Source organism: Procambarus clarkii, chromosome 74 (genome assembly GCF_040958095.1).
Source record: "Procambarus clarkii isolate CNS0578487 chromosome 74, FALCON_Pclarkii_2.0, whole genome shotgun sequence".
NCBI classification, from domain to species: Eukaryota; Metazoa; Arthropoda; class Malacostraca; order Decapoda; family Cambaridae; genus Procambarus; species Procambarus clarkii.
The window spans coordinates 10100825-10172913 of NC_091223.1; the positions used below are offsets into that span (position 1 = coordinate 10100825).

At 40.1% G+C, this 72089-nt stretch overlaps 3 protein-coding genes across 3 annotated transcripts in view; 2 read left to right on the forward strand and 1 right to left on the reverse strand.

Moving 5' to 3' along the window:
• Positions 1 to 289: 289 nt before the first annotated feature.
• On the forward strand, positions 290 to 28953 carry LOC123767452 (uncharacterized). The gene is made up of 5 exons (XM_069313135.1): positions 290 to 691; positions 11459 to 12713; positions 14126 to 14374; positions 25770 to 28891; positions 28945 to 28953. Exons 1-5 carry the CDS (start codon positions 290 to 292, stop codon positions 28951 to 28953), a joined length of 5037 nt encoding a protein of 1678 aa, XP_069169236.1.
• Positions 28954 to 28977: 24 nt separating this feature from the next.
• On the reverse strand, positions 28978 to 39693 carry LOC123767453 (uncharacterized). The gene is given in 3 exon segments (XM_069313136.1): positions 28978 to 32118; positions 32260 to 33531; positions 39469 to 39693. Coding segments are annotated over 3 exon segments (4638 nt in total).
• A 28263-nt stretch (positions 39694 to 67956) lies between these two features.
• The window catches only part of LOC138356811 (micronuclear linker histone polyprotein-like), a 17441-nt gene continuing 13308 nt past the window's right edge, over positions 67957 to 72089 (forward strand). The window contains exon 1 of the mRNA XM_069313137.1: positions 67957 to 68268. Coding sequence (XP_069169238.1) covers positions 67957 to 68268 — 312 coding nt within the window. The remainder of the gene's footprint in view (positions 68269 to 72089) is intronic.

Sequence of the window (72089 nt, forward strand, 5' to 3'; positions counted from 1 at the left end):
TCGGGCCTTGCATAGTAGGCTGAGACGTGCGTTCTGGCTACTAGGTACGACATATATGTATATATATATATATATATATATATATATATATATATATATATATATATATATATATATATATATATATATATATATATATATATATATATATATATATATATATATATATATATATATACATATATACATATAAGCATATACGAGGATATGATCACCATGCATTGCCTTCCCGTCCTGTATTATATTATTGAAGACATGTTTGCTATGAACATCTGCTCTCTGGTCTTTCATGGTATCTAATCGTGTGGCTGTGTATAGAGATCGTGAGGCTGTGTATAGAGATCGTGAGGCTGTGTATGGAGATCGTGAGGCTGTGTATAGAGATCGTGAGGCTGTGTATGGAGATCGTGAGGCTGTGTATGGAGATCGTGAGGCTGTGTATGGAGATCGTGAGGCTGTGTATAGAGATCGTGAGGCTGTGGATAGAGATCGTGAGGCTGTGTATGGAGATCGTGAGGCTGTGTATGGAGATCGTGAAGCTGTGTATAGAGATCGTGAGGCTGTGTATAGAGATCGTGAGGCTGTGTATGGAGATCGTGAGGCTGTGTATGGAGATCGTGAAGCTGTGTATGGAGATTGTGAGGCTGTGTATGAAGTTCATGTATCTTCCATACACATTAAAGTAAATGAGGTACGCGGCTGTGCCCAGATCTCTCTCTCTTCTCTCCCCCTCCTTTCTTCCAATCTACCGCCTCTTCTTCCTCTCTCATCTCTTTCCCTATTCCCCACGCTCCTCATCTCAAATATATCTCCCCTATCCCCATCTCTTTCCCTTCCCCACATGTTTCCCTTTCTCTTCCCCTCGCTACCTTTCTCACTCCCAACGTTCACCTTCTCCCTATCCCTTCATCCAAATCTAACGACCTCTCTCTCCCCCCCTTCCTCTCCATATTCTCTCCCAATCTTCCCCCTATCCATCTTTCTCCCCCATTTCCCCAACATCCTCCTCTTCCCATCTATACCCTTCTTCTTCTCTCTAACATTCCCTCACTCCGCCTTTCATCTCTTCTCCTTTCCCCAAACTTTCCACTCTCTTCATCCAATCTCCCTCTTTACTTCCTCTTTCCAACACTCATCAAAATTTTATCTTTAAAATAAACAGCGTAAAGATCGCTTTATCTAATTTGAATAATTAATTACATACAACTACTTTTTTTCTCAATATTTTACCCCAACGTTCTCAAAATATAGACTGGATGGCATCTCTTTCATGGCGTCTTGCAATGCACAATATCAAGTCTCCATTACGGATCACATCATTTCTACACAAAGCCACATCAGCACCAAAGATATCCTGACAATTCATAGTCTTACTGTGATCTGTGTCATAGTCAATTGCTGCAGGTTTTTTTTTAATTACAAATAAGGTATTTACATAATTTACCTTCATATAATCATTAAATATTGTTGGTTGAATATCATTAGGAAGACATTTGGTGTTAATGGTCAATTTACATTTATAAATGCAATGCAATATATAAAAAAATATATGGAATGTCAAGCAACGAAGAGAAAATTGTCTTATGTTGCTATATAGGAACTGGTACGTGAAAATGCGCTGAGGATGTCTACTGCTTGACAGTCATTATATATATTGACGCACTATAATTTTTATTATACATTTCTAAAGTGAGCTGAGAGTCAGCTTGGTATACATACAATCCGGTAAACAGCCGGGTACATGCTTCTGTTGACCAGAGTAACGACAGGAGTTTATTGTTAATGTTATTACCCTTAAGGGATTCATTGTTAGCTTTGCGGTATCAAGTAACCCAAGATATTGTTCCTAAACGTCCCGAGGAAGATTCTCTAATGATTTCGAGATTTCAATGTTTTCAATATCTGATCAGTATACATATACTGTATAATGCGGTGGATTTTCTCTTCAGCATTTATTAAAAGAAAATCATTACTATTTGGAATGTAAATGTTCTTCAATATGTTCATGACCCATATTCAGACGATGAGTCACAATAACGCGGCTGAAGAAATGATGACCAAACCACAACTCAGAAGGAGTTTCGAAGACGACGTTTCGACACGACTTGATAATAGTCCAGGATTGACCGAAACGTCGTCGGTTCTCCATCTTCTGAGTTGTGGTCTGGTCATCATTTTTTCAGCCGCGTTATTGTGACTCATCACCTGCATAAGCTTTTTGGACATCTTAAAGAACATTTACATTTCAAATAGCATTTTTTTTTTAATAAATACTGAAGAAAAAATCCACCGCATTATGCAGTATAGGTATACTGATCAGATATTTTCAATATTCGACAAATTGTATTTAAACTATATATTACTTAAGGTGTAGTTCCGGCGTTATTCAGCGCACTTATTCAGACTCAAAAAACAGATAAATAGTATTTTTCAATTTAGAGAGAATGTATTTTAAATGAAGTTTCAGAAAAAAATAACTATGACAGTGACTATATACTTTTTTACTATGTGAAGTTGAGAATTAATGCTTCTGGTTAATACATAAAACCAACTCGTCCTTACAATAATTATAAAAAGTGAAGAATTATATTATAATTATAAAAAGTAAAAAGATACAAATTGAATCCCATTTACTGGAAAAAAATACATTATTAGAGTATATTTTCTGTGACAAATGCCATTCGATTTCCTTAGACTAGGTGAGACGGTATTGGCTCCTAAAATTGTTTCTGTTTAGTAAGCATAAATAAATTGGACTCCCTTCGCATCGTGACAACGGCCTGAATAACCAATGAGGGTTTAGGCGAGGGGTGCGCCTAGTGCACCGTGTGTCACGGAACCCAACACCTGCCGATTAATGCAACGAGCCTTCATATGCATGTCCTGATCTGGTATAAAAGACTTTTCCGAGCTTCCTACGGTGTTAGTGCATCTCGTCCCTGGCCGGTCAGCGGACGTTCTGGGACTGAGCTCCAAGCCCCTGTTGCTGCTACACGTCGGTGTAGTCCCCTGCAGCAGTGGCAGTAGAGACAGTAGCAGCCCACTCCTGCAGTTCCAGCTGTAAGCCACCAACATGAAGACCTTCATTTTAGCTGCTTTAATCTTCTGTATTTTCCTCCTGGCACAGGTACGGGCAATCTCTTACGTGCAGCCCAAGTAAGCGCTGTACTATGCACCCACTTAAACTTTACACTTAAGAGGATAACAGTGTTTACATGACCACAAAAATGGACATTGATGACAACTATTTATTATACTACCATCATGGGCAATGAACAAATCATATATACAATTTTACTGCAGTTGAATAAATAATTAGAACCAACAATAGGTTATATTTTCGCAAACTTTATACAACTTGGGAATTTATACTCAGTTTTTGCAATAATTATGCAGTTCCGAAAATTTATATCATCTGTCCATTTGCTGGGTATTTTCCTATCTTATTTCTCTCTCTAGTGGAAGTCCAATCACTTAGGCTGGACGGTAGAGCGACGGGGTCGTTTCAAGCAGATTGACGTTCTATTCCCGACCGTCCAATAACCGTCCCATACCAAATCCTTAATTCTGACCCCAACCAAATGCTATATAGTCGTAATTGCTTGGCGCTTTCCCATGATAATACCCTCCCCCTCTCTGTAATGGAAGCTCTTCAAATATTTGCTTAACTAAATAGTGTTCATAAGTTAAAATGAGTCTATTACATATACGTTTCTTAGCATTTAATGAACTCTAAAATATGTTCTGACTCTTTAATTTAACTAAAACTTTTTTGTACGATGACACAATGATCATAATACACACTTTTTTTTGCCATCAGTTTTATTTGTTGGTGTGTGTTACAAATGGTTCTCACTGTATGTGTTTTATAACGTTACCATAGAGCTTCTTATCTTTTATCCTCTCAAGTTATTTCCTTGTGACCAAACACCAACGTGGGTAGTTCAGTAGAGTTGGCAACGCGTATTTGCCATATATATATATTTTTAGAGAAATATTAATTCACTCTCTTGACAATATAATGACTTTGTCTTCAAATAAGAATATATGCATTTCTTAAATGTATATCAACAGCATAAGTAATAATGTCTGTTAGTTTGTCTGTCCAGTGTTGGAGGCCAGACTCTTGGGGCTAGCCTCACTTACCTAACCAAACCTACCTATTAACAGCTATACATATACATATATATATATATATATATATATATATATATATATATATATATATATATATATATATATATATATATATATATATATATATATATATATATATATATATATATGACAATGTCAGACCACGGAGGAAAATGAAACAGGAATTTCCTTAAGTACTTTCGTATATTAAATACATCTTCAGAAGGAATGAGGCTGTGTATAGAGATCGTGAGGTCGTATAGAGATTTTCGTGATATACACACACACATATATATATATATATATATATATATATATATATATATATATATATATATATATATATATATATATATATATATATATATATATATATATATATACATATATATATATATATATATATATATATATATATATATATATATATATATATGTATATATATATATATATATATATATATATATATATATATATATATATATATATATATATATATATTATTAAATATGACCGAAAAAGTAAGATTAATAATTCTAACACGAATTTTCTCAATCTTTCGTACATTTCTTTTCACTGTTGGAGGTAATTAAAAAATCAATTCTCCAAAATTCATTTTTATTTCTAGTCTGACGCGACACTTGAGCGCGTTTCGTAAAACTTTTTACATTTTCAAAGACTTTAGTTAACACATACACAACTGAATAGAACTTACACTTCTCCGATTTTGTTTATATCTACATTTGAGTGAGGTGGATGGGATGAGCTGGTATTTAATAAGGTATTAATTTCATCAACACAAGCCAGAACATGAAACAATGGGTATTGAATAGAAGTGATTGTAGAAAGCCTATTGGTCCATATTTCTTGATGCTTCTATATTGGAGCGGAGTCTTGAGGTGGGTAGAATATAGTTGTGCATTAATTGGCTATTAATTGCTGGTGTTGACTTCTTGATGTGTAATGCCTCGCAAACGTCAAGCCGCCTGCTATCGCTGTATCTATCGATAATTTCTGTGTTGTTTACTAGGATTTCTCTTGCGATGGTTTGGTTGTGGGAAGAGATTATATGTTCCTTAATGGAGCCCTGTTGCTTATGCATCGTTAAACGCCTAGAAAGAGATGTTGTTGTTTTGCCTATATACTGGGTTTTTTGGAGCTTACAGTCCCCAAGAGGGCATTTGAAGGCATAGACGACGTTAGTCTCTTTTAAAGCGTTCTGTTTTGTGTCTGGAGAGTTTCTCATGAGTAGGCTGGCCGTTTTTCTGGTTTTATAGTAAATCGTCAGTTGTATCCTCTGGTTTTTGTCTGTAGGGATAACGTTCCTATTAACAATATCTTTCAGGACCCTTTCCTCCGTTTTATGAGCTGTGGAAAAGAAGTTCCTGTAAAATAGTCTAATAGGGGGTATAGGTGTTGTGTTGGTTATCTCTTCAGAGGTTGCATGGCGTTTCACTTTCCTTCTTATGATGTCTTCGACGAAACCATTGGAGAAGCCGTTGTTGAGTAGGCCCTGCCTTACCCTACAGAGTTCTTCGTCTACTTGCTTCCATTCTGAGCTGTGGCTGAGAGCACGGTCGACATATGCGTTAACAACACTCCTCTTGTACCTATCTGGGCAGTCGCTTTTGGCATTTAGGCACATTCCTATGTTCGTTTCCTTAGTGTAGACTGCAGTGTGGAAACCTCCGCTCTTTTCCATGACTGTTAGATCTAGAAAGGGCAGCTTCCCATCCTTTTCCATCTCGTAAGTGAAACGCAGTACCTTTTGTGTTCTGGCTTGTGTTGATGAAATTAATACCTTATTAAATACCACCTTACCCCATCCACCTCACTCAAATGTAGATATAAACAAAATCGGAGATGTGTAAGTTCTATTCAGTTGTGTATGTGTTAACTAAAGTCTTTGAAAATGTAATAAGTTTTACGAAACGCGCTAAAGTGTCGCGTCAGACTAGAAATAAAAATTAATTTTGGAGAATTGATTTTGAATTACCTCCAACAGTGAAAAGAAATGTACGAAAGATTGAGAAAATTCGTGTTAGAATTATTAATCTTACTTTATCGGTCATATTTAATAATATATGTCTAGAGGAAGGACTGCTACCAAAATATACTAATATATATATATATATATATATATATATATATATATATATATATATATATATATATATATATATATATATATATATATATATATATATATATACGTCGTACCTAGTAGCCAGAATGCTCATCTCAGCCTACTATGCAAGGCCCGATTTGCCTAATAAGCCAAGTTTTCCTGAATTAATATATTTTCTCTAATTTTTCTTTTATGAAATGATAAAGCTCCCCCTTTCATTATGTATGAGGTCAATTTTTTGTATTGGAGTTAAAATTAACGTAGATATATGACCGAACCTAACCAACCCTACCTAACCTAACCTATCTTTATAGGTTAGGTTAGGTAGCCGAAAAAACATTATTTCATGAAAACTTGGCTTATTTGGCAAATATATATGTATATATTATACATATATATATATATATATATATATATATATATATATATATATATATATATATATATATATATATATATATATAATATATATATATATATATATATATATATATATATATATATATATATATATATATGTATATATATATATATATATATATATATATATAAATATATATATATATATATATATATAATATATATATATACATATATATATATATATAATATATATATATATATATATATATATATATGTATATATATATATATATATATATATATATATATATATATATATGTATATATATATATATATATATATATATATATATATATATATATATATATATATATGTATACATATATATATATATGTATATATATGTTCATATATATATATATATATATATATATATATATATATATATATATATATATATATTATATATATATATATACATACATCACATATATATGTATATATATGTATATATATATATGTATACATATATATGTATACATATATATGTATATATATATATATATATATATATATATATATATATATATATATATATATATATATATATATATATATATATATACATCACAGACGAAAAGGCCCTTATCAAGCTAGATTTAAAAAATACCTTCAATTTGGTGCGGAGGGATGCTGTACTCCGTGCGGTTCATAGTCATTTCCCTTCCCTCTACCCTTTTGTACATTCATGCTACAGTATGGATCTTAAGCTACTTTTTGGCGAACATGAAATTGACTCGCGAGAAAGCGTCCAACAGGGTGACCCCCTTGCTCCTCTCTTTTTCTGCTTAGTCATCAAACAAGTCACAGAGGTCCTGTCCAGCGAGCTTAACATCTGGTTCTTGGATGATGGTACCCTAGCTGGTTCCCAAGACTCAATCCTGGAGGACATCAGAAAAATCCAGGAGCAAGGTGCAGTTTTAGGCCTCACCCTGAACCCTTCTAAATGTGAAATAATATGTTCCAACCAGGGCATCGTAGAGAGAATAGAGGGTCTTCTGCCAAATATCCATAAAACGAAACCTGAAGACAGCACACTCCTAGGAGCTCCCCTGGGGTTGAAAGCCATCGATGAGGTCCTTGATAAGAAAATCGCCGACCTTAAGAGGATGGATGGGAGGATTGAGGATATTGATGCTCATGATGCACTCTACCTCATCACCAGATGTCTGTCCCTCCCCAGGTTAACCTACTTTCTGAGGTGTTCACCATCTTACAGTAGCCAAAAACTAAGCGAGTATGACCGGTTACTGAAATCAATGCTAGAAAAAGCCCTTAACCTCTCTCTCGATGACCTACAGTGGAAACAAGCCTCTCTTCCCGTAAGACTTGGGGGCCTCGGAGTTCGAACAGCTACTCAAATCGCTGTTCCAGCCTTCCTGTCCTCCTTATCAGCATCCGACGACCTTGTGAAGGAAATTCTACCTGCCCACTTACATCAGCTGGCAGGTGTACATGATCCCAATTTTACACGCTGTGCCACAGAGTGGGCCTCTCGTGCAGGCCAATCACCTCAACCACCATCCCCAAAAGCACACAAGCAATCCAGCTGGGATGGCCCCATTGTAGACCAAGTTGTTGCAGAGTGCCTGGGTGCTGCAACAACACAGCACGACATTGCTCGCCTCACAGCAGTAGCAGCACCACTTGCAGGGGATTTCCTGTTAGCAACCCCAATGTCGGCAACTGGCACGCGTCTCACACCACACGCCCTCTGAATTGCTGTGGCCCTCCGCCTTGCTGCCCCAATCCACACCAGATATAGGTGTATTTGCGGCGAAGGGGTGGCTGACAGGTACGGCCACCATGGCCTACTCTGTCAAAGCACAGGGGAATGGCACTCGAGGCACAGTGAAGTTAACGACATCATCAAGAGGAGCCTCACCACAGCTGGATGTCCAGCTGAAAGAGAGCCCCATTACCTAACGCCCCGTAACTCTGATGCTCTTATTGGTCGCCCGGATGGTATCACAGTGAACCCCTGGAAGAATGGCAAGCAGTTGGTATGGGACTACACGTGCGTATCAACCCTGGCTAACACCAACATTAATTAACCTCAGTGTTGCACAACCAGGTGGCGCTGCCACCCACAGGGAAGCAGCCAAATCCCGGAAGTATAGAGAACTGGATCACCACTACAATTTTGTCCCCATTGCTTCTGAGACACTCGGCGCCTGGGGTAAAAGTGCTACCAGTTTTTTTAAGGAACTGGGTTCTAGGCTCATTGAAACGACAAGGGACCCAAGAGCTGCAAGCTTTCTTTTCCAGCGCCTCAGTGTGGCGATACAGAGGGGAAATGCGCACTGCATCCAGGGTTCCTGCCCGCCATCTGAGGAGCTGGAGGAACTCGACAACCTATGATAACCATCTTTGTAACCCATATGTAACTCCTTTTTTGTAACAAAGTTCAAATAAAGTAAATATATATGTGTACATACAAAAGAATGGGGGTGGTAGGAGAAGATAATATTAGTGTTCAGTGAGAAACCACAAGGTCTCCTCTGAATTCTTTTTATTTTCTTCTCCGAGGCTATGGGTCCCCACATTGGACCCATAGTGGTACCCTCACAAACTTTTATATATATATATATATATATATATATATATATATATATATATGTATATATATATATATATATATATATATATATATATATATAATATATATATATATATATATATATATATATATACATATATATATATATATATATATATATATATATATATATATATATATATATATATATATATATATATATATATGCAATTGACGATCACTGAACACTGATCATTTTTTTTGCGGAAAAACCACAAAGAAATGGGGAAGAGAGATGAACGTTTCGGCCTGTTAAAGCCGTTGTCAACACCAGACTGACTAAAGAAAGAGAGGATACAGGCCAGCACCTGGAACCTGACCAACCCATTTTTAGGGAAAGAATTACCAGAAACAGGAATAGCTTAGCTTAGAATGGTCAAAGAGGATTAAGCGGTCAGAGAATAAGGATGAAAGATTAAAGAAAAGCCTCATGAACACACAATAAATGAATATAAAATTGTAATGAGACATTGTAAGCCTCCCTTTCAGAGTTTTTTCTTAAACTGTTGTGTAATATTGTAACCTAAAACTGGGTCAAGTTTGTACATACCAGTACTAACATTGTGAAGATTTAGACATTGACTAATTAGGGCAGACTCAATTAAATTCCGTTCCACAAAGCCATTGCAATTGGCAATGCTTTTCGCCCCATCCCAATTAATAGTGTGATCACACAAACTTGTATGTAGATACAAAGCATTAGACGTTCGAGCAGTTCTTATACTATAAGCATGTTGGGACATACGTAATTGTAAGGATTTTCCTGTTTGTCCAAGGTACACAGACTCACAATTAATGCCGGGAATCGAATACACATAACCTGCTGTACCAGGGGAGTTTTTTTTATTAAATTAGACTTAATCGTATTATTAGTGAACACCAAATTGATATTAAGGTTCTTAAAAACTAGGGAAAGTTTCTCAAATCCCATCGCGTAAGGTACCACCAATGAGTTTCTATTTTCTGGTTTCGCTTTAGAGACATTATTATAAAACGTACGTTTAGCTTTCCCAAACGAACAATCCAAAAACATCTTAAAGTGCTGTAAACTCTTCCCAATTTCATATATTTTAGCAATCTCTTCATCAAAAAACTCAGGGCTGCATACCCTCAAAGCTCGAAGAAACATTCCTGAATTTATATATATATATATATATATATATATATATATATATATATATATATATATATATATATATATATATATATATATATGTCGTACCTAGTAGCCAGAATGCACTTTTCAGCCTACTATGCAAGGCCCGATTTGCCTAATAAGTCAAGTTTTCATGAATTAATTGTTTTTCGACTACCTAACCTACCAATCCTAACCTAACCTAACTTTTTAGGCTACCTAACCGAACCTAACCTATAAAGATAGGTTAGGTTAGGTTAGGTAGGGTTGGTTAGGTTCGGTCATATATCTACGTTAAATTTAACTCCAATAACAAAAAATTCACCTCATATGTAATGAAATGGGTAGCTTTATCATTTCATAAGAAAAAAATTAGAGAAAATAGATTAATTCAGGAAAACTTGGCTTATTAGGCAAATCGGGCCTTGCATAGTAGGCCGAGAAGTGCGTTCTGGCTACTAGGTACGACATATATATATATATATATATATATATATATATATATATATATATATATGTCGTACCTAATAGCCAGAACGCACTTCTCAGCCTACTATTCAAGGCTCGATTTGCCTAATAAGCCAAGTTTTCATGAATTAATGTTTTTTCGTCTACCTAACCTACCTAACCTAACCTGACCTAGCTTTTTTTGGCTACCTAACCTAACCTTACCTATAAATATAGGTTAGGTTAGGTTAGGTAGGGTTGGTTAGGTTCGGTCATATATCTACGTTAATTTTAACTCCAATAAAAAAAAATTGACCTCATACATAGAGAAAAGGGGTTGCTTTATCATTTCATAAGAAAAAAATTATAGTAAATATATTAATTCAGGAAAACTTGGCTTATTAGGCAAATCGGGCCTTGAATAGTAGGCTGAGAAGTGAGTTCTGGCTACTAGGTACGACATATATATATATATATATATATATATAAATATATATATATATATATATATATATATATATATATATATATATATATATATATATATGAAATATGTTTTGTTTTGTTCAAAGTATTTCACTCTGCAGGAACAGGTGCATGGGGAAAGAAATGTAGCAAATCGTCAGGAGGTAAAAGATCAAGACCTGCTGACTCAGAGAAGAGGAAACACTGGTATTGACAAACATGGCGGGAAAAGTGTTGGTCACGGCAGAATTGAAGTAGGAACAGGTCGCCGACACCAGAATGGAGGAAAACCTGTTCCTTCCAAGAAAAAAGAAGCTAAAAATTATAAGAAGTCGTTAAAACATCGTACTAAAAAACAGAAAAAGGGTTTTCGTACCCAGAATGGACGAAAGCGCCATGATGGGCAGAAGAGGAAAAGTTCTATCAAAAGGAAAGGAGAAAAACGTCGAGGGAGCAAGAAAGGCATAAAGAATAGTGTAGATCAACCCATCAAAAGTAAGAAAAAAACTAGTCGCACCAAGAGCGGAAAGAAAGATAGCGGAGGCAAGAATAAGGATAAACTCCAACGTGGCAAACAACGGCGGCAGAAGAAGAAGAAAGATGGTCGCGTCAAGACTGGTAAAGAGGTTTTCACTGTCAAGAAGGCTGCTAAGGGACGCGACAAGTCCGGTAAAGAAGTTCCCACTGCCAAAAAGATCGTTAAGGGACGTAAAGTCACTACAGAGAAAAAACAAAAGAAGAAATCAAGAAAAAAATTAAATGAGTCAAAACACAAAAACCGTAAGACAGGCGGCCGTAAACAGAAAAAAAATAAAAAAACAATGAAAACAAACTCAAAGAAAACAAGACACCAAAAAAATCAGAAAGGGAGGCCAGCGTCAAATAAACAAAAGAATATGATGAATAGGAAGAGAGCAAAAAAAGTTAAAGGCATAAAAGTAAAGGGGGATAAATACAAAAAGAAGCAAAAAAAAAATAACAAGATCCAAATGAAAAGTAACAAAAAAACTAAGAAAAACCTTAAAAAAATAAATAAGGACAAACGCAAGAAACACAAAAATACCAAGAAGAATAAAACCAAAGTTAAAAACAGCAAGAACTCTAATAAAAACAATAAAAAGCCCAAGAAAAGTAAAGCCAAGGCGGGTAAGAAAGGTGACGAGCCGGCAGTAAAGGAGGAAGGGAAGCAGTCTGACGGGAGCAAAGGGTATTCAGACTCGGGTAAGAATCATGGTGGCGATATTGACTCTAAAATAAAGTGCAAACCTCACAAAAAGTGTACTCAAGCCGGTGGGAAGTGCCAGAAGAAAAAGACCTGCAACACCAAAGTTGCCGGTGTCAAGTGCAAGGGGAAGTCGTGCGAGTGTTGCCTCTCATGTAAGTGTCTATTTGTTTTCAATGTTTGTTTGTTCATTTTGTTGGAATAGAAGGAGCAGGAAGTTATTAGTCTGACAGTTGCATATGACTATCAAACGTTTGCCTCTACATTTTGTGCCTGGTGTATCAATCCATCTATCCATCATCTTTCTACTATATGTGGGATAGTAATAGTATCTCGCCACGATGATATTACTATTTAAATTAGTAACTTTGGATTAGAGATGTTAACTTTTTCTGCATGTCTTAACTATTACTCTAGTACTTGAAGGTCCAGGTTGTTCAAGAGTTATTTGTTGTAAGTTTACTTTACTTGCACAGTTACATATGATGACTGATGTCAGTTCTATGGATAGATACAAAACCTGCTCAAAAATATATTTTACGTCTGTGACTAGAATATCTTTGAAAAATACATCGGTCACAAAGTAGATATATTAGAGGCAATTTAGGTTAAGTGACAAAATACGAAACATAAATATTGAAACCAAATTTTTTTAGTAGATAATTATAATGTCCCATTTGCTGGACTCTCAATTATAGTAATTAGTTGTGAATGCATTTGATGTATGAAGTTGTTTGTCATCACTACGACAATTTCTCCTTCCGGAAGTCACGTACTGAGCGAGACTCGACTCTAGTATTGTCTGATTCAGGTCTCTTAAACTCTCCTCTGAGCTCAGCGCTCTTACTCCTGACAACAATGTTGTAGTAAATTACTCTAGACTTTCTCCAGCAGTTTATTGTGCTCGTAGAGACGAGCTGACCCCGAGCTGAATATTGTAGAGCCGGTCATTCATTTGCTTCCATTCTACTTGTCACTGTTAATGCTTTCTGTTTGATCTTTATAATCGTTCTTCTTGCTACTAATTCCCTCTTATGTTTGTCTTTTTTACAACAACAGACTTTTTATGTTGTTCTTACTGTATGCTTTTCTGGACCGCCTGCTGTTTACTGGGGATCTGTTTAGGCCCATTACTATTTATCCTCGAATCCTCTGCTGATACTGTGTAGTATTGTGCATTGGCCACCTCTATCACAGGGTATTTACTCGAAACACATCTGCAAATGTAGTTACGATTCTATTAGCTTTCTCAGACAATGATCTTTTATATTAAAGTGCTGAATATCTATGAGCGGGTTCATATGGAGTAGAGAGACTATGAATTGATAGTCTGCCATAATGTCCAATTCTATTGTTATAATTGCCATCACTTTATGTACTGCAATTGTATGTGGTTATTCACGTGATGCTCCGAATCTTAGAAAATTGTTTAGCTCTAGAGAAAAAAATAACTATATATTTAAAGACAGTGATTAAATTCATATGAAATCCCATACTGAGATGGAAAAATAATTATATTATTTTAGTATTAAAGTGCATAAATTTGTAATAATTATCTTCAAAACAGCTTGTTCAGTTAAACCCAAAAAGAAGTGTAAGAAATACAAGGGGGTGTGCAAGAAGAAGTGCGGGTCGACTGAGCGCCAGATAGCCAAGGGCTGCTCCAAGAAGAAGTGCGTCTGCTGTGCCAAGCCTTGCAAGCCATTGAGCGCTTGCAATGTTCTCGGTGGTTACTGTGTTGACAATAAGAAACTCTGCACGGGATTGATAAACAAAAAGGGCTGCAAGGGAACCAAGTGTCTCTGTTGTTACCCAGGTAAGACATTCATTACACTCTCTTAAGCACATACGTGTACATTTAGGAACGAATTTACATTAAATATTTACTCCTCATAGCTGTTGTTAGGAATCTAGACCTAAGTAACTGGTATTAACCTCATGAGTATCCTTAGAAGGCGAAGCTCAACTGTCAGAATTTCGGTCGCTTCTGAAAGTACTCTCAAAGTACTGTTTTTACAGCACTTATTTGATTTTGGTAGTATCAGTAATGCTGGCATATATATATTCCAATAGTAGCTATTTTATAGACAACTCAGGTAACCAAATTTCAGATCTAAAGCTACAAGTTTTGCTATTTTATCAAAGTTCTTGATTATATATGTGAGTGTGTGTTTGTGTGTATTTACTCTTTGTGCCTGCTGAATCGAGCTATTTGCTCTTGGACCCCGCCTTTCTAACCAATTTAGTTTTCCTCTGTTATCGCTACTACATATATTTCTCTCTAACACACGCACGCACACATACACTTTCCCAGGAAGTAACCCACAGCGGTTGTCTAACTCTCAGGTACCGATTTACTGCTTGGTGAAAAGGCGCATCTGGGTGAAAAAAAACTCTGCCCATATGTTTCTGCCTCGGCTGGGAATCGAGCCCGGGCCCTTAGGACTACGACCCCTGAGCGCAGTCCACTTAGCAACAAGGTCCTGAGATGTGTGTGTGTGTGAGTGTGTGTGTATTTATCTTGTTGTACTCACATAGATTTGCTTGCGGGTGTTGAGTTCTGCCACTTTGGTCCCGCCTCTCAACTGTCAGTCAACTGGTGTTCAGGTTCCTGAGTCTTTTGGGCTCTATCATATCTACACTTGAAAATGTGTATGGAGTCTGTCTCTACCATATCACTTCCTAAAGCATTCCTTTTGTCAACTATTCTATCACTAAAAATATTGTTTCTAATGTCTCTATGGATCATTTGGGCACTCAATTTCCACCTGTGGTAAATAATCTATTTTTATCTACCCTATCAGTTCCCTTGAGAATCTTGTATCTTGTGATCATATTTCCCCGAACTCTTCCTTCTTCCAGCGACGTGAGGTTTAATTCCCGTAGTTTCTCCTCGTAGCTCATGCCCTTCACTTAGGGGATTACTCTGGTGGCAAACCTTTGAACCTTCTCCAGTTTAGTTTTATGATTGATTAGACATGAACTCCTTGCTAGAACTGCATACTCCAGGATTGGTCTGACATATGTGTGTGTTTGTACTCACCTAGTTGTGCTTGCGGGGGTTGAGCTTCTCGGCTCTTTGGTCCCGCCTCTCAACCGTCAATCAATCATCAACTGTTACTAACTACTATTTTTTTTTCCTTCACACACACACACACACTCTCACACACACACACACACACACACACACACACACACACACACACACACACACACACACACACACACACACACACACACACACACACACACACACACACACACACACACACACACACACACACACACACACCTCAGAGATAAGTTTGTACAAGATGTGATGGACTATGTTACCCAAAAGTGTCGGGAGGCAGTAAACAGGTTCATCCCGGCCCAAAGGGAAAAATCCGAGAAGCAACAGAAGAATCCATGGTATAATAGGGCATATATGGAAGCAAAGAAACTGAACAAAAGGGCGTGGAGAAACTTCCGGAATAACAGAACACCAGAAAGAAGAGAGAGATACCAGAGAACCAGGAATGAGTATGTCAGGGTGAGAAGAGAAGCAGAGAAAAGCTATGAAAATGATATAGCAAACAAAGCCAAGACCGAACCAAAGCTACTCCACAGTCACATCAGAAGGAAAACAACAGTGAAAGAACAGGTTTTGAAACTTAGAACAGGCGAGGACAGGTATACAGAGAATGACAAAGAGGTGTGTGAATAACTCAACAAGAGGTTACAGGAGGTCTTCACGATAGAACAAGGGGAGGTCACTGTGCTAGGAGAAAGGGAGGGAAACCAGGCGGCCTTGGAAGAGTTTGAAATTACGAGAGGAGGTCAAGAGACACCTGCTGGATCTGGATGTTAGAAAGGCTGTTGGTCCAGCCGGGATCTCGCCATGGGTACTGAAAGAGTGTGCAGAGGCACTTTGCTTGCCACTCGCCATAGTGTATAGTAAGTCACTGGATACTGGAGACCTACCAGAAATATGGAAGACGGCGAATGTGGTCCCAATATACAAAAAGGGCGACAGGCAAGAGGCACTGAACTACAGGCCAGTGTCCTTGACTTGTATACCATGTAAGGTGATGGAGAAGATCGTGAGAAAAAACCTGGTAATACATCTGTAGAGAAGGGACTTCGTGACAAATAGCCAACAGGGATTCAGGGAGGGTAAATCTTGCCTGACTGGCTTAGTAGGATTCTACGACCAGGTGACAAAGATTAAGCAAGAAAGAGAAGGCTGGGCGGACTGTATTTTCTTGGATTGTCGGAAAGCCTTTGACACAGTACCGCATAAGAGGCTGGAACATAAGCTGGAGAGACAGGCAGGAGTAGCTGGGAAGGTGCTCCAGTGGATAAGGGAGCAATAGGAAGCAGAGAGTTACGGTGAGGGGTGAGACCTCAGATTGGCGTGAAGTCACCACTGGAGTCCAACAGGGCTCTGTACTCGGTCCTATCTTCTTTCTGATATATGTAAATGATCTCCCGGAGGGTATAGATTTATTTCTCTCAATGTTTGCGGACGATGCCAGAATTATGAGAAGTATTAAGACAGAAAAGGACTGCTTGAGGCTTCAAGAAGACCTAGACAAGCTGAAGGAATGGTCAAACAAATGGTTGTTAGAGTTTAACCTAAGCAAATGTAATGTAATGAAGATAGGTGTAGGGAGCAGGAGGCCAGATACTAGGTACCATCTGGGAGATGAAATACTTCAAGAGTCAGAGAAAGAAAAAGACTTGGGGGTTGATATCACGCCAGACCTGTCTCCTGCAGCCCATATCAAGAGGATAACATCAGCGGCATATGCCAGGCTGGCCAACATAATAACATCATTCAGAAACTTGTGTAAGGAATCATTCAGAACTTTGTATACCACATATGTTAGTCCAATCCTGGAGTATGCAGCCCCAGCATGGAGTCCATATCTAGACAAGGATAAGACCAAACTGGAAAAGATTCAAAGGTTTGCCACCAGACTAGTACCCGAGCTGAGAAGTATGAGCTACGAGGAGAGACTACGGGAATTAAACCTCACTTCGCTGGAAGACAGAAGAGTTAGGGGGGACATGATCACCACATTCAAGATTCTCAAGGGAATTGATAGGGTAGATAAAGATAGTCTATTTAACACAAGGGGCACACGCACTAGGGGACACAGGTGGAAACTGAGTGCCCAAATGAGCCACAGAGATATTAGAAAGAACTTTTTTAGTGTCAGAGTGTCAAATGGAATGCATTAGGGAGTGATTTGGTGGAGGTTGACTCCATACACAGTTTCAAGTGAAGATATGATAGAGCCCAATAGGCTCAGGAACCTGTACACCTGTTGATTGACAGTTGAGAGGCGGGACCAAAGAGCTAAAGCTCAACCCCTGCAAGCACAACTAGGTGAGTACACACACCAGGAAGCAGCCCGTGACAGCTGACTAACTTCCAGGTACCTATTTACTGCTAGATAACAGGGGCATAGGGTGAAAGAAACTCTGCCCTTTGTTTCTCGCCGGCGCCCGGGATCGAACCCGAAACACAGGATCACGTGTGCAGTGTGCTGTCCGCTCGGCCGGCCGGCTGAGCTGAGTGTGTGTGTGTGAGTGTATACTCACCTAGTTGTGCTTCCGTGGGGGTTGAGTTTTGGCTCTTTGGTTCCGCCTCTCAACCGTCAATCTACTGGTGTACAGATTCCTGAGCTTCTCGAGCTCTACATTTATCTACATATCATATCTACATATCATATCTACATTTGAAACCGGGTATGGAGTCTGCCTCCACCACATCACTTCCTAGTGCATTCCATTTACTAACTACTCTGACACTGAAAAAGTTCTTTCTAAGGTTTCTGTGGCTCATTTGGGTATTCAGCTTCCACTTGTGTCCCCTTGTGCGTGTACCACCCGTGGGAAATAAGCCATCCTTGTCTACCCTGAAAATTCCCCTGAGATTTTTGTATATGGTGAATATGTCTCCTCGGGTTCTTCTGTCTTCAAGCCACGTGAGATGCAGTTCCCTAAGCCTTTTCTTGTAATTCATGCCTCTTAGTTCTGGGACTAGCCTAGTTGCACACCTTTGAACTTTTTCCAGCTTCGTCTTGTATTTGACAAGGTACGAGCTCCATGCTGGGGCCGCATACTCCTGGATTGGCCTTACATACATAGTATACAAGGTTCTAAAAGTTTCCTTACACAGGTTTCAAAAGGTGGTTCTGATGTTAGCCAGCCTCGCATACGCGGCCGATATTATTCTTTTGATGTGGGCTTCAGGAGACATGTTTGGCGACATGTCAACTTCTAGATCGTTCTCTCTGTCCGTTTCGCGAAGGCCTTCGTCTCCCATTCGATATCCAGTGTCTGGCTTCCGATTTCCTCCCCCTTGTTTCATTACCTTACACTTACTTGGGTTGAACTTTAGTAGTCATTTGTTGGACCATTCCTTCAGTTGCCTCGCCGCTCTGAAACCTCACCCCTCACAGTGACGCTCTGTCTTTTGTTGCTTAGGTACTCCCTTATCCAGTGGAGTACCTTCCACTCCTGCCTGCATCTCCAGTTTTGCACTAGTCGCTTATGTGGTACTGTGTCAAAGGCTTTCTAGCAATCCAAAAATATGCAGTCTGCCCATCCCTCTCTTTCTTGCCTGAGTTTTGTTGCCTGGTCGTAGAATTCAATTAGTCCCTAGAGGCAGGACCTGCCATCCCTGAATCCATGTTGATGCTGTATTACAATTCTTTCGCTCTGGATGTTCCACTAGCTATCTTCGCACAATCTTCTCCATCAGCTTGCATGGTGTGCAGGTTAGGGACACTGACCTGTAGTTCAGTGCTTCCTGTCTATCTCCTTTCTTGTATATCGGGACTACATTAGCTGCTTTCCAAATTTCTGGCAGTTCCCCTGTTGCCAGTGATTTGTTATACACTACGGAGAGTGGAAGGCACAGTGCTTCTGCTCCTTCCTTTAGTATCCAAGGGGAGATTCCATCTGAACCTATAGCCTTTGTCACATCCAACTCTAGTAAAAACTTCCTTACTTCCCCACTGGTAATTCCAAACTCTTCTAGAGGTTCCTGGTTAACTATTCCCTCCTTTTATCTGGAATTTCTCCTTGCTCTAAGGTGAAGACCTCCTAGAATTTCTTATTCAGTTCCTCACACACTTCTTTGTCCTTTGTAGTGAATCCTTCTGCCCCTATCCTTAATTTCATTACCTGTTTCTTTACTGTTGTTTTTCTCCTGATGTGGCTTCCTAGCAATTTAGGTTGAGTCTTTGCCTTTCTTGCTATGTCGTGTTCGTATTGTCTTTCTGCCTCATTTCTCATCATGACATATTCATTCCTGGCAGTCTGGTATTTTTTCTGCTAAGTGTCCTGTTATTCCTATAGTTTCTCCACACCCTTTTACTTTGCTGCTTAGCTAGCCTACATCTGATTTAACCATGGGTTTCTCATCTTCATTTCATTGTTTTCTTTTTGGACTGGGACAAACTTGCTTGCTGCTTCCTTGCACTTCTGCATGATGTAGTCCATCATGTCTTGGGCCGTCTTTCCCCTGAGCTCTGTTTCCCATGTTATATCTGTTGGAAATTTTCTTATCTTCTCATAGTTTCCCTTTCTGAATGCCAGCCTTTTGTTTTCAGTACCCCCTACTCGAGTTCAATAATCCTTCTTCAACCAGATACTCGAACATTAGTGCACTGTGTTCGTTCATTCCTACTAGGGCCTCAAAATCGATTTCCCTTATGTCGGAGTCGAGCAGAGTGAAAACTAGGTCGAGTCTCGCTGGTTCATCGTTTCCTCTCATCCTAGTGGGTTCCCTGACATGTTGGCTTAGAATGTTTCTTGTCGCCACCTTCACTAGTTTGGCTCTCCATGTATCCTCTCCTCCATGCGGTTCCTTGTTCTCCCAGCCTATCCTTCCGTGATTGAAGTCCCCCATGATGAGCAGATGGGATCTATTTCTACGGGTAGCAGAGGTTGCTTTGTCAATTATAGTGTTAACTGCGATGTTGTTGTTGTCATACTATTGACTGGGTCTTCTGTCATTGGGTGGATGGTTATATATCACTGCTACTACTACTTTTGGTCCTCCCATTGTCATGGTGCCTGTTATGAAGTCTCTGAATCCCTCGCAGCCCGGGATGACCATCTCCTTGAAACTCCATTCCTTTCTCATTAGTAGAGCCACTCCACCTTCTCCCCTTCTTTCCCTCTCTTTCCTTATTATAGTGTAGTCCTGGGGAAAAACAGCATTTGTTATGATTCCTGAGAGCTTTGTTTCTGTGAGTCCAATTACATCTGGGTTCACTTCTTGTGCTTTTTCCCTTAGTTCACTTGCCTTGCTTGTGATCCCATCTATGTTCGAGTACATCACCCTGAAACTAACTCTTCTGTCCTTTCTGAGATCCTATTGCTTCTCCTGAAGCAGGGAAACAGCAAGGGATTGGGATGGGAGGGCCTGTGAAGCGGGACGTGGGGGTTCTGGAGTATGCAGGGCCTGGGAGGATCTGGTACTCGGAGGGTGGTGTAGAAGGGAGGGCTTGGGGGGGTTGGGGAGAATAGAGGGCTTAGGGGGTGGGGAGGTGGGAAAGGCTTGGCGGGGTGAGAGGGGGAGGAATGGGGGAGTGGGTGAGAGGTGGGGGGAGGCTTTAGGGAGTGTGGGAGAAGGGGGAGCCTTGGGGGGGGGGGTTATGAGAGGAGGGAGGGCTTGGGGGAATGAGGGAGCTTGGGAAGCATAAAAGGAAGGAGGGCTTGGGAAGGGGGAGCTTGGGAAGAAAAGGAGTGCTGAGGAGAATGAGGAAGAAGGGAGGGCTTAGGAGGGTGGGGGAGATGGGAGGGCTCAGGAGGGTGGGGGATACTGGAAGGTTTATTGGGGGGGGATGGAGGGCATGGGGCTGGGGGAGAGGGGAGTGCAGGGGGGATTAGGGAGGGTTTAGGGGGGTGGGGGAGAAGGGAGATCCTGGGGAGGGGGGGGGGGAGTGGGGTGGAGGGTGCCCATGTGTATGTGTGTGTGTGTGTGTGTGTGTGTATTCACCTAGTTGTGCTTGTGGGGGTTGAGTCCTGATCTTTCGGCCCGTCTCTCAACTGTCAGTCAACTGTTTCTAACTACTTTTTTTTTCTTTTTTTTCCACACCACACACACATACACACACACACACACACACAGAAAGCGGCCCGTGACAGCTGACTAACTCCCAGGTACCTATTTACTGCTAGGTAACATGGGCATTAGGGTGAAGAAACTCTGCCCATTGTTTCTCGCCGGCGCCCGGAATCGAACCCAACATCACGTGTCCAGCGTGCTGTCTGCTCAACCACCGACCCAGTACTGGGCCTTCTGTGTGTGTGTGTGTGTGTGTGTGTGTGTGTGTGTGTGTGTGTGTGTGTGTGTGTGTATGTGTGTGTGTGTGTAGTGTATGTGTGTGTGTGTGTGCATTCACCTAGTTCTCACCTAGTTGTGCTTGCGGGTGTTGAACTCTGGCTCTTTGGTCCTGCCTCTCAACCGTCAATCAACTAGTGTACAGATTCCTTAGCCTATTGGGCTCTATCATATCTACATTTAAAACTGTGTATGGAGTAAATAATTCATATTTTCTTCTCACCTGAAAAATATAATTCTTTTCGTCAAAGCCCAGTAGTTTATGTTTAGCAAATTCCAAGAAAAATAACGCTTTGTCTACATTATATATATATATAAATATATATATATATATATATATATATATATATATATATATATATATATATATATATATATATATATATATATATATATATATACATATATATATATATATATATATATATATATATATATATATATATATATATATATATATATATATATATATATATTAGTATATTTTGGTAGCAGTCTTTCCTGTAGAAATATATTATTAAATATGACCGAAAAAGTAAGATTAATAATTCTAACACGAATTTTCTCAATCTTTCGTACATTTCGTTTCACTGTTGGACGTAAATCAAAAATCAATTCTCCAAAATTCATTTTTATTTCTAGTCTGACGCGACACGAGCGCGTTTCGTAAAACTTATTACATTTTCAAAGACTTTAGTTCACAAATACACAACTGAATAGAACTTACGCATCTCCGATTTTATATCTACATTTGAGTGAGGTGGAAGGGGTGATGTGGCATTAACACAAGACAGAACAAGATGTGGTATTAATAGGGTATTAATTTCATCAACACAAGACAGAACAAGAGTATTAATAGGGTATTAATTTCATCAACACAAGACAGAACACGAAACAATGGATATTGAATAGAAGTGTTTGTAGAAAGCCTATTGGTCCATATTTCTTGATGCTTCTATATTGGAGCGGAGTCTTGAGGTGGGTAGAATGTCACTCAAATGTAGATATAAAATCGGAGATGCGTAAGTTCTATTCAGTTGTGTATTTGTGAACTAAAGTCTTTAAAAATGTAATAAGTTTTACGAAACGCGCTCGTGTCGCGTCAGACTAGAAATAAAAATGAATTTTGGAGAATTGATTTTTGATTTACCTCCAACAGTGAAACGAAATGTACGAAAGATTGAGAAAATTCGTGTTAGAATTATTAATCTTACTTTTTCGGTCATATTTAATAATATATATATATATATATATATATATATATATATATATATATATATATATATATATATATATATATATATATATATATATATATATATATATATATATTTATATATATATATATATATATATATATATATATATATATATATATATATATATATATTTATATATATATATATATATATATATATATATATATATATATATATATATTTATATATATATATATATATATATATATATATATATATATATATATATATATATATATATATAATATTAATATATTATTAAGATATCTATATTATCTAACACGAATTTTCTCAATATTTCTTAGGTTTTTCTTCACTGTCGGTGGAATAGAAATATCAATTCTCCAAAATTCATTTTTAATAATGTTCTGACACCTAGAGGCGTTTCGTAAGGACTTCTTACATTCTCAAAGACTTCTTTACACTAAACACTACACTTATGATACACTGTGTATGAAACATTTAACATAACTCTTGTTTTTTATTTGTTTTGGGTGAGGTGAGTATTGGGTGAGGTGGGTACATGAGAATAGAAGTAACTGCAGAGGGCCTACTGGCCCATATGGTGCCTTGAAATGGGTAGAAAATAGTTGAGCATTAATTGGCTGTTGATTACTGGTGTTGACTTTTTGAAGTGTAGTGCCTCGCTGTCTAAGTTAATTTGTCAAACTAACACACTTCGTAGCAATCTAGTTCACACTGCTCCTCCTGCTTCTAATGCTGCTGGTGTCTACTCTATTTCCTGTTCGTCTTGTCCTCTCCAATACTTTGGCGAAACTGGCCGTACACTGAATGACAGACTTAAAGAACCCAAGAGAAGTGTTAAGTCTGCAGACACTAACAATGGTCCCTCCTGTCATATGAGGGATTCCAATCATCCTATTGATTGGTCTTCCTCCAAAATAATTTTTCCTGACTCTTCTCTACACAGACGCCGTCTTGTTGAATTGGCTTTAATACACAATGAACCCAACATGAACTTGAGTCCTGGCTTTGTTGCTGTGGATTTTTCCCTTTCACAGTATATACTTAAATGCTCTAATCTTTCTAACAAACGTGACATAACATAAGCTTACCCTTCCTTTATCTTTCTTTCTCTTTCCTTTTATTTCTCTCTTCTCCCTTTTCTGTTCATTGTTTTCTTTACGTTCCCTTACTATTCTCTTCTTATTCTTATTGCTATCTCCTTCTCATTCGGTGGTTAAAATAGGAGCTGCCTCGTATGGGTCAATAGGCCCTCTGCAGTTCTTATTCCTACTACTATCCCCTCTACTACACTTTGCTCCTCACCTTTCTCTAGTATATGTATTGCCTGCATCTACTTCCTCATCACAATCGACTTGAGAATGGTCCAGGACGGACCGAAACGTCGTCGTCCCTTCACCTTCTAGTGTGTGGTCTGGTCATCATACTTTAGCCACGTTATTGTGACTCGTCGCCTGCATTCTCTCAGGTCTTCTCCACACCTTACCACACGATCTTCCCCTCCTTCACCGCGCACACTCCTCCCATCTCTTCTAACATCCCCTCTGCATCATCCTCGTCACGCACCTTCCATATCTCTACACATCACTGTAACCATTTTTACAACTGTCTTCATCACTGCTAACTTCTTCGTGTCATACCCATCTCTACACGCTTTGCATCTCCATCAACACATATCCCCCTGCCATTGCTATTATTTTCACTACACACTATCTATATCACATTAATCAAAAGGTCGTACCGAAAATGTAAATCTGTCGTCTGAACATTCGTTTTGCATGTCACTGTTTGAATACACAATTTTTTAAAAGGTATGCTGAATTCTACGGACCTTTGGCTGCACATTTCATATTGACTTCCGGAAAAGGGTGTGGTGGCCGATGCCTCTTCAACGGAGGCAAACTGGATGACTCCGACCACTCTGTGAAGCTAAAAATCACCAATCACCATGCAAAGTTGCATGAGACTAGCCCCAAGAGTCTGGCCTCTAACCTTGTTAGGTTAAAAGCTAGACTCTCAGGGAGAGAGCGAGAACAGATTAGTTAATCTGTTCCTTCTACCTCCCTCCCATTGCCTTTGTCTCACGTTCCATCTCCATCCCTCTCATACGTTCTCTCTTCCTCTTTCCGGTCTTTTTGCCTCAAGTCCAAAGTTGAATCAGTGTTATGGACATTGAATCAACGATTTCGACATTGATTCAACGTCGATAACAGGTGAAATATCTAATATTAACACTAAGGATAACCAAACCCACATTTAAGACTTCTTACGAGACGATGGTCGATGGTCTTGATGGTCGCAATATGAGCCAGTCCTACTTAATGAGACACATTGGGGTCGACCCTAACCACCTTAAGACAATTGCAATAAACTTACAAATCCCCCTGCAAAGTTTTGAGTCTAACTACCTCCAAGTGTCTGGCCCCAACCTTGAACAAACAAATCAACAGACGCTCTTTCTTAGATATAAATACATTCATTCAAGGAATATCTACATATCCATATAATCATTATTTAATAAAAAAACTATTATATAATAATCCATATTTACAATACTTAAATATACGGTTCTATTTTCCTTTTACTAATTAAATTTTGTTTGTCATCTTCGACTGATACAGCTTCGACAACGACCCAAGTGTCAAATGCAACAACCTCAGGATCAAACACAACAACTATTGCAGCAAACACAACTACTGCAACAAACGCTACAACAACTTCAGCCAACGTGACAACTTTGGCAACCAATGTGACAACCACGGCAGTCAACGCAACAACTGCAGCCAACACGACAACTACTGCAGCCAACACGACAACTACTGCAGTCAACACGACAACTACTGCAGCCAACACGACAACTACTGCAGCCAACACAACTACTGCAGCCAACACGACAACTACAACAGCCAACACGACAACTACAGCAGCCAACACGACTACAGCAGCCAACTCGACGACAACAGCAATCAACACGACGACTACTGCAGTCAACACGACGACTACTATAGTAAATACAACAACTACTGTAGTCACCACAACTACAGTGAACAATACAGCAATACTGGCTAATCTCACTTCGCAACTCAACCAGTTACTCGCCACTCTAAACGGTACAACTAATATATTAACAACATTGCAAGCCCTTCAACTTCAAATTAGTAATATTATTACCACAATTACCGCACTACTTGGAGGAGGAGGAGGGAGGAGGAGACGCAGCCCCTCACAAGACATTCTGGCGACCCAATATGTCATCGACAACACAACAGACGCGTTGACACGAGGAGACCTTACCACTGCCATTGGTCTCCTTCCACAGCTAATTCTGGCGCAGGCCACATTTGGACAAATATTTTCATGCGCAGTTAGTCGGTCTTTGTCAGTTGATTCAGGCCTGCTGGCAGTCGCACAGTCTGCTCTAGCCAGCGTCAACAAGGCTATATCCGCTGCTAATACACAGAGAAGCATTACGGTCGACCAGATCAACACCATTCAGGCACTGATCAGCCAACTCGGAGGAACCACTGTGATTGTACCTACCATCTTGCCCCTGATAATCACCCCGGAGTCCTTGGTCAGTTGCCAGTTAACAACCTCAGCACCAAACACAACTACTACTACTCAGAGTACCACAACCGTACAACTCAACACAACTACCAATGTAAACACTACAACCACCAATTCAACACTGACTGCCCTCTATTCACAGCTCAGTTCATTGCAATCCGCCTTAAATGCCACAGATAATGCAATTACGGCTCTTGCCCAAATTCAAGCCTTACTTAGAAATCTTGTAGACGCAATTAACGCATCAAAACATGGACGCAGGAGGAAACGCAGCCCCTCTCAAGTTATCCAGGGAATTCAAACTCTAGTCAACAAAACTAGAGATGCGATAACAGCAAGAAACACTGCCACTTTATCAATTCTTGATGATCAGTTAAATGCAGCGCAGAATATATTGATCCTAATAATACAGTTGATTGTAAATAACTCTTTAACAATCGACTCAGACTTTCAATCAACCGCTCAATCATCTGTTACCATTGTCAATGATGTAATAACCAGTGCGTATAAAAGTAGAGGCGATATTGTCAGTCAAATCAACTCTGTACAACAGAACATCAGCCAGCAAGGGGGAACCACCGTGGCTGTACCCACCGCTCCGCCCACCGTCATTTTCACAAACCTACCGTTTGTCCCTACTACAGCTAACATTACTCCGGCCAGCATAACTACTACAGCCAACATAACTACTACAGCCAATATAACTACTGCGGCCAACATAACTACTACAGCCAATGTAACTACTACGGCCAATACAACAACTTCTATTGTCGGCAATGCAACATTGGCGAATCTCACTTCACAGCTTAGCCAACTGCAAAGAGCCTTAAATGAAACCGACAACGCAATTGTAAATCTTCAAAACCTTCAGAGTCAGCTGGCTAGCCTTCTGGCCGCAATTAACGCATCGTTAGCAGGAGGAGGAGGAAGACGAAAACGCAGCGTCTTTGCAGATGAATTCGTCTTCATTCAAACGACCATTACAGAAACACAGTTAGCGATAAGCCAAAGAAACTATGTTAAAGTAACTTCACAGAACGATAAACTGAGATCGGCGGTGATCACAGTGACTATAATAACACAATATATTATTACTAAAAAATATATACCCGATGAGAACTTCCGGACGACGGTGATGACATCTGTTACCAATATTATTAGTATCGTCGTGGATGCAAGATCTATGAGAGCCTTAATAGTGAAGGAAATCATCGTAGTACAGGTGAGCATCAGCCAACAGGGAGGAACAACGGTAACTATACCTCCAGTCCCACCAACCCAGACAATCGTTCCCACGGAAACACCACTGGCAACAATCCCTGTAACTACACCGCCCCCAATAATCCCAGATACCACAGCGCCTCCAACAATCCCTGTAACTACACCGCCTCCAATAATCCCAGATACCACACCGCCTCCAACAATCCCTGTAACCACACCGCCTCCAATAATCCCAGATACCACACCGCCTCCAACAATCCCTGTAACCACACCGCCTCCAGTAATCCCAGATACCACACTGCCTCCAACATTCCCGGCAACTACACAGCCTCCAACATTCACGGCAACTACACCGCCTCCAACATTCACGGCAACTACACCGCCTCCAACATTCCCGGCAACTACACCGCCTCCAACATTCACGGCAACTACACCGCCTCCAACATTCACGGCAACTACACCGCCTCCAACATTCACGGCAACTACACCGCCTCCAACATTCACGGCAACTACACCGCTTACAACATTCCCGGCAACTACACCGCCTCCAACATTCCCGGCAACCACTTCAGTTCCAACAATCCCCATTCAGTCAACCATAGAAACTGCACCGGGTTCTTCAAGCTCAGGATCTCCACAGGATACAACAGTACCTGGTACTACACCTGGTCAAACAACCATAGGTACTTCTCCAGAATCAACATCCTCTGATAGTACAACGGGTCCAACAACCTCTGGTGATACAACGGATCAAACAGCCTCTAGTGCAACTGATTCAACCTCCACGGACAGAGCAACTGATTCAACCTCCACAGACAGTGCAACTGATTCAACCACCACGGACAGTACAACTGATTCAACCTCCTTGGGCAGTGCTACTGATTCAACCTCCTCGGACAGTGCTACTGATTCAACCGCCTCGGACAGTGCAACTGATTCAACTTCCTCGGACAGTGCAACTGATTCAACCTCCTCGGACAGTGCAACTGATTCAACCTCCTCGGACAGGGCTACTGATTCATCCTCCTCGGACAGAGCAACTCATTCAACCTCCTCGGACAGTGCAACTGATTCAACCTTCACAGACAGTGCAACTGATTCAACCTCCTCGGACAGTGCAACTGATTCAACCTCCTCGGACAGTGCAACTGATTCAACCTCCTCGGACAGTGCAACTGATTCAACTTCCTCGGACAGTGCAACTGATTCATCCGCCACGGACAGTGCAACTGATTCATCCTCCACGGACAGTGCAACTGATTCCTCCTCCACAGACAGTGCAACTGATTCATCCTCCACGGACAGTGCAACTGATTCATCCTCCACGGACAGTGCAACTGATTCATCCTCCTCGGACAGTGCAACTGATTCAACCTCCACGGACAGTGCAACTGATTCATCCTCCACAGACAGTGCAACTGATTCAACCTCCTCGGACAGTGCAACTGATTCTTCCTCCACAGACAGTGCAACTGATTCAACCTTCACGGACAGTGCAACTGATTCATCCTCCACGGACAGTGCAACTGATTCATCCTCCTCGGACAGTGCAACTGATTCAACCTCCACGGACAGTGCAACTGATTCAAGCTCCACGGACAGTGCAACTGATTCATCCTCCACGGACAGTGCAACTGATTCATCCTCCACGGACAGTGCAACTGATTCATCCTCCTCGGACAGTGTAACTGATTCAACCTCCACGGACAGTGCAACTGATTCATCCTCCACGGACAGTGCAACTGATTCATCCTCCTCGGACAGTGCAACTGATTCAACCTCCACGGACAGTGCAACTGATTCATCCTCCACAGACAGTGCAACTGATTCAACCTCCACGGACAGTGCAACTGATTCTTCCTCCACAGACAGTGCAACTGATTCAACCTTCACGGACAGTGCAACTGATTCATCCTCTACGGACAGTGCAACTGATTCACCCTCCTCGGACAGTGCAACTGATTCAACCTCCACGGACAGTGCAACTGATTCAACCTCCACGGGCAGTGCAACTGATTCATCCTCCACGGACAGAGCAACTGATTCGTCCTCCACGGACAGTGTAACTGATTCAACCTCCACGGACAGTGCAACTGATTCATCCTCCACAGACAGTGCAATTGATTCAACCTCCACGGACAGTGCGACTGATTCATCCTCCACAGACAGTGCAACTGATTCAACCTCCACGGACAGTGCAATTGATTCATCCTCCACGGACAGTGCAACTGATTCATCCTCCTCGGATAGTGCAACTGATTCAACCTCCACGGACAGTGAAACTGATTCAACCTCCAAGGACAGTGCAACTGATTCATCCTCCACGGACAGTGCAACTGATTCCTTCTCCTCGGACAGTGTAACTGATTCAACCTCCACGGACAGTGCAACTGATTCATCCTCCACAGACAGTGTAACTGATTCAACCTCCACGGACAGTGCGACTGATTCATCCTCCACGGACAGTGCAACTGATTCATCCTCCTCGAACAATGCAACTGATTCAACCTCCACGGACAGTGCAACTGATTCATCCTCCAAAGACAGTGCAACTGATTCAACCTCCACGGGCAGTGCAACTGATTCTTCCTCCACAGACAGTGCAACTGATTCAACCTTCACGGACAGTGCAACTGATTCATCCTCCACGCACAGTGCAACTGATTCATCCTCCTCGGACAGTGCAACTGATTCAACCTCCACGGACAGTGCAACTGATTCAACCTCCACGGGCAGTGCAACTGATTCATCCTCCACGGACAGTGCAACTGATTCATCCTCCACGGACAGTGTAACTGATTCAACCTCCACGGACAGTGCAACTGATTCATCCTCCACAGACAATGCAATTGATTCAACCTCCACGGACAGTGCAACTGATTCATCCTCCACAGACAGTGCAACTGATTCAACCTCCACGGACAGTGCAACTGATTCATCCTCCTCGGACAGTGCAACTGATTCAACCTCCACGGACAGTGCAATTGATTCATCCTCCACGGACAGTGCAACTGATTCATCCTCCTCGGATAGTGCAACTGATTCAATCTCCACGGACAGTGAAACTGATTCAACCTCCACGGACAGAGCAACTGATTCATCCTCCACGGACAGTGCAACTGATTCATCCTCCTCGGACAGTGTAACTGATTCAACCTCCACGGACACTGCAACTGATTCATCCTCCACAGACAGTGCAACTGATTCAACCTCCACGGACAGTGCAACTGATTCCTCCTCCACAGACAGTGCAACTGATTCAACCTCCACGGACAGTGCAACTGATTCATCCTCCACGGACAGTGGAACTGATTCATCCTCCTCGGACAGTGCAACTGATTCAACCTCCACGGACAGTGCAACTGATTCATCCTCAACGGACAGTGCAACTGATTCATCCTCTGCGGACAGTGCAACTGATTCAACCTCCACTGACAGTGCAACTGATTCATCCTCCACAGACAGTGCAACTGATTCAACCTCCATGGACAGTGCAACTGATTCAACCTCCACGGACACTGCAACTGATTCATCCTCCACGGACAGTGCAACTGATTCATCCTCCACGGACAGTGGAACTGATTCATCATCCACGGACAGTGCAACTGATTCATCCTCCACGGACAGTGCAACTGATTCATCCTCCACAGACAGCACAACTGACACAACCTCCACGGACAGTACAACTGATTCAATCTCCACGGACAGTGGAACTGATTCATCATCCACGGACAGTGCAACTGATTCATCCTCCACGGACAGTGCAACTGATTCATCCTCCTCGGACAGTGTAATTGATTCAACCTCCACGGACAGTGGAACTGATTCATCCTCCACGGACAGTGCAACTGATTCATCCTCCACTGACAGTGCAACTGATTCATCCTCCACAGACAGTGCTACTGATTCATCCTCCACAGACAGTGCGACTGATTCCACCTCCACGGACAGTGCAACTGGTTCATCCTCCACAGACAGTGCAACTGATTCAACCTCCACAGACAGTGCAACTGATTCATCCTCCACAGACAGTGCAACTGATTCAACCTCCACGGACAGTGTAACTGATTCATCTTCCACAGACAGTGCAACTGATTCAACCTCCACGGACACTGCAACTGATTCATCCTCCACGGACAGTGCAACTGATTCATCCTCCTCGGACAGTACAACTGATTCAACCTCCACGGACAGTACAACTGATTCAACATCCACGGACAGTGGAACTGATTCATCCTCCACGGACAGTGCAACTGATTCATCATCCTCGGACAGTGTAACTGATTCAACCTCCACGAACAGTGCAACTGATTCATCCTCCACAGATAGTGCAACTGATTCAACCTCCACGGACAGTGCAACTGATTCATCCTCCACGGACAGTGCAACTAATTCATCCTAAACGGACAGTGCAACTAATTCAACCTCCACGGACAGTGCAACTGATTCATCCTCCACAGACAGTGCAACTGATTCAACCTCCATGGACAGTGCTACTGATTCAACCTCCACGGACAGCGCAACTGATTCATCCTCCACGGACAGTGCAACTGATTCATCCTCCTCGGACAGTGTAACTGATTCAACCTCCACAGACAGTGCAACTGATTCATCCTCTACAGACAGTGCAACTGATTCAACCTCCACGGACAGTGCAACTGATTTAACTTCCACGGACAGTGCAACTGATTCATCCTCCTCGGACAGTGCAACTGATTTAACCTCCACGGACAGTGCAACTGATTTAACCTCCACGGACAGTGCAACTAATTCATCCTCCACAGACAGTGCAACTGATTCAACCTCCTCGGACAGTGCAACTGATTTAACCTCCACAGACAGTGCAACTGATTCAACCTCCACAGACAGTGCAACTAATTCATCCTCCACAGACAGTGCAATTGATTCAACCTCCTCGGACAGTGCAACTGATTCTTCCTCCACAGACAGTGCAACTGATTCAATCTCCACGGACAGTGCAACTGATTCATCCTCCACAGACAGTACGACTGATTTAACCTCCACAGACAGTGCAACTGATTCATCCTCCACAGACAGTGCATCTGATTCATCCTTCATAGACAGTGCAACTGATTCATCCTTCACAGACAGTGCAACTGATTCATGCTCCACAGACAGTGCAACTGATTCATCCTTCACAGACAGTGCAACTGATTCATCCTCCACGGACAGTGCAACTGATTTATCCTCCACAGACAATGCAACTGATTCAACCTCCACAGACAGTGCAACGGATTCAACCTCTACGGACAGTGCAACTGATGAAACCTCCACAGACAGTACAACTGATTCAACCTCCACAGACAGTGCAACTGATTTATCCTCCACACACAATGCAACTGATTCAACCTCCACAGACAGTGCAACTGATTCAACCTCCACGGACAGTGCAACTGATGAAACCTCCACAGACAGTGCAACTGATGAAACCTCCACAGACAGTGCAACTGATTCAACCTCCACAGACAGTACTACTGATTCAACCTCCACGGACAGTACAACTGATTCAACTTTGTAGGACACTGCAACTTTATCAACCTTGTTGGACAGTACAATTGGTTCACCATCACCCTCCTAAGTTAGTTCCACTGAAAATATACGGTACTATAGTAACATGGGGGGTAAGATCAACCACATATAAACAGCCAGCTTATAGGGCTACAAAAGGAAGCATAACACCTTAGAATGTACTAAAGGAATTACAACAAGAGGTACAGCTGGTCGACCAATCTCAAGTGGAGCAACAGGTCAAACATTAACATCGCCTCAACGGTAGTGTAAATAGGTCAAAAGCAACATCTGGTGTTTGAAACACCTTAGGAGACTATAAAACAAGTGCAACTTACTGGAAAAGGAAAAGAAGTAAAAAACTTAGAAGACTTCAAAAGTCAGTACAACAACCTGAGAAACCTGAAAATCCTGTAAAGCGAATAATTACTTTTTAAAGTTGACTCAAAACAATCTCTATAATTTCAGCTCTTATAATAGTTTGTTTCGGCCATATACATTCACACATGATTAAAGAACACATTAACATATGTTATGATACACATTAACATGTTAAACGTTCACATTATCACGTGCGCTAAACGTTCACATTAACACTTGCTAATATAAAAGAAAATTGAACAGATTTATTCTATAATTAACACTTGACTTTGCAAATCTATTACAGATATGTCATGTACCGATAAAATGTCCTCTTTGACTCTCCCGTTCCATCCCCTATCATTATTCTGATTCCTTCCCACTGCTATATAGTCGCAATGGCTTGGTGCTTTATCCTGGTAATTCCCGTCCCTTTACCCACAATGCAGCCATAAGTAAGTACTTATCAAATGAATTCACTAAGCTAGGAAGACTATGCAGCAAATACAACTTTAAACATTCTCTGTTTAGCTGTGATATAACATGAATGAATAATATGATATTGTTATATTGACATCAAGTAATAATATTATTATGTAAATTGTCCATATGTATATGAATTATACACATTTTTCCGGCCTTGTATTGGCATATTGAGTGCTGTACCGAGCATTTACAAAACATTTGGTCTAAGCAAGTAAAATTTAAGGAACGAAATCGATTGTAATTTTCCCAAGTGTGTATGTGCTTCCTTACTTAATACCATTTTTTACCTATTAGCAGTTATGTATAGATGCATCTGAGTCTTGGGACTCGCTTCTTAGCCATCAGCAGCTTTTGCCTCAATTTCTCCCTGCGTCCTATTTCTCTGCTGAACTTATTCTTGAAATTAAGAACATAACATTAAGGAGACTGCAGAAGGCCTATTGGCTAATATGTGGATGCTCGATGTTATTGATACCCATCCAAATTCATTCATATATGTATATATATATATATATATATATATATATATATATATATATATATATATATATATGAATGAATTTGGATGGGTATCAATAACATCGAGCAGCCACATATGAGCCAATAGGCCTTCTGCAGTCTCTCTCTCTCTCTCTCTATATATATATATATATATATATATATATATATATATATATATATATATATATATATATATATATATATATATATATATATATATATATATGTATATATATATATATATATATATATGTATATATATATATATATATATATATATGTATATATATATAGACATATATGAATGAGTTTGGATGGGTATAAATGAATATATATATATATATATATATATATATATATATATATATATATATATATATATATATGTGTGTGTGTGTGTGTGTGTGTGTGTGTGTGTGTGTGTGTGTGTGTGTGTGTGTGTGTGTGTGTGTACTCACCTAGTTGTGTCTGCAGGATCGAGCATTGACTCTTGGATCCCGCCTTTCGAGCATCGGTTGTTTACAGCAATGACTCCTGTCCCATTTCCCTATCTTACCTAGTTTTAAAATTATGAATAGTATTTGCTTCCACAACCTGTTCCTGAAGTGCATTCCATTTTCCCACTACTCTCACGCTAAAAGAAAACTTCCTAACATCTCTGTGACTCATCTGAGTTTCAAGCTTCCATCCATGTCCCCTCGTTCTGTTACTATTCCGTGTGAACATTTCGTCTGTGTCCACTCTATCAATCCCTCTGAGTATCTTATACGTTCCTATCATGTCCCCCCTCTCCCTTCTTCTTTCTAGTGTCGTAAGGCACAGTTCCCTCAGGCGCTCCTCATACCCCATCCCTCGTAGCTCTGGGACGAGTCTCGTTGCAAACCTCTGAACCTTTTCCAGTTTCATTATATGCTTCTTCAGATGGGGACTCCATGATGAAGCGGCATACTCTAAGACTGGCCTCATGTAGGCAGTGTAAAGCGCCCTAAATGCCTCCTTACTTAGGTTTCTGAATGATGTTCTAACTTTTGCCAGTGTCGAGTACGCTGCTGTCGTTATCCTATTTATATGAGCCTCAGGAGATAGATTAGGTGTTACGTCCACTCCCAGGTCTCTTTCACGCATCGTCACAGGTAGGCTGTTCCCCTTCATTGTGTACTGTCCCTTTGGTCTCCTATCTCCTAGTCCCATTTCCATAACTTTACATTTGTTCGTGTTGAATTCCAGTAGCCATTTCTCTGACCATCTCTGCAACCTGTTCAGGTCCTCTTGGAGGATCTTGCAATCCTCATCTGTCACAACTCTTCTCATCAACTTTGCGTCATCCGCAAACATCGACATGTAGGACTCTACGCCTGTAAACATGTCGTTAACATATACAAGAAATAGAATTGGTCCCAGCACCGATCCTTGTGATACTCCACTTGTTACTGTTCGCCAGTCCGACTTCTCGCCCCTTACCATAACTCTTTGGCTCCTTTCTGTTAGGTAGTTCCTTATCCATGCTAGGACCTTTCCCCCCACCCCCGCCTGCCTCTCGAGCTTGAACAGCAGTCTCATGTGCGGTACTGTATCAAAGGCTTTTTGGCAGTCCAGAAATATGCAGTCTGCCCAACCATCTCTGTCCTGTCTTATCCTTGTTATTTAATCATAGAATTCCAGAAGGTTTGTTAGGCACGATTTCCCTGCCCAAAACCCATGTTGATGTTTGTTCACAAACCTAATGTTCTCCAGGTGTGCAACCAGTCGTAGCCTAATTATTCTTTCCAGTATTTTACAGGGGATGCTTGTCAGTGATACAGGTCTATAGTTAAGTGCCTCCTCCCTATCACCTTTCTTGAAGATCGGCACGACATTTGCCTTCTTCCAGCAACTGGGCAATTCTCCTGACATAAGTGACTCATTATAGATCATTGCCAGAGGCACGCTGAGGGCCTGTGCTGCTTCTTTTAGTATCCACGGCGATACTTTGTCTGGTCCAACTGCTTTAGTTGCATCTAGAGTTGTCAACTGTTTCATTACCTCCTCTGCTGTCACCTCTATATCTGATAGTCTTTCATCTAGGGTAACCTCTTCCAACAATGGGAGCTGCTCAGGCTCGGTAGTGAACACTCCATGGAAACTGGCATTCTGTGCCTCGCAGATTTCCTTGTCACTTTCAGTATATGCCCCCTCTGTCTTCCTTAGTCTTATCACTTGGTCGTTCACCGACATTTTTCTTCTTATATGACTGTGTAGTAACTTAGGTTGTTTTTTCGCTTTGATTGCAATATCGTTCTCATAGTCCCTTTCCGATGTTCGTCTTATGTTAATGTAATCGTTCCTAGCTCTGTTGTATCTGATCCTGTTGTCCTCTGTCCTTTGTCTTCTGTACTTCCTCCACTCCCGCCTGCTGGCCATTTTTGCTTCCTGACATTGTCTATTAAACCATGGGTTATTATATTCCATCTTATTTTTTCCCTTTACTGTTGGTATAAATCTCTCTTCGGCCTCCTGGCATTTCTGTATGACTAGGTCCATCATATCTTGGACTGTTTTTCCTCTAATTTCTTCCTCCCACTGCACTTCACCCAATAAGTCCTTTATCCTTTTATAGTCCCCTTTCCTGTAGTCAACTCTCCTTTCCCAGATCTCTTGTCCCATGGTCATAAGTTTGAATTCCATCACGTAGTCAAAGACTAGGACACAATGGTCACTGGCCCCTAGAGGTATTTCATGCTCTAAATTCTCGATATCTTCTACGTTCTGGGTGAAAATCAGGTCTAATAGGCTCGGTGCATCTCCTCCTCTTTCCCTTGTGTCTTCCTTCACATGTTGTGTTAGGAAATTCCTGTCTATAACATCTACTAATTTTGCTCTCCACGTTTCGTCCCCTCCATGGGGATTCCTTGATTCCCAATTTATCTCTCCATGATTTAGGTCCCCCATGATAAGCAGCTTCGCTCTCATTCTGTGGGCTAGTGTTGCTGCCTTCTGCAGTTCATCTATACATGCCTTGTTGTTGTCATCATACTCCTGCCTGGGTCTTCTACTGTTTGATGGGGGATTGTAGATTACCAAGATCACAATCTTCCTCCCATCTACTGTCAGAGTTCCTTGTATGAAGCTTGTGCACTCATTGGTAACTCGATTTCCAAGGTCTTCAAACTTCCATTTCCGCTTTATTAGGAGTGCTACTCCCCCTCCCTGTCTCTGTGTCCTCTCTTTTCGTATCACCTGGTACCCTTCAGGAAAGATTGCATCTGAGATCATGTCATTAATTTTAGTTTCCACAATTGCAACTATGTCAGGATCTGCTTCACTCACTCTTTCTTTTATCTCTTCTGCTTTATTAGATACCCCATCACCACTGGTGTACCAAACCTTGAGATTCTTCATGGAAACTCTTGTACCTGAGTTCTCCCTTTCTCTGGGGGTCTGGGGGGATCTGGGGGGTGTCTGGGGGGCGACTGGGGGCAGGGGGGATCTGGGGGATCTGGGGGATGTCTGGGGGATGACTAGAGGCCGGGAGGATCCGGGGGATGTCCGGGGGGATCCTGGGGGGGTCCGGGGGGTGTATGGGGGATGAAAGAGGTCAGGAGGGGTGCTTGGGGGGCTACTGGGGGCTGGGCTTCTAGGAAGGTAGGTAGGAGGGTCTGGGGTAGGGCCTGGGTAGGTAGGTCTGGAGTAAGAAGGGCATACTGGGTCTGAAGATTAGGGAGGGCATAGAGGGGTTGGGAGATAGCGTAAGGTTGAGAGTCAGATAGAGGTCGAGAGGTTGGGAGGGGGAAGGATAGAGGGGGTGGGGGGAACCTCCCACCCCCCTCGCAAGGGTGGGGGTCACATGGAAGGAGAGGGGATGAGGAGGGGTGAGGGCTGGGTAGGTTTTGGGTGTTGAGGGGATGAGGGCTGGGTGGTTTCTTGGGGTTGAAGGGATGAGGGCTGGGTGGGTTTTGGGGGTTGAGGGGATGAGGGCTGGACGGGTTTTGGGGGTTGAGGTGATGAGGGGGTCCTTGGAATGTGGGATGAATTTGACTGCAGTGGGGTCAGAGGGGTCAAGGGAGGTGTTGGGGAGATAAGCAGGGGCGGCTGATTTGGGGAAGGAGTGACCTAAGAAGGTGTAAGCTGGTTAGCATGGGGTGGATTAGCATTGGGGTGTGTAGCTACACTCAAATGGGAAGAGTTGTATTGTTGTTTGCTTGCTCTGTGGGCCATCTGCTCCTCCTTCATCATGAATTTGTCAATATATACATTGTAGTAATTTTCGCTACCTCTGAGTAAGTGTTTGTGATGCAGTATGTAATCTACTGCCTCTTCGTTAGTGAACTGTACCAGGACAGGTCGTTTCCTATTACAGTTGTATGGCCCAATGCGTCGTTGGACTTGCACCTCATTCCCTGCCATCTGGGCTCTCATGTCTCTCAAGATCCCCTGTAGCTCCAAATCCTCAATCTCCATCCTTTCCTGCCTCGATGGTGCCCTGGCTTCAAGCAATCCATGGATTATGATTGTCCTCATTCTCAGTTCAGGGTCATGCTGGTGGCCCCCTTCCCTGGCTGACCCCCACCCCTCCCACTCCCGCTACTCCACCTACTACTACTCCCCCTTCCCTGCCAAGCTTCCCTTATTCCTGCCAAATTCATTAGTAAGCCTAGATACTTCTCCTTGCCATTCTACCCTGCTCTTCCTGATTTCCTCTTGAATATAATCCATAAACTCTTGTTTGAGTCTTTGAACCTCGTCCTGCATCTTATTAAAGACCTCACTTTTAATCCCCTGGATTAGATCATCTATCCAAACATCCCTCTTCTCTACAAATTTCCCAATCATCTTCTCCACAAACCTATCTTCTTTCTCAATCATAATACTGTTGGACCTAGATACCCTTCCTGACCAAGTCATTGCTATAATGCAACCTTACCAGGGGTTCCATGTATCTTACCATCCTGCTAACACAATAGGTGAGTGAATCTCCAATCGGTGCCCCCGTGGTGGTAGAAGGGTTGCTGCCGGGGGTGAGGTCACGCGGTCAGAGGCCGGTGAGGTCTGCTCCACACTGCACACTGCCATAGTACTTCCTCAACTATTTTGAATTATGCTATTTAAACTGTTTTTCTTCACTACCTTATGGCTTTGGTCCAAACCCAAGGTTTTCTCATTCACTTGTACACACTTTTTCACTTCGAAGTTGCCTGATTACCCCTCCCACTCCACTAGTGAACCAGGAGCTCCCAACCCCACGTCCACCCAACACGATGGTCACAAGACAAGTTGTGTGTGTGTGTGTGTGTGTGTGTGTGTGTGTGTGTGTGTGTGTGTGTGTGTGTGTGTGCGTGCGTGCGTGTGTGTGTGTGTGTGTGTGTGTGTGTGTGTGTGTGTGTGTGTGTGTGTGTGTGTGTGTGTGTGTGTGTGTGTGTGTGTGTGTGTGTGTGTGTGTATATTAGACGAGGAGGGGGAGTAGCCATATATGTCAGGGAAAATTTGAAATGTTGTCTCAAAGAGTGAATCAAAACTGAGCCACACAAAGGAACTATTTGGTTAGGATTAAACTAAACAACTTATAATAGGAGTTATATTCAGGCCTCCAAACTTAGACAAAATGGAAGCAAAACATCTATGGGATGAAATATCTAGAGCATCTAGGTCAGACAGTATTTGCGTCATGAGTTACTTTAATTTTAGTGGAATACACTGGCTTAACAGAACTGGGAATAACGAAGCAGAAGATTTTCTAGAATTAATAGACGAATGCTTCCTAAAGCAATTAACCCATTAAGGAACAAATTCGGGAAAATAATATTTTTAGACAACGTGTTAACTAACAGGGAGACACAAATGAAAAACATCGAAATAGGGAGTGAGCTAGGGAGAAATGATCACAAAGATATCACATTTAACATAGAATGTAATAGATTTATTTGAAAAAATTCTGTTAAAGCTCCAGATTTCCGAAAGCTGATTTTAGTAACCTAAGAAATGTTTTGGGTGTAATAGATTAAAAAGTCCTGGGCAACCACAGGAAACACAGAAATACCAAGAAGAATAAAACCAAAGTTAAAAACAGCAGGAACTCTAATAAAAGAAGTAAAAAGCCCAAGAAAAGTAAAGCCAAGGCAGGTAAGAAAGGTGACGAGCCGGCAGTAAAGGAGGAAGGGAAGCAGTCTGACGGGAGGAAAGGTTATCCAGCTTCGGGTGAGAGTCATGGTGGCGATATTGACTCTAAACTAAAGTGCAAACCTCACAAAAAGTGTACTCAAGCCGGTGGGAAGTGCCAGAAGAAAAAGACCTGCAAGACCAAAGTTGCCGCTGTCAAGTGCAAGGGGAAGTCGTGCGAGTGTTGCCTCTCAGGTAAGTGCCTATTTGTTTTCAAAGTTTTATGTTAATTTTGTTGGAATAGAAGGAGCAGGAAGTTATTAGAATGATTGTTGCTAATAACAATAAAACGTTTGCCTCAACATTTTGTGCCAGGTGTATCAATCCGTCTATCCCTCTTCTTTCTACTATATGTGGGATAGTAATAGTATCTCGCCACGATAATATTACTATTTAAATTAGTAACTTTGGATTAGAGATGTCAACTTTTTCTGCATGTCTTAACTATTACTCTAGTACTTGACGGTCCAGGTTGTTCAGGAGTTATTTGTTGTAAGTTTACTTTACTTGCACAGTTACATATGATGACTGATGTCAGTTCTATGGATAGATACAAAACCTGCTCAAAAATATATTTTACGTCTGTGACTAGAATATCTTTGAAAAATACATCGGTCACAAACTAGATATATTAGAGGCAATTTAGGTTAAGTGACAAAATACGAAACATAAATATTGAAACCAATTTTTTTAGTAGATAATTATAATGTCCCATTTGCTGGACTCTCAATTATAGTAATTAGTTGTGAATGCATTTGATGTATGAAGTTGTTTGTCATCACTACCACGATTTCTTTCGGAAGTCACGTACTGAGCGAGACTCGACTCTAGTATTGTCCGATTCAGGCCTCTTAAACTCTCATCTGAGCTCAGCGCTCTTACTCCTGACAACAATGTTGTAGTAAATTACTCTGGACTTTCTCCAGCAGTTTATTGTGCTCGTAGAGACGAGCTGACCCCGAGCTGAATATTGTAGAGCCGGTCATTCATTTGCTTCCGCTCTACTTGTCACTGTTAATGCTTTCTGTTTGATCTTTATAATTGTTCTTCTTGCTACTAATTTCCTCTTATGTTTGTCTTTTTTACAACAACAGACTTTTCATGTTGTTCTTACCGTATACTTTTCTGGACCGCCTGCTGTTTACTGGGGATCTGTTTAGGCCCATTACTATTTATCCTCGAATCCTCTGCTGATACTGTGATGTAGTATTGTGCATTGGCCACCTCTATCACAGGGTATTTACTCAAAACACATCTGCAAATGTAGTTACGATTCTATTAGCTTTCTCAGACAATGATCTTTTATATTAAAGTGCTGAATATCTATGAGCGGGTTCATATGGAGTAGAGAGATTATGAATTGATAGTCTGGCATAATGTCCAATTCCCTTGTTATAATTGCCATCACTTTATGAACTGCAATTGTATGTGGTTATTCACGTGATGCTCCGAATCTTAGAAAATCGTTTAGCTCTAGAGAAAACAATAACAATATATTTAAAGACAGTGATTAAATTCATATGAAATCCCATACTGAGATGGAAAAATAATTATATTATTTTAGTATTAAAGTGCATAAATCTGTAATAATTATCTTCAAAATAGCTTGTGCAGTTAAACCCAAAAAGAAGTGTAAGAAATACAAGGGGATGTGCAAGAAGAAGTGCGAGTCGACTGAGCGCCAGATAGCCAAGGGCTGCTCCAAGAAGAAGTGCGTCTGCTGTGCCAAGCCTTGCAAGCCATTGAGCGCCTGCAATGTTCTCGGTGGTTACTGTGTTGACAATAAGAAATTCTGCACGGGAATGATAAACAAAAAGGGCTGCAAGGGAACCAAGTGTCTCTGTTGTTACGCAGGTAAGACATTCATTACACTCTCTTAAGCACATACGTGTACATTTAGGAACGAATTTACATTAAATATTTACTCCTCATAGCTGTTGTTAGGCATCTAGATCTAAGTAACTGGCATTAACCTCAAGAGCATCCTTGGAAGGCGAAGCTCAACTGTCAGAGTTTCGGTCGCTTTTGAAAGTACACACAAAGGTACTGTTTTTACAGCACTTATTTGATTTTGATAGTATCAGTAACGCTGGCATATATATATATATATATATATATATATATATATATATATATATATATATATATATATATATATATATATATATATATATATATATATATATATATATATATATATGCGAACAAGCCTGAATGGTCCCCAGGACATATGCAACTGAAAACTCACACCCCAGAAGTGACTCGAACCCATACTCCCAAGAAGCAACGCAACTGGTATGTACAAGACGCCTTAATCCACTTGACCATCACGACCGGACATAATGAGGTGATAGCCGAGGCTATATGAACCACCCCACCGCCGGCACTCGGATAGTTATCTTGGGCATAGCATTTTACCAAATCACCTCATTCTTTGGGGCACACGTGAGGAACACAAATGCGAACAAGCCTGAATGGTCCCCAGGACATATGCAACTGAAAACTCACACCCCAGAAGTGACTCGAACCCATACTCCCAAGAAGCAACGCAACTGGTATGTACAAGACGCCTTAATCCACTTGACCATCACGACCGGACATAATGAGGTGATAGCCGAGGCTATATGAACCACCCCACCGCCGGCACTCGGATAGTTATCTTGGGCATAGCATTTTACCAAATCACCTCATTCTTTGGGGCACACGTGAGGAACACAAATGCGAACAAGCCTGAATGGTCCCCAGGACATATGCAACTGAAAACTCACACCCCAGAAGTGACTCGAACCCATACTCCCAAGAAGCAACGCAACTGGTATGTACAAGACGCCTTAATCCACTTGACCATCACGACCGGACATAATGAGGTGATAGCCGAGGCTATATGAACCACCCCACCGCCGGCACTCGGATAGTTATCTTGGGCATAGCATTTTACCAAATCACCTCATTCTTTGGGGCACACGTGAGGAACACAAATGCGAACAAGCCTGAATGGTCCCCAGGACATATGCAACTGAAAACTCACACCCCAGAAGTGACTCGAACCCATACTCCCAAGAAGCAACGCAACTGGTATGTACAAGACGCCTTAATCCACTTGACCATCACGACCGGACATAATGAGGTGATAGCCGAGGCTATATGAACCACCCCACCGCCGGCACTCGGATAGTTATCTTGGGCATAGCATTTTACCAAATCACCTCATTCTTTGGGGCACACGTGAGGAACACAAATGCGAACAAGCCTGAATGGTCCCCAGGACATATGCAACTGAAAATATATATATATATATATATATATATATATATATATATATATATATATATATATATATATATATATATATATATATATATATATATGTCGTACCTAGTAGCCAGAACGCACTTCTCAGCCTACTATGCAAGGCCCGATTTGCCTAATAAGCAAAGTTTTCATGAATTGTTTTTCGACTACCTAACCTAACCTAACCTAACTTTTTCTGCTACCTAACCTATAAAGATAGGTTAGGTTAGGTTAGGTAGGGTTGGTTAGGTTCGGTCATATATCTAGGTTAATTTTAACTAAAATAGCAAAAAATTACCTCATACATAATGAAATGAGTAGCTTTATCATTTCATAAGAAAAAAATTAGAGAAAATATATTAATTCAGGAAAACTTAGCTTATTAGGCAAACTGGGCCTTGCATAGTAGGCTGAGAAGTGCGTTCTGGCTACTAGGTACGACATATATATATATATATATATATATATATATATATATATATATATATATATATATATATATATATATATATATATATGTCGTACCTAGTAGCCAGAACTCACTTCTCAGCCTACTATGCAAGGCCTGATTTGCCTAATAAGCCAAGTTTTCATGAATTAATTGTTTTTCGACTACCTAACCTACCTAACCTAACCTAATCTAACTTTTTCGGCTACCTAACTTAATCTAACCTATAAAGATAGGTTAGGTTAGGTTAGGTAGGGTTGGTTAGGTTCGGTCATATATCTACGTTAATTTTAACTCTAATAAAAAAAAATTGACCTCATACATAATGAAATGTGTAGCTTTATCATTTCATAAGAAAAAAATTAGAGAAAATATATTATTTCAGGAAAACTTGGCTTATTAGGCAAATCGGGCCTTGCATAGTAGGCCGAGTACGACGTTCTGGCTACTAGGTACAACATATATATATATATATATATATATATATATATATATATATATATATATATATATATATATATATAAACTCCTCTGGTACAGCAGGTTGTGTGTATTCGATTCCCTGCAATGATTGTGAATCTGTGTACCTTGGACAAACAGGAAAATCCTTACAATTACGTATGTCCCAACATGCTTATAGTATAAGAACTGCCCCAACGTCTAATGCTTTGTATCTACATACAAGTTTGTGTGATCACACTATTAATTGGGATGGGGCGAAAAGCATTGCCAATTGCAATGGCTTTGTGGAACGGAATTTAATTGAGTCTGCGCTAAATAGTCAATGTCCAAATCTTCTCAATGTTAGTACTGGTATGTACAAACTTGACCCTGTTTTAAGTTACAATATTGCAAACAGTTTAAGAAAAAACTCTGAACGGGAGGCTTACAATGTCTCATTACAATTTTATATTCATTTATTGTGTGTTCATGAGGCTTTTCTTTAATCTTATTCCTTATTCTCTGACCGCTTAATCCTCTTTGACCTCTCCTGTTTCTGGTAATCCTTTCCCGAGAGATGGGTTGGTCAAGTTCCTTGGTGCTGGCCTGTATCCACTCTCTCTTCCTCTAGTCAGTCTGATGTTGAGAACGGCTTTAACAGGCCGAAACGTTCATCTCTCTTTCACATTTCTTTGTGGTTTTTCCGCATACAAATGATCGTGTTTAGTGATCGTCAATTGCTTATATATATATATATATATATAAATATATATATATATATATATATATATATATATATATATATATATAAAGATGAATAGGAAAACCAAGGATATACTGAACATCTTGTTTCAGATTCTTTACTTTAAAATGCATAACGTTTCGAATACTTCTCGTATTCATCATCAGATCTAAAAGAAAAAACAGAAATCACAATCAAATAACTAGTAAACAAAGAACTCATACTGAATATAATTGCCTATCAAAGAAAGGAAAATGCTTAAAAAACAAAACACTTAAGCGCACTTAAAATGATCAATACAAATAAAACTTAGTAACTGTCACATATATAAACGCTAATTTAAAAATCCATTAGACTACAAGACGAAATTTATAACTACTAAAACAAACCATTCTATTAAACTTACATGAAGTGATCAGAGGAGAAACTTGATACCTAACACATAGATACTAAACACTATAACAAATATTCATATAATGACTACAAATCTGCAAAAAATGTATATAAAATACAAACAGAATAAACGACAATTATAAAGTACTAACCAAAATCTTATAAAAACTCAAATATTAAATAAAATTAAATACCAAAAAATGTGTTATATATCCTAAATAAAAGATTATAATAATGTACAATGTCAAGATTTGAAAGAAGTAAGAAAGGGCAAAGGCATAATAAACTAAACAAAATTATAATAAAATTAAACTACCAGAATGAACTATTAATCAATTTACAGGGCCTACTGTGCACTATACAGTGTACAATTGAACAGCTGAAAGGTTGCTATTTAACAGAGGCCGCAGCTCCTTTATATATAAGGATTCCATTACTCTCAAATCTGACTGGCCATTCATACAAGTGTCCAGAATTTTAATATCAGATTCCAGCAGAGAATGATTAAACTCATAACAATGGTTTCTAATCTCCGAAAATGCTGGTTTAGACAATGGTAATCCAGTCCTAAAAGATAATCCCAGGTGCTCATGTATCCTAATCTTAAAGTTCCGAATGGAACTCCCGATATATCCAGCATTACAGCTGGAACAATTATACATATATACGACATTTGAGCACAAGGGGGTAGGCACTTTATCTTTAAATTTAAAATAAGAGCCTATAGTATTTGTGTTGACAAAAATAAATCTAAAGTCTACTTGAGGATAACAATGCTGCAACAGTCTCCTCAAACGACTCCTTACAGAAAAACTAATAGTGTCATAAAATGGTAAATTAATATATTTAAGATCCCTTTCTACTGTAGTAATCCTACACGATGGGTGAAACTTCTTATTTAAGAAATTCCATATAAAGGTATAAACCATATGCAAAAGATAACCATTATTTGAAAAAAATTTCACAAGAAAATTAATTTCTTTATCAAAGTTATTCCAATTTGAACATAAAACAAAGGCCCTATTCAGTAGTGTTAATTGCATTTTTCCTAAAAATATCAGGAACAAAAGAATTAAAATTTAAACCTAAACCAGTAAAAGTTGGTTTCCTAAAAACATTAGTGTTGAACCCATTAAGGTTATTCACTTTTACATCAAGAAACGACAATGAATTGTCCACTTCACACTCTGCAGTAAAACGTATATTACTATGTTGTGCATTAAGATACTCTCTAAATTTCTCAATATGACATTGGTCATTGAATAACAACTAAGTGTCATCTACATATCTCCTGTACAAGACTGGTTTAAAGGCCAAAAGACAATTATCAAGCCAATTTATTTCATGAAAACTCAAAAAAGCATTAGCCAGTGCAGGACCTAAAGGAGACCCCATTGCTACTCCATCAATTTGTTTATAATATTTATTATTAAACATAAAGACGGAGTCTTTAACCGCTATTTCTAACAGCCGTCTGAATATTTTACTACAAAATCCAGACACTAAGTTAGTGTCAGCAAATAATTGATTCACACAGATATCAATGGTTTCCAACAAAGGAATATTAGTAAAAAGTGATTCAACATCGAAACTGGCCATTATAGTTGGGAACTCAAAATTTAAAGAGGAAAGTTCTTTCACAAAATCCTGAGAATTTCTCACAGTAAATTCATTATGCGTTAATGGTTCTAATAATGGAACCAGAAACTTTGCCAGTTTATAATTAAAAGTGCCAATCGCTGATAAAATGGGACGAATCGGTATACCTGTTTTATGAACTTTAGGTAACCCGTATAAGATGCCTGGCTTAGAGCCAGTTGCAAGTAATTTTGTATAATCAAAAAGAGAGTCTTTCAGACTTCTTAAAACTCTATTTAGTTTATCCTCACATTTCAAAATATACGAGAAAAAGGTCTATATCAACTAACGTAAATTTAGAGGGGTCTTCTAACAACCTTTCAACCTTATTAACATACTCTAACTTGTCCAAAACCACTATACCCCTACCTTTAACTGGTCAGGTAATACTAATACTCCTATCATTCTTTAAGCCATTAATACAATCCAATTTCCTTTTGTCAAAAGGAGGGAATGTAGATTTATATTTACCAAAGTCATTAAAGACTTCATGTGCTAAGGAAGAAACAGTACTGATGATATTGGTCCAACTATAATTTGTACCAGTCATTAGGGTACAAGTTTTCAATGTATTGCATAACCGCTCAAAACCTAAAAAATGATTAACAAATTTAGTTTTTTTACACGTCAACCCGAAGTCTAACCCCAGAGAGAGAAGTTCTTTCTCAATGGGAAACAGAATTCTCTTTGAAAAATTAAAAACCACCTTTGCAGGTGGCCAGATACTAGGTACCATCTGGGAGATGAAATACTTCAAGAGTCAGAGAAAGAAAAAGACTTGGGGGGTTGATATCACGCCAGACCTGTCTCCTGCAGCCCATATCAAGAGGATAACATCAGCGGCATATGCCAGGCTGGCCAACATAAGAACGGCATTCAGAAACTTGTGTAAGGTATCATTCAGAACTTTGTATACCACATATGTTAGGCCAATCCTGGAGTATGCAGCCCCAGCATGGAGTCCATATATTGTCTAGGATTAGACCAAACTGGAAAAGGTTCAAAGGTTTGCCACTAGACTAGTACCCGAGCTGAGAGGTATGAGCTACGAGGAGAGACTACGGGAATTAAACCTCACTTCGCTGGAGCAGGGCATTATCTCAAGGTGGCCTTGCATTTGATGTTTTACATTCAACAATTCTGAACAAAAAGTTCCAAGTAGCACAGGTAAAGGTGAGCCCGTTAGTTGTTTAATATTCAGCTACTCTAAACAAAATGTAAAACAAGCTATTGTGAACCTGTTATGGACTTAACTAGCACATGGGCTGGGCTGAAACTGTGAGCTTAGCAGTTGCTACTAAAGCTTCAGCTCCCTGGAACAAAACGTTCCAATTAGCACGGGCTATGGTGAGACCGTAGTGTACTTACCTGGCACAGGAGAGAGGCTGTAGCTCTGGCCTGGCAGTTGTTGTTGTTTTAGATTAAGCTACTCTAAACAAAAAGTTATAAGTAGCACAAGCTATTGTGAGCCCATCGTACTTACCTGGCATAGGAGAGGTGCGAGGCCTGGCATTTTTTAAAGATTCAGCTTCTTGGAACAAAATGTTTCAAGTAACTGAATCTAAAAAAAGTTGGAACAAAATGTTCCAAGTAGCTGTTCAACTACTCTGAACAAACAGTTCCAAGTAACACTAATTATTGTGAGCCCGTCATTTGTAGTTTTAGATTCAGCTACTGAAAACAAAAAGATTAAAGTAGCACAGGCTATAGTGACCTGTGGTGGACTTACCAGGAAAAGAAGCAGGCCCGTATGTGTGAATCTGGCAGTTGTTGTTTTAAATCAGCTACTCGGAACAAAATGTTCAAAGTAGCCTCAAATATCAACATTGGGGGGTTATTTCTAAAAGTTCATATATATATCTAGGAACCAGTGTGGTACGTCACTAGTTCATTAAAGGGTTGTAAAATGAAAATTTCTGAACTAGAATGTAGATTCAAAAAATCATGAAATATTAAATAATCAATATATTGAAATATTATTAAATCCTAAGAAATAATACATGCAGACTCATTCAGTACTGAGCAGTAAATTATTGCATTATATTATTCCTCTTGACCATCCTACATATAACTATACATAGAAATTAATAATAGCCTTATTCAAAATTTTTACGAAACAATATTTGTCTTAGCTGTAAGTCAACTTCTTTAAGTCAATTTCGTTATTCGTCCTCGTGATCACAAGGTTCCAATAAGGAAGAAAGACAAGTGGTGATGGAAGAAAAACTTGGTACATCCTCGTCTACACGCTGCAATCAGGGAAATTTTATTAGGCTATAAATTATTCTAATATTCACTGAGATTGGAATTAAAAAGGAGAATCAACTAACTTTGTATTATTGGTCTTCTCGTTACATAACGACAGGCTACCCACAAATACACAATCTTGAAACATGCACCAACCTGAAAAGTATACTTAACGTGAGCGTGTGAGAACACTAAGGCCTGCCGATATCGCATCTGCCAATCCCAGACGTTCACTACAGTGTACGTGTGATTACGGGTTGTGACTATAATTGTTGACGCGTAATTAAACAGTTGAGTACTGTAGACCACGCGATAGTATTAAATGGTTGCCGTCTGTGGAGGCACATGTGCACCACGCGACGCCATGTGCTTGAGTCCAGCCCCCTTCATCCCATCATGCTTAGTCCTGAAAGCGCCGAGACGCTCATAGCGATCCCGGACGTAAACCATTTCGGTTTATTATTAATTATTTGGGAATCGGAAGGAGTACAATCTAAATTATAATCACAAATAAATATATTGCATAATAATACCTTTTCTCATAAGGCAATCGATATAATTAACATTGCACGAATTGAACGAGAAGGCTTGACGTGTTTTTATTTTATGTCACATTAATATTATATTGGAATAATTAATTAGGTTAAATACCCGAGCTCAGTACGCAAAAGCATACAAGATGGATATTTCCTTCATAAAGAACAATAATATTAGAAAGGAAAAGTAATTAACTGAACTGTATATTTCTCCAACATGTATGGGAGATGTCATGTTTAAGCCTGCAATCGTCGCATGGCGTCATGATAGCTGGGAATTTTCTTGCTAAATTATAACTATGGAAACGCTAACGCTGTTAATTCTACCTGTTAGTGCTGTTAGTAAATATTAATATTAGGAGCTAAGGGAGAATAATGTGTTGGTTATTTCCAACAGAATCTAAAAAAAAAAGTTTGAACAAAATGTTCCAAATAGCTGAATTTAAAAAAGTACACATCTCCAGAACATGGAACAAAATTTTTCAAGTGGCACAGGATATAGTGAGCCCGTAGTGGATTACCGAGCACGGAAGCTTGGCTGTACATTAAGGTGGCTTGGAATTTCTTGTTTTAGATTCAACTACTCTGAACAAACAGTTCCAATTCAAGTAGCACAAGGTATTGTGACTCCGTCGTACTTACCTGGCACAAGAGATATGGGAGGCCTGGCATTTTTTTATAGATTCAGCTACTTGGAGCAAAATGTTTAAAGTAGCACGGGTTATAGAGAGTCCGTAGTGGACTTACCTGGTACAAGAGCAGGGCATTAACTCAAGGTGGCCTTGCATTTGTTGTTTTAGATTCAACTATTCTGAATAAAAAGTTCCAAGTAGCACAGGTTAAGGTGAGCCCGTCAGCTGTTTTATATTCAGCAACTCTAAACAAAATGTTCAAAGTAAAACAGGCTATTGTGAACCTGTTATGAACTTAACTGGCAAATGAGCTGAGCTGTAACTGTGAGCTTGGCAAGTTGTTGCTAAAGCTTCAGCTCTCTGGAACAAAACGTTCCAATTAGCACGGGCTTTGGTGAGACCGTAGTGTACTTACTGGCACAGGAGAGAGGCTGTAACTCTGGTCTGGCAGTTGTTGTTGTTTTAGATTGAGCTACTCGGAACAAAAATTTCAAGTAGCACAAGCTATTGTGAGCCCTTGGTACTTACCTTACATAGGAGATGTGCGAGGCATGGCATTTTTTTTTTAGATTTAGCTACTTGGAAAAAATGTTCCAAGTAGCTGAATCTAAAAAAAAGCACACATCTCCCTAACTTGGAACAAAATGTTCCAAGTTGCACGAGCTTCAGTGAGCCCGTAGTGAACTTACCTAGCACAGGAGCTGGGCTGTAACTCAAGGTGGCCAGGATTTTCTTGTTTTAGATTCAACTACTCTGAACAAACAGTTCCAAGCATCTCAGGTTATTGTGAGCCCGCCATTTGTTGTTTTAGATTCAGCTACTGGGATTTTTTTTTTTTTAAAGTAGCACAGGCTATCGTAACCTGTAGTGAACTTACCTGGAAAAGAAGCGGGGCCGTAGGTGTGAATCTGGCAATTGTTGTTCTTAATTCAGCTGCTGGGAACAAAATGTTTAAAGTAGCTCGGGAAATGGTGAACCTGTAGTGGGCTTACTTGGCACAGGAGCGGGGCAGTAACTTGAGGTGGCCTGGGAGGAGTTGTTGATGTTTTAGCTTCAGCTCCACAGAACAAGAAGTTTTAAGTAGCACAGGCTATGGTGAGCCCATGGTGGACTTACCTGATACAGGATCGAAGTTGTAGCTCGAGGTACCCTAAAATTTGTTCCTTTTGATTCAGCTACTTTAAACAAAATGTTCCAAGTAGCACAGACTATAGTGAGCCCGTCGTATTTACCTGGCGCAGATGTGCAACGACTTGCTTTGATTCAGCTATTTGGAACAAAACGTTCTAAGTAGCACGGGCTATAGCGAGTCCATAATGAACTTACCTGGTACAGGAGCAGAACATTAACTCAAGGTGGCCTTGCATTTGTTGTTTTAGATTCAATTATGAACAAAAATTTCCAAGTAGCACAGTTTAAGGTGAGCCCGTCAGTTGTTTTATATTCAGCTACTCTAAACTAAATGTTCAAAGTAGAACAGGCTATGGTGAACCTGTAATGGACTTACCTGGCACATGAGCTTGGCTGTAACTGTGAGCTTGGCAGTTGTTGCTTTAGCTTCAGCTCCCTGGAACAAAACGTTAAAATTAGCACGGGCTATGGTGAGACCGTAGTGTATTTACCTGGCACAGGAGAGAGGCTGTAACTCTGGCCTGGCAGTTGTTGTTGTTTTAGATTTATCTACTCGTAACAAAAAACTTTTAGAGTATCTCAAGCTATTGTGAGCCCGTCGTACTTACCTGGCACAAAAGATGTGCGAGGCCTGGCAGATTTTCCTGTTGTTGTTGTTGTTATTAGATTCAGCTACTTGGAGCAAAATGTTCTAAGTAGCACGGGCTATAGAGAGTCCGTAGTGGACTTACCTGGTACAGGAGCAGGGCATAATCTCAAGGTGGCCTTGCATTTCTTGTTTTAGATTCAACTATTCTGAACAAAAAGTTCCAAGTAGCACAGGTTAAGGTGAGCCCGTCAGTTGTTTAATATTCAGCTACTCTAAACAAAATGTGAAACAAGCTATTGTGAACCTGTTATGGACTTAACTAGCACATGGGCTGGGCTGAAACTGTGAGCTTGGCAGTTGTTACTAAAGCTTCAGCTCCCTGGAACAAAACGTTCCAATTAGCACGGGCTATGGTGAGACCGTAGTGTACTTACCTGGCACAGGAGAGAGGCTGTAGCTCTGGCCTGGCAGTTGTTGTTGTTTTAGATTAAGCTACTCTGAACAAAAAGTTATAAGTAGCACAAGCTATTGTGAGCCCATCGTACTTACCTGGCATAGGAGGTGTGCGAGGCCTGGCATTTTTTTAAGATTCAGCTTCTTGGAACAAAATGTTCCAAGTAACTGAATCTAAAAAAAGTTGGAACAAAATGTTCCAAGTAGCTGTTCAACTACTCTGAACAAACAGGTCCAAGTAACACTAATTATTGTGAGCCCGTCATTTGTAGTTTTAGATTCAGCTACTGAAAACAAAAAGATTAAAGTAGCACAGGCTATAGTGACCTGTGGTGGACTTACCAGGAAAAGAAGCGGGCCCGTATGTGTGAATCTGGCAGTTGTTGTTTTAAATCAGCTACTCGGAGCAAAATTTAAATCTTCAATTTAGCTGGTTATAAAGCCATTCATAACTGCAGGCCTAATAAAAAAGGTGGCGGTACAGCTATATATTACAAAGATACCTTCACTTGCAATAGTGGCATTAGTGATAGAGACGACTATTGTGAATATACCTTTGCCAAGTTCTCCAGTAAATCCCTTAAATCCTCCCTGATAATCGGTGTCATTTATAGATTTCCTAATACCAACATAGCTTTATTCTCTGACAATGTAAGAAATCTTATCATAAATAACAATCTCAACAAAAATCGCATCATTCTGGGAGGTGATTTCAATATTGACCTGGGTCTTCAAAACAACCCTCAAGTTGACTATTTCCGTAACAGCATGCACTCCTATATGCTAATCCCCACAATCACCAAGCCCACCCGAGTCACTCAAACATCTGCCACTACCCTGGGTCACCTATGGACTAATATAACAGCTCCCCTTACATCTGGGGTAATTTATGACAGAACAACTGACCACTATCCTACTTTCCTCATAGCAAACATTGACACATCACCACCAGAAACCAAAAAACTTTCATTCAGGCTACATAGTGAATCAGCTTTAGGTAATCTCTCTAATGCACTCCACAATATTAACTGGGAATCTGAATTTAATAATTCACAGGATATAAACTCATCAACTAACCTCTTTCTCTCCAAAACTCTAAGCCTCTACAACACTCACTGTCCCCTCCTTACCAAACAAGTAACTGATAAAAGAAAAAATAACCCGTGGCTCACAAATGGCATAATTAAATCAATCAACAAAAAGCATGAATACGAAAAGAAATTTAGGAGTGGCCTAGTTTAAATGGAAGTAGTTAAAAGGTACTCGTCAGTGCTTACCAGTATCATAAGAAAAGCAAAACTTTCATATTATGAGACTAGATTCAAAGAAGCAAAAGGCAACATGAAAAGCACATGGAATACCATCTCTAACATCCTGGGAACTAAACAACACTCACAAAACCAGATAACACTCTCTAAGGATGGCCTTACACTGTCATCTGACTTAGAAATGGCGAATGAATTAAATAGCTTCTTTTCATCGATTGGTGCTAACCTTGCAAGTAAAATCCCACAGACTCAGACACATATCTCTCAGGCAGGTATCCAAACTCTCTTCTCCTCTCACCAGTCAGCCCGTCAGATGTTGTGTCCATCATACACTCACTAAAAACCATAGCTGGGAACATCAGTGAAATCCCATCCATTATTTACAAGAGCGCCTCCCATGCCCTTGCGCCACCTATAGCTCTGCTGTTCAACAAATCCCTTGAGTGTCATACCTTCCCTGATATCCATAAAAAAGAAAGAGTAACGCCAGTTCATAAAGGAGGTAATACGTCAGACATAAACAACTACAGACCAATATCGAACCTGCTCATACTATCAAAAATATTTGAAAAAATTATCTACAAAAAGCTCTACTCCTATCTCGTAAAATTCGACATTCTTAGCCCCTGTCAGTTTGGATTCCGCTCTCAAAAGAGTACCAACGATGCAATTATTAGTCTCCTTGATATAATTTACTCAGCTCTTGACAAAAATGAGTTTCCAATTGGACTCTTCATTGACCTGAGAAAGGCCTTTGATACTGTTAATCACGATTACCTCTTAAGTAAACTCCATCATTATGGAATCCGAGGCCATGCACTGGACTATATCCAATCCTATCTTAGTGATAGACACCAATGTGTAGCCATCAATAATATAATCTCTCCCATTCTACCAATAACTGTTGGAGTGCCACAGGGCAGCATCTTGGGACCTCTTCTTTTTCTTATATACATTAATGATCTGCCTAATGTCTCTAACATTCTGAAACCTATTTTGTTTCCTGATGATACTACCCTCATCTACTCCAACCCCAACCCACATACACTAAATGGTGTTGTTAATAATGAACTAAAAAAAGTCCACTTATGGATGTCAACCAACAAACTAACACTTAACATAGAAAAGACCTACTGCATCCTATTTGGAAGCAAATCTACAAATGCAATTCAGCTTCAGATTGACAATGTAAACATTAGCAATAAAAATGATGGAAAGTTTCTTGGCATATTCCTAGACAAGAGACTCAACTTCAGTACCCACATACAACACATAACTAAGAAAGTCTCTAAAACAGTTGGTATACTCTCCAAAATCAGATATTAAGTTCCTAACTCTGCTCTCATCTCTCTATATTATGCACTAATCTATCCCTATCTCAACTATGGTATCTGTGCATGGGGTTCAACCACTGCAAACCACCTCAAGTCCATCATCATCCAGAAAAAATCTGCTATCAGAATAATATCAAATTCTGCTTTCAGACAACACACAGCCCCCTTGTTTAACTCCCTAAACATGCTAAACATAATCTCACTCCACAAATTCTCTTGTGTCAACTACATTTACAAAACCCTGTTCCTAAATGCAAATCCTTGTCTGAAACTCTTCTTGGACAGATGTAATAGGACCCATTATCACCACACCAGAAATAAATATCTCTTTGATATCCCCAGAGTTAAACTTAATATGAATAAACACTCTATGCAAATAAAGGGACCCAGTTTATGGAACTCACTCCCTACTGAATTGAAAAGCTGTCCAACTCTTACATCATTCAAAATCAATACTAAAAATTACCTAATTTCATCTTCATAGTTTTTCACTTTTTGCCTTAAAATTGCACTGTATCAATTGCTACCCAATCTCCCAACCTTTATGTTCCCAATTTGAACATCTTTACTATTGTGATCATTGCTGTTTTCTTATATGTGCTGCCAATCTGTTGTATGGTGTTTATAAATCTTGTTTATCTGTATCTTTTGCAACCCAGTCTCCCAATCTTTATGTACCCAATCTGAACATCTTTACCATTGTGATCATTGCTGTCTTATATGTGCTGTCAATCTGCTGTTTGGTGTCTATTAACCTTGTTTAAATTACTAATCAAGCTGTCAATGTAATTAATCAGAGCTTTAATATAACAATGTGCTTTAATATACCTACTTATCTCTCTCATCTCATTTTTCTCTTGTAATGTATCTTTATCATTTATCAATTCTGATAGAAATTACCTACTTAAAATTATCTGCTAGATTAAGGACCTGCCCGAAACGCTGTGCGTACTAGTGGCTTAACAAGAATGTAAATACTGTACTATCCAATGTATTCTCACAAACCCAGTGTACCTTCTTGTATATATATAAATAAATAAATAAATAAATAAATGTTCAAAGTAGCCTCAAATATCAACATTTGGGGGGTTATTTCTAGAAGTTCATATATATATATATCTAGGAACCAGTGTGGTACGTCACTAGTTCATTAAAGGGTTGTAAAATGAAAATTTCTGAACTAGAATGTAGATTAAAAAAATCATGAAATATTATATAATCAATATATTGAAAGATTATTAAATCCTAAGAAATAATACATGCAGACTCATTCAGTACTGAGCAGTAAATTATTGCATTATATTGTTCCTCTTGACCATCCTACATATAACTATACATAGAAATTAATAATAGCCTTATTCAAAATTTTTATGAAACAATATTTGTCTTAGCTGTAAGGCAACTTCTTTAAGTCAATTTCGTTATTCGTCCTCGTGATCACAAGGTTCCAATAAGGAAGAAAGACAAGTGGTGATGGAAGAAAAACTTGGTACATCTTCGTCTACACGCTGCAATCAGGGAAATTTTATTAGGCTATAAATTATTCTAATATTCACTGAGATTGGAATTAAAAAGGAGAATCAACTAACATTGTATTATTGGTCTTCTAATTACATAACGATAGGCTACCCACAAATACACAATCTTGAAACATGCACCAACCAGAAAAGTATACTTAACGTGAGCGTGTGAGAACACTAAGACCTGCCGATATCGCATCTGCCAGTCCCTGACGTTCACTACAGTGTACGTGTGATTACAGGCTGTGACTATAATTGTTGACGCGTAATTAAACAGTTGAGTACTGTAGACCACGTGATAGTATTAAATGGTTGCCGTCTGTGGAGGCACATGTGCACCACGCGACGCCTTGTGCTTGAGTCCAGCCTCCTTCATCCCATCACGCTCAGTCCTGCAAGCGCCGAGACGCTCATAGCGATCCCGGACGTAAACCATTTCGGTTTATTATTAATTATTTGGGAATCGGAAGAAGTACAATCTAAATTATAATCACTAATAAATATATTGCATAATAATACCTTTTCTCGTAAGGCAATCGATATAATTAACATTGCACAAATTGAACGAGAAGGCTTGACGTGTTTTTATTTTATGTCACATTAATATTATATTGGAATAGTTAATTAGGTTAAATACCCGAGCTCAGTACGCAAAAGCATACAAGATGGATATTTCCTTCATAAAGAACAATAATATTAGAAAGGAAAAGTAATTAACTGAACTCTATATTTCTCCAACATGTGTGGGAGATTTCATGTTTAAGCCTGCAATCGTCGCTTGGCGTCATGATAGCTGGGAATTTTCTTGCTAAATTATAACTATGGAAACGCTAACGCTGTTAATTCTACCTGTTAGTGCTGTTAGTAAATATTAATATTAGGAGCTAAGGGAGAATAATGTGTTGGTTATTTCCAACAGAATCTAAAAAAAAAAGTTTGAACAAAATGTTCCAAATAGCTGAATTTAAAAAAGTACACATCTCCCGAACATGGAACAAAATGTTCCAAGTGGCACGGCATATAGTGAGCCCGTAGTGGATTACCGAGCACGGAAGCTTGGCTGTACATTAAGGTGGCTTGAAATTTCTTGTTTTAGATTCAACTATTCTGAACAAACAGTTCCAATTCAAGTAGCACAAGGTATTGTGACTCCGTCGTACTTACCTGGCACAAGAGATATGGGAGGCCTGGCATTTTTTTATAGATTCAGCTACTCGGAGCAAAATGTTCTACGTAGCACGGGTTATAGAGAGTCCGTAGTGGACTTACCTGGTACAAGAGCAGGGCATTAACTCAAGGTGGCCTTGCATTTGTTGTTTTAGATTCAACTATTCTGAATAAAAAGTTCCAAGTAGCACAGCTTAAGGTGAGCCCGTCAGCTGTATTATATTCAGCAACTCTAAACAAAATGTTCAAAGTAAAACAGGCTATTGTGAACCTGTTATGAACTTAACTGGCAAATGAGCTTAGCTGTAACTGTGAGCTTGGCAAGTTGTTGCTAAAGCTTCAGCTCTCGGGAACAAAACGTTCCAATTAGCACGGGCTTTGGTGAGACAGTAGTGTACTTTCTGGCACAGGAGCTGGGCTGTAACTCTGGTCTGGCAGTTGTTGTTGTTTTAGATTGAGCTACTCGGATCAAAAATTTCAAGTAGCACAAGCTATTGTGAGCCCGTGGTACTTACCTTGCATAGGAGATGTGCGAGGCATGGCATTTTTTTTTTTAGATTTAGCTACTTGGAAAAAATGTTCCAAGTAGCTGAATCTAAAAAAAACACACATCTCCCGAACTTGGAACAAAATGTTCCAAGTAGCACGAGCTACAGTGAGCCCGTGGTGAACTTACCTAGCACAGGAGCTGGGCTGTAACTTAAGGTGGCCAGGAATTTCTTGTTTTAGATTCAACTACTCTGAACAAACAGTTCCAAGCATCTCAGGTTATTGTGAGCCCGCCATTTGTTGTTTTAGATTAAGCTACTGGGATTTTTTTTTTTTAAAGTAGCACAGGCTATCGTAACCTGTAGTGAACTTACCTGGAAAAGAAGCGGGGCCGTAGGTGTGAATCTGGCAATTGTTGTTTTTAATTCAGCTACTGGGAACAAAATGTTTAAAGTAGCTCGGGAAATGGTGAGCCTGTAGTGGGCTTACTTGGCACAGGAGCGGGGCAGTAACTTGAGGTGGCCTGGGAGTTGTTGTTGATGGTTTAGCTTCAGCTCCACAGAACAAGAAGTTTTAAGTAGCACAGGCTATGGTGAGCCCATGGTGGACTTACCTGATACAGGATCGAAATTGTAGCTCGAGGTACCCTAAAATTTGTTCCTTTTGATTCAGCTACTTGAAACAAAATGTTCCAAGTAGCACAGACTATAGTGAGCCCGTCGTATTTACCTGGCGCAGATGTGCAACGACTTGCTTTGATTCAGCTATTTTTAACAAAACGTTCTAAGTAGCACGGGCTATAGTGAGCCCGTAGTAGACTTTCTTGGTTCAGGAGCGGAGCTGTAACTCGAGGTTGCCTGGTATTTATTATTTTAAATTCTAGTTCTCTTAACAAAAATTTCCAAGTAGCAAAGGTTATGGTAAGCCCGTCAGCTGTTGCTTTAGATTTAGCTACTCTTTACAAAAAGTTCAAAATAGCAGACTAAGGTGAACCTGTAGCGAACTTACCTGGTACAGGAGCTGTGCCGTAACTTCGAACCTGGCAGTTGTTTTAGATTAAGGTACTCTGAACAAAAAGTTCCAAGTAGCACAAGCTATGGTGAGCCCATCATACTTACCTGGCACAGATGTGGGAGGCCTGGCAGAGTTTTTTTTTTTTTTTTTTTTTTTTTGTTATTAGATTCAACTACTTAGAACAAAATGTTCTAAGTAGCACGGGCTATAGCGAGTCCGTAGTGAACTTACCTGGTACAGGAGCAGAACATTAACTCAAGGTGGCCTTGCATTTGTTGTTTTAGATTCAATTCTGAACAAAAATTTCCAAGTAGCACAGTTTAAGGTGAGCCCGTCAGTTGTTTTATATTCAGCTACTCTAAACTAAATGTTCAAAGTAGAACAGGCTATGGTGAACCTGTAATGGACTTACCTGGCACATGAGCTTGGCTGTAACTGTGAGTTTGGCAGTTGTTGCTTTAGCTTCAGCTCCCTGGAACAAAACGTTAAAATTAGCACGGGCTATGGTGAGACCGTAGTGTATTTACCTGGCACAGGAGAGAGGCTGTAACTCTGGCCTGGCAGTTGTTGTTGTTTTAGATTTATCTACTCGTAACAAAAAACTTTTAGAGTATCTCAAGCTATTGTGAGCCCGTCGTACTTACCTGGCACAAAAGATATGCGAGGCCTGGCAAATTTTGCTGTTGTTGTTGTTATTAGATTCAGCTACTTGAAGCAAAATGTTCTAAGTAGCACGGGCTATAGAGAGTCCGTAGTGGACTTACCTGGTACAGGAGCAGGGCATAATCTCAGAGTGGACTTGCATTTCTTGTTTTAGATTCAACTATTCTGAACAAAAAGTTCCAAGTAGCACAGGTTAAGGTGAGCCCGTCAGTTGTTTAATATTCAGCTACTCTAAACAAAATATTCAATGTAGAACAAGCTATTGTGAACCTGTTATGGACTTAACTAGCACATAGGCTGGGCTGTAACTGTGAGCTTGGCAGTTGTTACTAAAGCTTCAGCTCCCTGCAACAAAACGTTCCAATTAGCACGGGGTATGGTGAGACTGTAGTGTACTTACCTGGCACAGGAGATTTGCAAGGACTTGCAGTTTTTTTCTTTGATTCAGCTATTTGGAACAAAATGTTCTAAGTAGCACGGGCTATAGTGAGTCCGTAGTGGACTTACCTGGTACAGGAGCAGTGCATTATCTCAAGGTGGCCTTGCATTTGATGTTTTACATTCAACAATTCTGAATAAAAAGTTCCAAGTAGCACAGGTAAAGGTGAGTCCGTTAGTTGTTTAATATTCAACTAATCTAAACAAAATGTAAAACAAGCTATTGTGAACCTGTTATGGACTTAACTAGCACATGGGCTGGGCTGAAACTGTGAGCTTGGCAGTTGTTACTAAAGCTTCAGCTCCCTGGAACAAAACGTTCCCATTAGCACGGGCAATGGTGAGACCGTAGTGTACTTACCTGGCACAGGAGAGTGGCTGTAGCTCTGGCCTGAGAGTTGTTGTTGTTTTAGATTAAGCTTCTCTGAACAAAAAGTTATAAGTAGCACAAGCTATTGTGAGCCCATCGTACTTACCTGGCATAGGAGATGTGCGAGGCCTGGCATTTTTTTAAGACTCAGCTTCTTGGAACAAAATGTTCCAAGTAACTGAATCTAAAAAAAGTTGGAACAAAATGTTCCAAGTAGCTGTTCAACTACTCTGAACAAACAGTTCCAAGTAACACTAATTATTGTGAGCCCGTCATTTGTAGTTTTAGATTCAGCTACTGAAAACAAAAAGATTAAAGTAGCACAGGCTATAGTGACCTGTGGTGGACTTACCAGGAAAAGAAGCGGGCCCGTATGTGTGAATCTGGCAGTTGTTGTTTTAAATAGTTCCTAGAGTAGAGGAGGCATATCCACTCTTTAGCTGGCAAGTAATATGGGCAAACCTTCATGTTAAATTTATTGCCCCAAAACAACGTGAGCTGTTGTATCGCTATATTCATGAGACCCTTCCTACTAATGATAGGTTGTTGATGTTGGGCATTAAGGACAACAATAGGTGTGACCAATGTACTGAAATTGAAAATAATATGCATATATTTTATTTCTGTATGCAGAAAGTTGTTCTTGTAAACTGGATTAGAGACACTCTTAATGCTTTATGTGGACCAAGTATTAGAGTGGAGTTAATGAGGTTTTTAATGTTTCATATTGACATAAAATGCAAGAAAATTAGGAATACAATAATTATGTTACTTTCTGATTACATTTTTTGTGTGTGGATAGGCAGGCTGGAAGGTTACTCAGTAGACAAAATATTGAAGTTCTTGCGAGGCAGGATCAGGTATAACATCTGGGGTTTACGGCTCATGCTCGGTGATGATATGGAAAATTTGTTTACTGAGAATTATAAAAATATATATAAATGTAATAATTTCCCCTGTATTTTAATGTAAATTTATTATCCAACTTTTGTAAATCGTTTATAGGTAAATAAGTATATCATTCAGTTATTTTTAATTATCTTGTTCTGTACTACTGAAACACTTGTTCAATAAGAATTGTAATGAATAATTGCCTTGTAACACTTTTGTATATGTAATTTATATTGTATTTTTTTTAAATAGATAAAAAAAATCAGCTACTAGGAACAAAATGTTCAAAGTAGCCTCAAATATCAACATTGGGGGGTTATTTCTAAAAGTTCATATATATATCTAGGAACCAGTGTGGTACGTCACTAGTTCATTAAAGGGTTGTAAAATGAAAATTTCTGAACTAGAATGTAGATTCAAAAAATCATGAAATATTAAATAATCAATATATTGAAAGATTATTAAATCCTAAGAAATAATACATGCAGACTCATTCAGTACTGAGCAGTAAATTATTGCATTATATTATTCCTCTTGACCATCCTACATATAACTATACATAGAAATTATAATAGCCTTAATCAAAATTTTTATGAAACAATATTTGTCTTAGCTGTAAGGCAACTTCTTTAAGTCAATTTCGTTATTCGTCCTCGTGATCACAAGGTTCCAATAAGGAAGAAAGACAAGTGGTGATGGAAGAAAAACTTGGAACATCCTCGTCTACACGCTGCAATCAGGGAAATTTTATTAGGCTATAAATTATTCTAATATTCACTGAGATTGGAATTAAAAAGGAGAATCAACTAACATTGTATTATTGGTCTTCTCGTTACATAACGACAGGCTACCCACAAATACACAATCTTGAAACATGCATCAAACCAGAAAAGTATACTTAACGTGAGCGTGTGAGAACACTAAGGCCTGCCGATATCGCATCTGCCAGTCCCTGACGTTCACTACAGTGTACGTGTGATTACGGGCTGTGACTATAATTGTTGACGCGTAATTAAACAGTTGATTACTGTAGACCACGTGATAGTATTAAACGGTTGCCGTCTGTGGAGGCACATGTGCACCACGCGACGCCTTGTGCTTGAGTCCAGCCTCCTTCATCCCATCACGCTCAGTCCTGCAAGCGCCGAGACGCTCATAGCGATCCCGGACGTAAACCATTTCGGTTTATTATTAATTATTTGGGAATCGGAAGGAGTACAATCTAAATTATAATCACTAATAAATATATTGCATAATAATACCTTTTCTCGTAAGGCAATCGATATAATTAACATTGCACAAATTGAACGAGAAGGCTTGACGTGTTTTTATTTTATGTCACATTAATAATATATTGGAATAATTAATTAGGTTAAATACCCGAGCTCAGTACGCAAAAGCATACAAGATGGATATTTCCTTCATAAAGAACAATAATATTAGAAAGGAAAAGTAATTAACTGAACTCTATATTTCTCCAACATGTGTGGGAAATTTCATGTTTAAGCCTGTAATCGTCGCTTGGCGTCATGATAGCTGGGAATTTTCTTGCTAAATTATAACTATGAAAACGCTAACGCTGTTAATTCTACCTGTTAGTGCTGTTAGTAAATATTAATATTAGGAGCAAAGGGAGAATAATGTGTTGGTTATTTCCAACAGAATCTAAAAAAAAAAAGTTCGAACAAAATGTTCCAAATAGCTGAATTTAAAAAAGTACACATCTCCCGAACGTGGAACAAAATGTTCCAAGTGGCACGGGCTATAGTGAGCCCGTAGTGGATTACCGAGCACGGAAGCTTGGCTGTACATTAAGGTGGCTTCGAATTTCTTGTTTTAGATTCAACTACTCTGAACAAACAGTTCCAATTCGAGTAGCACAAGGTATTGTGACTCCGTCGTACTTACCTGGCACAAGAGATATGGGAGGCCTGGCATTTTTTTATAGATTCAACTACTTGTAGCAAAATGTTCTAAGTAGCACGGGTTATAGAGAGTCCGTAGTGGACTTACCTGGTACAAGAGCACGGCATTAACTCAAGGTGGCCTTGCATTTGTTGTTTTAGATTCAACTATTCTGAATAAAAAGTTCCAAGTAGCACAGGTTAAGGTGAGCCCGTCAGCTCTTTTATATTCAGCAACTCTAAACAAAATGTTCAAAGTAAAACAGGCTATTGTGAACCTGTTATGAACTTAACTGACAAATGAGCTGAGCTGTAAATGTGAGCTTGGCAAGTTGTTGCTAAAGCTTCAGCTCTCTGGAACAAAACGTTCCAATTAGCACGGGCTTTGGTGAGACCGTAGTGTACTTACTGGCACAGGAGAGAGGCTGTAACTCTGGTCTGGCAGTTGTTGTTGTTTTAGATTGAGCTACTCGGAACAAAAATTTCAAGTAGCACAAGCTATTGTGAGCCCGTGGTACTTACCTTGCATAGGAGATGTGCGAGGCATGGCATTTTTTTTTAGATTTAGCTACTTGGAAAATTTTTTCCAAGTAGCTGAAGCTAAAAAAAGCACACATCTCCCGAAGTTGGAACAAAATGTTCCAAGTAGCACGAGCTACAGTGAGCCCGTATTGAACTTACCTAGCACAGGAGCTGGGCTGTAACTCAAGGTGGCCAGGAATTTCTTGTTTTAGATTCAACTACTCTGAACAAACAGTTCCAAGCATCTCAGGTTATTGTGAGCCCGCCATTTGTTGTTTTAGATTCAGCTACTGGGATTTTTTTTTTTTTTAAAGTATCATAGGCTATCGTAACCTGTAGTGAACTTAACTGGAAAAGAAGCGGGGCCGTAGGTGTGAATCTGGCAATTGTTGTTTTTAATTCAGCTACTGGGAACAAAATGTTTAAAGTAGCTCGGGAAATGGTGAGCCTGTAGTGGGCTTACTTGGCACAGGAGCGGGGCAGTAACTTGAGGTGGCCTGGGAGTTGTTGTTGATGTTTTAGCTTCAGCTCCACAGAACAAGAAGTTTTAAGTAGCACAGGCTATGGTGCACTATTCCAACATGAGATGGAATCCACATGAATTTCACACTATGACCTTTCAGCTGTATCTCAGTTATTCTTCTCTTACATTCCTCAACTATAGACATGAAGACTGGGTTTCGACTGTTTAAGGACTCCAGTGCTCCTCGGCTATCGACAAATACAAAAACATTTTTGTCGTCATGACGTACTTCCTCCAAACACGCCAGAATGGCCTGCAGTTCAGCTTGTGTGGATGATATATAATTACTTAGCCGGAGTTCAATTATCCTGTCCACAGTCCCAAACTCCGTATATTCCCTTATTAGGACACCACACCCTGCCCTGCCATCCTCCGCCACCGACCCGTCGCAATATACATGTAAACTGTTGCCTCTTGGTAACCGAGATATCATGCTTCCATACAAACACCGTAATTGTCCCGGTTCATGATGAATCTTTTTCACCTTGAGGGGTACAATTTCGACGTCTATTTTCTGTACTTTCCAGGGAACAGACATATTACACTGTCGAGAGGGTTTACAGCAGTCAAGTACATCGTATTCCCTGAGGTCATGAGCTAATCCCCTCGTGTAGCGTGTCTCCCTCAGTTTCCTGGAAGTGTGTACGTCACTCAAGCAGGTCTGAACGCTCTCAAACAGCTTATCCCCTCCTTTTCTCCGCATGAAACGAATAGCTACTCTAGTGTTAATGTCACGGACTCTATCACACACTCTGTAAATTTAATTCCATTCTCATTATTTCAATCATTGCATTTCTTTGACATCCAAGAATAATCCTCATAGCCTCGTTCTGTATCAGCTCTGTTTTTTTAATTCTGCCTTGGCCTGTGTAAGACAAAACGGGTGCTGCGTAGTCTATCAGGGACCGAACAGTGCTTATGTATAACATCCGTAAGATAGATACCCCAACACTTTTACCAGAAAAAGCCAGTGCTTTTAGAGGATGCAGACGGGCTTTACATAAGGTGCTGATATGATTTATTTCAGCATTTTTACTCTCACATGTGTATCCAACATACATGCCCAGATACTTGTACTTCTGAACACGGCTCAGTTCCACACCATTTAGAGTAAGTGTTATATTTCTTCGTTTCCTATACTCATATTTGGTTTTATCTGCATTTATAACTAAGCCTAACTTGTGACAGGTTGTACCAAGTATGTTAAGAGCAGTTTGAATTTTGTTCCCGGAAGTGCCTTGTATAAAAGGTTATATGTTACTAGTGGGGATCAAGCCCTAAAGTTATTGATTGGCATGATCGATCTAGGCCTCGATTATTGCTCAGTGTTGTTGGTCTGGTGGTGGCAGCGTAAAGGTGACCCTAGGGTTTTGCTACAAGTCTATGTCACGTCATACGGGTTGTAGAATCTTAAGTCGTTCAATCGTGTTACTTGTGGGGATCAAGCCCTAAAGTTATTGATTGGCATGATCGATCTAGGCCTCGATTATTGCTCAGTGTTGTTGGTCTGGTGGTGGCAGTGTAAAGGTGACCCTAGGGTTTTGCTACAAGTCTATGTCACGTCATACGGGTTGTAGAATCTTAAGTCGTTCAATCGTGTTACTAGTGGGGATCAAGCCCTAAAGTTATTGATTGGCATGATCGATCTAGGCCTCGATTATTGCTCAGTGTTGTTGGTCTGGTGGTGGCAGCGTAAAGGTGACCCTAGGGTTTTGCTACAAGTCTATGTCACGTCATACGGGTTGTAGAATCTTAAGTCGTTCAATCGTCTTAAGACCACGTGGGGTGGGGTCGGCTCAAGTGAAAGTTTTGGGGTCTCTTGGTACAGAGAACAAAGTTTACACGCCGTGCCATGCCCCGCCATGCCGTGACCCCGCCCTCAGTCCCGTGCCCGGGCGTGCGGATCGTGCCATGCACGTGTGGCTCCCCCTTCCGTACGAGGGCGGGCGGCGCCGCTCTGGTGGTGTCGCCCACGTGGCCAGGCTCAGTGGCGTGCTTACCCTAGGCGTGGTCCCTGGGGGCACCCTTCGCCCCTTGCGTGCGGGCTCCTCTACGGCCGGGGGCGGGCTGCGCCACTGTGGTGGTGTCGCCCATCTGGTCATGGCTCTCAGGGGCTTGCTTGCCCGTGGCGAGGTCCCTAGAGGCTCTGCTTCGCCCTCGTCCTAGTGGGCGCCTGGGCCACGAGGCATGCACGTGCGGGCTCCTCTACGCCCGTGGGCCGGAGTCCCCCACGCCTGGTGGTGTGGCCCATGCGGACAGTCCTATTGGTTTCCTTGCCTAGGGGGCGTCACTGGGGCCCGGAGGTGTGCACGGCGTGGCCTAGTGTCCGTGCCTGGGATACGGCGTGGGCCACGTGGACGGGCTCATTATGGCTCTCACGCCTCTGGGGGCTGCTTTAGGGGCTTTGCCTCGCCTCTCGCCCGGGCTGAGGGGCACGGGGTGTCGGCGTACTGGACTCTCGCCCGCCACTGAGGGCCTCCTTCAGGTTGCGACCGGGTCTGGGGGCCACGTGGAGTGCACATGCAGGCTCCCCCTATGTCCCGTCCCGGCTGCGGATGTTCCGGCGGAAGTGGTTCCCGCCGATGATCCAGCAGTCGAAGGCTCAGCTGGCGGTGTTCCAGCTGAGCATGCCCTTCCCGCCCTCAGTGCCGTGCCCGGGAATGCGTGTCGTGCAATGCACGTATGGGTCTCCCTTGCACGAGGGCGAGCGGCGCCACATCTGGTGGTGTTGCCCGCGTGGCCTGGCCCAGTTTATTTATTTCGTTATTTATTTCCTACTTTAATAAAATCGAGAATTACCTCAGTTCCGAAGAATCGATTCAGTCGAATCCAGCCAATTATTCTTTATTAGTGTTATCCTTTATAGTTATTATTATTCTTTATTATAATCGTCATTAATCTATTCTTAATTATTGGATAGAGAACAACTGCTGTATCACATTACTCGATGTCGTATAACATAACTGAGCAGTGCGCAAGCGATTGTTAATCACTGGCTGGTTTGTCGCCCTTACTATTGTTATTCTTCATTGTTATTATTCTTTATTATTTATTCTTTATAATTAATTATTCACCCAGCTGCTGAAGTTCCGGCTGGCGTGGCCCAGCCGATGGTCCAGCAGCTGAGGCTTCAGTTACTAAGAATCTTTACTTTAAGAAATGGTTAAGTTTTTATTTATGCTTATATTATCTTTATTAAGATCAAGAATTACTTCGGTTCCGAAGACTCGATTCGGAACAATACTATCAATTATTCCTTTATTATTGTCTCCATGGTTATTATTCTTTATTATTATTACTCACTATTATAATTATTATTAACCCAGCTGCCAAACGTTGGTCCAGCAGCTGAGGCTTCAGTTACCATGAATCTTTAATTAAGAATCGAATACCTTTTCTCTGTGTCTATATTATACTTTAATAAGAACATGAATTGCTTCAGTTCCGAAGAGTCGGTCCAGATGTATCCTATCAATTATTCCTCGTTTTGTTATTCTTTATTGTTATTTCATTATTAGTGCTGGGCCTCGCAGCCGAATGAACAGCGCTTGGGGGTCGTAGCCCTAAGGGCCCAGGTTCGACTCCCGGCGAAGGCGGAAACAATTGGGAAGTTTTCTTTTCATCTTTATTATAATTATTAATAACCCAGCTGTTGAAGTTCCGGCTGGCGAGGTCCCAGCCGATGATCCAGCAGCTGAAGTCCCCAGCTGCTGAAGTTCCGGCTGACGAGGTCTCAGCCGAAGATCCAGCAGCTGGCGCTCCAGTTAATAAGAATCTTTACTTTAAGAAAAGAAGAGCTTTCTTTATGCTATATTATCTTTAGTACGATCAAGAATTCTTCAGGCCCGAAGAAGAATGTTACTACTTGGACAAACAGGAAAATCCTTACAATTACGAATGTTCCAACATGCTTATAGTATAAGAACTGCCCAAAAGATTGATTGATGAAGATTAAGCCACCAAAAAGGTGGCACGGGCATGAATAGCCCGTAAGTGGTGGCCCTTTTGAGCCGTTTCCAGTGTTACGACCCTGGGTTCTTTAGTTGAAACCAGAGGTCAAAATTGAGTTATTAAACTTAACTATAGTATAGCTGAACGCAACCCTATGCGTCATTGTCTGTATCTTCCCTGCCAGACGTAAGACTATTATTGTTTCTCAAAGAGCATTTAAAGACTGAGCTGGGGGTTGATTATTAAATAATAACATAGGCACCAACTTTGCTTACTAATACTTTCTAATCATTTGTAAAGTAACAATACGTTGCATAGGGGAAGATCTTTAATGTGCTTAGCTGCACGATCAATTAGGCTCCTTCCGGCACCACGACATGCGGGAGGCCTAGCTGGTCGCTAGGAGCGTTCTTCTCTGGCTGGCGTTCGTGGGGACGAGACCTACTCTGTGGCTGCACCCCTACTCTCCTCCCTTCTCTTCTTACTTATTTCCCTTACCTGAAGTTCCTGTACCATTAAGTTAAGTACTGTATGGTGTTTAAGTGTGCCTACTCTGGTAGTAACGATTGGTGAGACCTGGGGGTAGTATTTGCCAGTGTTTGGGTACCCCTAAGTGTTGTGTTTTGTATTAGGGTACCACGTAGTGTCTCTACCCTAAGCTGCATCCAGCTTCAGTGCTTATCCAGTAGTACTTTACCCTAGCATGTTCTCAGTGTAAACCTTGTATCCTGTCTATGTGGACCAAGGCTTTTAACGTAAGATAGTATCAATAATAAATTATGGTCTTAATATATAATAATAATAATAATAATTAAAATAAACTATTTGGGAATATATATATATATATATATATATATATATATATATATATATATATATATATATATATATATATATATATATATATATATATATATATATATATATAAGCCTATACTTGCATAAACCACATATAGATTATATAGATTAGATTATATAGATTAGATTATATATATATATATATATATATATATATATATATATATATATATATATATATATATATATATATATATATATATATATATATATATATATAAATATATATATATATTAGTATATTTTGGTAGCAGTCTTTCCTGTAGACATAAATTATTAAATATGACCGAAAAAGTAAGATTAATAATTCTAACACGAATTTTCTCAATCTTTCGTACATTTCTTTTCACTGTTGGAGGTAAATCAAAAATCAATTCTCCAAAATTCATTTTTATTTCTAGTCTGACGCGACACGAGCGCGTTTCGTAAAACTTATTACATTTTCAAAGACTTTAGTTTACAAATACACAACTGAATAGAACTTACGCATCTCCGATTTTATATCTACATTTGAGAGAGGTGGATGGGGTGAGGTGGCATTAATAGGGTATTAATTTCATCAACACAAGACAGAACAAGAGGTGGCATTAATAGGGTATTAATTTCATCAACACAAGACAGAACACGAAACAATGGGTATTGAATAGAAGTGATTGTAGAAAGCCTATTGGTCCATATTTCTTGATGCTTCTATATTGGAGCGGAGTCTTGAGGTGGGTAGAATATAGTTGTGCATTAATTGGCTGTTGATTGCTGGTGTTGACTTCTTGATGTGTAGTGCCTCGCAAACGTCAAGCCGCCTGCTATCGCTGTATCTATTGATGATTTCTGTGTTGTTTACTAGGATTTCTCTGGCGATGGTTTGGTTGTGGGAAGAGATTATATGTTCCTTAATGGAGCCCTGTTGCTTATGCATCGTTAAACGCCTAGAAAGAGATGTTGTTGTCTTGCCTATATACTGGGTTTTTTGGAGCTTACAGTCCCCAAGAGGGCATTTGAAGGCATAGACGACGTTAGTCTCTTTTAAAGCGTTCTGTTTTGTGTCTGGAGAGTTTCTCATGAGTAGGCTGGCCGTTTTTCTGGTTTTATAGTAAATCGTCAGTTGTATCCTCTGATTTTTGTCTGTAGGGATGACGTTTCTATTAACAATATCTTTCAGGACCCTTTCCTCCGTTTTATGAGCTGTGGAAAAGAAGTTCCTGTAAAATAGTCTGATAGGGGGTATAGGTGTTGTGTTAGTTGTCTCTTCAGAGGTTGCATGGCGTTTCACTTTCCTTCTTATGATGTCTTCGACGAAACCATTGGAGAAGCCGTTGTTGACTAGGCCCTGCCTTACTCTACAGAGTTCTTCGTCGACTTGCTTCCATTCTGAGCTGTGGCTGAGAGCACGGTCGACATATGCATTAACAACACTCCTCTTGTACCTGTCTGGGCAGTCGCTGTTGGCATTTAGGCACATTCCTATGTTCGTTTCCTTAGTGTAGACTGCAGTGTGGAAACCTCCGCTCTTTTCCATGACTGTTACATCTAGAAAGGGCAGCTTCCCATCCTTTTCCATCTCGTAAGTGAAACGCAGCACGGAACTCTACTCAAATGCCTCCTTCAGCTCCTGCAGATGTCTGACATCAGGTACCTGTGTAAAAATGTTGTCAACATACCTGCAGTATATGGCCGGTTTCAAGTTCATGTCGA

Bases quoted from the DNA above. Each gene is read 5' to 3' on its own strand.
- LOC123767452 (XM_069313135.1), top strand. From the start codon at position 290: ATGGTATCTAATCGTGTGGCTGTGTATAGAGATCGTGAGGCTGTGTAT. The intron at 692-11,458 runs GTACGCGGCTGT...TTCACTCTGCAG, and splicing joins TACACATTAAAGTAAATGAG to GAACAGGTGCATGGGGAAAG. The intron at 14,375-25,769 runs GTAAGACATTCA...CGACTGATACAG, and splicing joins GTGTCTCTGTTGTTACCCAG to CTTCGACAACGACCCAAGTG.